Raw genomic sequence first — 72,089 nt, forward strand, 5'->3', positions numbered from 1 at the left:
GATAACCAGGTTGCATTATTTAGAAGGTATGGGTGGTAAGAGATAAGCAAGAGGCTTAGCTGTATTATTTTTTTAATCCCATCAGTTGGTTTGGCCCATGCTAGAATTGGGTATGTGGGTGGGGGATGGCTTTTGTACAAAACCTGCAGCCCTCCCCACAATGTTCCCACCTCAGGGCCCTTGGGTGCTGTAAGCTTCAGGCTGTACCACTTGCCAGCTCCATTGCTTTTGTGCTAATTCTTTGTTATCTTATATCCAAACAAGTTCCAGCTACAAAGGACATCCCATTTTAACCTCTGGCTCCCTGAGAAGGATGGGCCTGATAGCAGATCTGGCCAAGTACTCCAGGGGAGTTTGGCTTTTTTCCCCCTAGGTTCCAGATCTTGGTGCCAACATAGGGCCTGGCACCAAGTAGGTGCTCAGGTAATATTAATTGAGTAAATGCACAGCCAAAGAGGAATAGATTTGAGGGGAGATCCTAGGGAAGCTGACATGATAACAGATTAACAGGAGGGCACTGAATATTTAGGTGGGTTCCTGGCTCCATCTGTAGTCCAATAAAAGCCACTTGACCTTTCATAGTTTCAATTTTCCCACTTGTGTAGTAGGCCTGCTTTGGACAGGGCTATTGTAGGGACTAAATAAGTTGTGGGATGATCAACTGCTTTCTCCACTGATGGGAATTTACTTCAGGCTAAGGAATCATACTGTAAAAATCCTGGTACATATTTTTTGTGTCTATGGCTTAGGCCATTTCTCCTGTTTAATGAGGAGGATTCTAACTTGGTGGCTCTGACTCTGGAGCAAGACTGCCTAGATTTGCATCTTGCTTCACCACTTCTTAGCTGCCGATCTTGGACAAGTAATTGTTATCTCTAGACCTCAGTTTTCTCATCTGTAAAATAGATTATCAGAGCACTTATCTCACAGGGTGGTCATGAAGATTCAATTATATAAACCATATAAAAAGTAGCTAAAGAAATGCCTGGGAGATAACAATGACCTTTTTGCTGTTATTATTCTCTCATTTTATACTTACAAAAACCTCATGTTGTCGGTATTATGATCATATCACAATTTTACAGATGAGGACACTGAGGCATGAGAAGTTAAGTCTTGCCCAATACAATCTGGCATATAATAAGTATTCAATTAATATTAGTATCTATTATTAATTATATATAATTACATTCAGTGTCATAAATATTGTTATCAATAATAAGCACAGGTATAGCTAAGAAGTAGCAAAGGCAGGACAAAAAGTCATGTCTTCAGATTGCTAGCCTATTATTCTTCCCACTATACCCCAAATCCTCTATGCTCTTAGGTCTTAGGTAGCCTTTAAAAAAAATATATATATATATATATATATATATATATATATATATATATATATATATATATATTATTGATTTCAGACAGAAATGAATGGAGAGGGAGAGAGAGATAGAAACATCAACAATGAGAGAGAATCATTGATAGGCTGCCTCCCGCACACCCCACACTGGGAACCAAGCCCACAACCTGGGCATGTAACCTTGATGGGGATTGAACCTGGGACCTTTCAGTCCGCAGGCCGAAGCTCCATTCACCAAGCCAAACTGGCTAGTGCTCTTAGGTAGCCTTTTGGCCACCATTTGCAGTTCTGTTTCCCTTCACCCCACTATGGTCTGAGCTTGAATGTTGTCACCCCTGCCCCCAAGGCCCTAGGCCCTTGTCTTCTCTTTGTGCTCAGCATCACAGCACTCCTTTTATGTGACCACAGGGTTCAGGGGAAGGGTTGTGTCCATTGCTTTCAGAGGGAGAATAGGCCTGGGCTGAGGAGGCTACCTCTCTCAAGCCCATTTCCTTTGTGTCAGAGACAGTTTTCTCTGGATCTCAGGGTGGGGACAGGCTTCTTCAAGGCATTTCCTGTCCGGGAGTTTATATTTGGCCTCAGAAAAAGGAAAGGGAAGTAGGCAAGGCGGTGGGATGTAGAAGTGGTGGCACAGGGTCAAAACGGGTGAGCACCAAGACTGCAGGCCAAGAAAGGGAAGCAGGAGGTGGTGCATGTCCCTTCTCTCAAGTGAACTTCGATGTCCTACTGAAGCTTGGGATGGGAAATCTCAGTGCTCTTTGAGGCCAGAATGTCCCCACCCTCGGGAACAGTTTATTTTCTCTCTCAAAGTTTTGGGCCTTGGTTCCTGGCCCTGTGGTTACTGCCCTGGGGCAAGGCTCTGCCAGTCACCCAGTGCGCTGTGTTGCAGGTGTGTGCTTAGTTCTGTGTCCTTGCTGTGTGGATACCAGAGAAGAGGGTGGAGTCAGAGGCCCACACACCCTGTTTAGTTGGGAAGCAGAACTTCCTGTCTAGATGTTTCCAGAACATTCAGTAGCCCTTACCACACTGCAGTGAGGATTCTGAGACCAATAGAACCCAGTGGAGTTGAGCTTTGGTTGAGTCAGAGAGACAGACTCTTGTGCTTTTGAGAAGGTAATGTAAATGTGTTGGGGGCCACTTAATTTAATTGAAGCCTTCATGTGAAGGGATGTTTTGCCTCCATCTTGATGAATAGTAGGAGTTTGCATATTCAAGCCAGTGTGGGTCCAGAGTGTGGAGAACCTCAAGTGCTAGGTAGAAAACAGTCTGATATATCCATCCTGGGCTGTGGGCTGTGGGGAACCTGTTAGGTTGCAGAATAGAAGAGTGGCCAGGTCAGAGATGGACTCTTGGAAGAATAAGCTGGCAGGATGACCTGTTGAAAGGAGAAGCTGGAGCCTAGGAACTTGGAGGACTGACATAATCCAGTCATGAGAACCTAGAGCACCGTTGGGTGTGGAAAACTGTGACCATTTGATGGAAAAGTTGATAGAACTTGGTGATGAAATACATGAGCAGAAAGAGAACAGATCAGGATGACTGGGCATTTAAGCCTAGATGTTTGGTGCCTTTGGAAGCAGGAAATCAGAAGAGCTGGCTTAGGAGGGAAAGACAAATTTAGTCTTGGTCTCCACTGAGGACTCTCACTTGATTCTCCCAAAAGAGAATGTGCAGGGGGAGGACAGCTCCCCACACTGAGCCAGCCACTACTAATCATATCTACCTCTGCTCCACGTTTAGATTTTGGTGAATGGTCATTATTAGATGGGGAAACTGAGGCTTAGACAAAGATAGTAGCTTTCACTATCAGTAGCTTTTACCCAAGAAGTTCCTAGTGGAACTAAAACCAGAATGTAATTCTCCTGACCTTCAATCCAATAGTCTTCCATACCACAGTGGAGAACAGTTACCATTGGTCTAACATCTGCCCCAGACTGGTTAAGTTGGCATCTCTTGTCTCCAGGCTGGGGACTGAAAGTGATGGAATAGTACATGGCTTATTAAAACACCTGTTTTTCCTTGTCACCATGACCTTGTCAGAACACCTGGGACTGTGTTGGGGGAAGGATCCCCTGGGGGCAAGAAAGCTAATGGAGAGACTGCTGCAGAACAGGTGGCAGCTTTGACCTTCACTGTCACAGGAAATCCCTGGGCCGGACAGGAATTTTAGCTGTCTGCTTTGGCCCTGCTGTATCTAGTGCTAGCCTTGGTGACCACAGGCCTGGCTGACTCTAGACCCAGATTTTCAAGCAGCCCCAGCAAGCCAGAGGTCTGATTTAGCTACAGGGCTCTTGTGACCCTCCCTTATGACCATCTCTACAGCTGCATATGGAGCTCAGGCCACAGCTTCATGGAGGGCACAATTGATGGTTCCTTATGTAACTTCCATAATTATAAAAACTTCAAACTAGAACTGCTACCTATCCCTTGCTAACCCTACAAGGTGCCCATAGTGTCCAAAGGCAGGGGATCTCCAATGAATATTGAGTCCATTCTTTGCCTCACCCCACAGGCCATTCCCAAGGTGGGGTGGGGCTGCCTGGAGGTGCCTGAGGCCCCCAGGTAAGGTCTCATACTTCAGGTTTGGAAGCAAACATTTTTTGGTTGCAGGGGCTGTCTTGTGCATTGTAGAATTTTAGCAACATTCATGGCCTCTACTCAATAAATGCTAGTTGCATCCTTCCCCAGTTGTGATGATCAAAAATGTCTTCAGATATTGTCAAAGGTCCCCTGGGGGTAATTGTCCCTACTTGGAGAATCTCTGTGGCCTTGTAGCCTTGGCCATGAGTGTTGAGGATAGAGGGATGTTAGAATGGAGAACATGTGAACCTGCCGCTGGCGGGCAAGAAGATTCAGTGGCTTCCTTTTGTTGCTACCCAGTCCCATAGTATTGTACCCTTTTGAGTCTTTTGACACATTGGTGTCTCAGTTGTGACAGGGATACTCCGAAGTGTTGTTTGTGAGGCCCCAGGAGCTAGCATCTAGCTGTAGCTCCATCTGAGATGGGGTCGGCATCCGAACAGGTAGAGTAGGACCCCCAAGTTCTGCCCATCAACCCAACAAGCTGGAAGCCAGGCATTGTCTAGCACTGCCAAGCTAGGCCGCTTTAAATCCAGCAGCCCTTGCTGTGGTGCTCCTCCTGTGAGGTTTGGAATGTGGGATGAGATCTATTTTGGTCTTGTCTCCCTTTCTCCCTCCATCTCCCTCCCTTGTAAGAATCTATTAGAGTTGTGATTCTAGCTAAGAGCAGTAGAAGCAGGGAGAGACAAGAGTGTACCCAATCTTCCATGGACAGGGTATTGCAAACCACTCTGAATGTCTACTCCAGGGTTGGGAGGGGAAGTCTTGGCAGTGTTGGAATCCATGACAGCTTTTAGTATAGGCCCTTTTGAAGGCTTCTCTCCCTTGGTCCCCCAAAGAGAGAGGTGGCATAGCCAAGTTGCAGTATCTCTGCCAGGGTCACTTACATCCTAGAGGGCCCCTTGTGCAAATTCAAATGAAGCACCATCCAAGGCTTGAGGATGAGTGGGCATGCTGCTTGTGGCTTAGATCCCTTAATGTATCTTTATGGGAGGGTGAAAGGGGCTAGTCACACACACTTGGGGCCACGTGAATGGAAGCCCTCAGCCAAAAGTCCAGCATCTCCTTAAGCAGGTCCCTCTCTAGGAGTGGGGTTGGGCAAAGGAAACAGGCCTTGCATCAACCAAGAGAAATGATCTGAAAAGCTACTTGTCAGGACCTAGCAATTGCCAGGCGCAACAGCAGGGCCTAGAGTGGTAGGCAGCCCCTCTGCCTATCTTGGGTACCAGCTTGGCCTCACAGAGCCCACCTTGAGAACTTGGGTTTTCACATAGATGGTGGCAATATAGGCTTTTTAAAAAAAATTCTTTATTGATTAAGGTATCACATATTTGTCCTCGTACCCCCATGCCCATCCCACACCCCTCCCCACACATGCCCCACCCCCCTGTTGTCCTTAACAGCCGGTTAGGCTCATATGCCTGCACACAAGTCCTTTGGTTGATATCCCCCTTTACCCCCACCCTTCCCTACCCTCCCCCCGAGGCCCGACAGTCTGGTCCATGCCTCCTTGTTTCTGGGTCTGTTCTTGTTCATCAGTCTATGTTATTCATTATTTCCCCTAGATGAGTGAGAACATGTGCTATTAGAAATACACTTATAAGAACCGAAAATGAGACAAGCAATAATGATTATGGTGACAGGCAAATGAATCAGTCTGTAGTGAGTTTCTTTCTGGGCCAACAGTTCTTTTGAGACCCAATTTCAATGTCCAACAGTTCCTTATGTGTACATGTCAGCACTGACATTTCAGTTCTGGATGGTGGACAAATGGTGGTAATGCAGGTCCGACTCTGTCTGGTTTGGTCCTGGGCAATCTGCAGTGATGCACAGCTGCTAACTGCTAGTATGGGAAGGCCACATCAACGTCAATATAGGCTTTTCTTCAGCCCTTTAGAATACTGGTTTTCCTCCTGCACTCACTGAAGGTGAGAGAGGCCATGCTGATAACAGATCTTGTTTTGGAGACGGTCATCCTGCCATATGGGCCATGGAGGAGATACCTTTCCAGATAAGGAGCTAAGTACTGTAAAGGAAACCAACACATTGGTTAGAAGATGCCTTATGGAGCAGGTCAGCTGTTTGAATAAATTACCTTCACAAACACCCACAGACCTACCAGCTCCTGTTCTACCATATGCAATCACATTACTGCTCATTGCTCTCTCCTGCTCCTGTACTCAGCCCTCGAGGGAATAAGGGCCAGTGATTAGAATGGCCTGAGCCTGGCCTCTGGCTAGAATCTTTCCAAAGACCTATGCTATAGCTTTTTAGCTGGCCACATCTGTTTAGGGTAGTCGTTCTCTATCTTGGTTGCACTTTAGAATCACCTGCAGAGCTCTCAAAAAAACAAAAAAAACAAAACCTGTCCCCAGAGATTCTAATTTATTTGGCCATGACTGGTGCTCAGGCACTGGCATTTTTAAAAACTCACCAGATTAGTATGACTGGAGTGGCTCAGTTGGGTCGAGTGTCGTCCTGTGCACCATAAGGTTGCCAGTTTGAGCCCTGGTCAGGGCGAGTACAGAAGGCAACCGTATCTATCTCTTTTATAAATGTTTCTTTCCCTCTTTCCCTCCCTCCCTATCTCTAAGCATATCTTCAGGTGAGCACATAAAATAAATAAATAAAGTTTATAATGTTCAGCCTGAGTTGAAAGTTTACTGCTCCAGCTGTAACAAAGACACTTTGATCTGGGCCCCCATGACATCCACCCATTGTCCTGGGCCCTGTGTCTTGCTTGGTCCCTAGACATGAGCTGGACTTTGGGTTGGGAGAGGAGCAGGCTGAACCAGGGCCTAGGCAGCTCTCTCACAGCCCACTAAGTGACCACAAGGCGTAAGGATATGAGTTTCCCAATAGTGGTGTGAAGAGGGTACAGTTGGTGAGGTGTGGCTTCCCAAAGCTTAGTTGACCACTGCTTTCACTTTTCCTCCTAGCTTTCTCTCTCACTTCTTTACAACTAGGACACAATCAGAATGGAGCCTTTAAGACCATGTGAATACAAAGTTCAAGTAGTTCTAACAAAAGAAGCCCTTTCTAATGATAGCTTTCGTATAGATTCAAAACCATATAGAACCTGACCACATCCAGACTAATCAGGAAGGTAGGCAGGAAAGTTATTGTCCCTTACTGTGTATATTTGAAAATGAAAGCTTAGAGAATGAAGAAAGTTTCTTAAGATGACTTTAATAGCAAGTATGGGAGCGGCTTAATTGGAAAAATCTTTTTTTCCAACTCAGTTATCATGTTGGACATTATTGCATTTCTTCCAGGGGAATGTTGCTGCCTTTCTCCTGGGTGCATAAACTCTACCCTCATAGAGTGCAGTCCAAGATCAAAAACCTTGCTTTTCTCCTCATTGCATCCTTCTCTGCGCAGAAAAAGTGCTCTGTGCTAAGAGGAACCCTAGTATGTGGCCTGTGAAAGTGTAGGTGCAGATACCATCATTGACCTCGAAAAGCATCTGCTTCTGCTCAGCCGATCCTTCTTTGATGCTCCTTTCAGGAGACTTGTGACTGTGGCCCTGGGGCCATATTTGACTCTAGAGCTCTCTAGTATGCCTTTCCCCCAAATTTTTTGGCCCGATTCAGCTGGGCTCCTCCACAGGGGGAGAGTTTGGGCTTAAATCTTGATGGGATCTAGCTTGTGCCAACTGGTGCCATCCCTGACCAATCCTGGCATATCAGCCTAGTCTTGGCCAGAGCACGGCTTGCATGATATAGAGCAGGGGTAGGGAACTTTATTTCTGTGAAGGACCATTTGGATATTTATAATATCATTCTCGGGCCATACAAAGTTAACAACTTAAAAATTAGCCTGCTATATTTGGCCACACATTTAATTAACTCACCCTTAATACCTTGACAGGGCCAGACCAAACGATTTTTTCAGCTCTTATACGGCCCAGGGGCTGGATGTTCTCTACCCCTGATATGGAGGCTGAAACTACTGGAATCTGCACATCTGGACACAGGCAGGACCAAGAGCCACAGGCAGACATTTCTACACCACTCTTATCAGCCTGACCCGTGTCACTCTCCCTGCCAGGCACATGAGGCAGTCCTCAGTCTGGGCCACCTGGGTCCCAGCTCCAGGTGAATTGATTCTGGGCAGGCTGGGCCGGGTGGAGGGATGAAGGCAAAACACCTTAGCTCAGCCCTTAATCCCTGACTGCTCATCTGGGAGGGGGCCTCAGGGCCTCCCAGCTCTCCATGGGGTGGTATGGTGTCAGGGAGCCAATGTCCCTGACATCCTATTGGGCAATAACTTATTACATTCTCCAGATTCCTGCCAGGGAGGGCTGCTGGGGATTTAGGCTAGAGCCCTGCTTCGGACTTCTTGGCTCCTTTGTCTTTTTGAGCTATTGTGAAACTTCTGCCTCATAATCTCACTTTCCTGAGCCATTTGGCTCCAATTCTGACAGTGATATGGATGCTGCCATTTTCTAGACCCAGAAGCGAACTCTATCTGGGCCGCTTTCTCCCCTTTCCATAATACCATAGAGAAGAGTGATGGACTCTGAAATTGAAAATGGAATTTGAAAATCAGGGTCATAGTGTTAGTAATGACACTTAACACTGTGTGACTTGGAAAAATTGCCTGGGCCTCAGCATGCTCCACCTTTTTTAAAATACTGATTTGGAGAGTTCCACCATAGACCAATAGAATCAGCCTTTGGAGTTGGGACCTTGGGGAATTGGTATTTTTAAAACTTCTTAGTTGATTCTAATGTGCATCCAAGGATGAGAATCCCTGAGCTAAGTGATTAAGGTCAGCGCTTCTCAAAATTTAATGTGCTGCAAATCACCTGAGGATCTAGTTCAATGGAGATCCAGTTCAGTGAGCTTGGCCTCTGTGTGTCTAATATGCTCCCAGGTGATGCTGCTGCTGCTGGTCCAGGGATCACACTTTGAATAGCAGGGGCTAGAGGGCCCTAACTATGAATGAAACAATTTGGCACTCACCTGAGTGAGCTGATCCCCTTCCCACCAGCCCTGGCTAGGGCCACTGCCTAGCATTAGGGGAGCAGGCAGCCCACCACTCTCCCATGGACCCTATGGCTCAGGCAGATGTTGCAAGATATAGGACTTGATCACTGTCCTCTGCCTCCCCACTTAGGCTTAGGGAGGAGCACAGGAATAATGGACAGGTGGATGCCTCTCTCCTCCCTTCTCTTCCTTTTTGTTCTGCCTCAAACCATGAGTGACAAGGGGCTGTAGTGGACTTCAAGTGTGTGACATGCACTGACTTGGGTCGCCATACCAGACTCATGGCCCTTTAGGTATCAGTATTTCCTTCTATGCCCACTTTTCTGGAAACTCAGATCTGGTCCTTCCTTTGGTAACACCCCTTTGTCTTAATGACAGGAAAGCAGAGCTGGCTGCTGGGAGGGGCTCTGAGGACAGGGAAGGCCCTTCTCCTGGGTCTGTGGCAGGAGTAAGAGACTAGGGGGTGGTTACAGCAGTTGGCTCAGCTGTCCTAGTAGCAAAACCCTGTCCCTCAAATGCTCCCTGGGTGGGTGTGAAGTCACTTCACACTGCTCTTACCACATCCCCCATCCTCCAGACCACCACCTGCCTAGAGACTCCAGCTGGAGCCTTTCCCAGGCCTGCATTGCCCCCTGCCAGAGGGGCTGAGGTAGTGCTAGCTGGGAACAAATGCTTTCCAGAATCTCTTGGAGGTCCTGGTTATTCCTAGCTCTTTATCACAGGTTAGAGAGTTGAAGTAACAAGAAACATGCACAGCCAAAACTGGTTTGGCTCAGTGGATAGAGCATTGGCCTGTGGACTCAAGGGTCCCAGGTTCGATTCCGGTCAAGGGCATGTACCTTGGTTGCGGTACATGCCCCTGATCAATGTTTCTCTCTCATCGATGTTTCTAACTCTATCCCTCTCTCTTCCTCTCTGTAAAAAATCAATAAAATATATTTTTTTTAAAAAAGAAACATGCACATACACATGGATGCAGGTGCATGCACAGACCAAGGGGCCTGCAGGGGTGTATATGCAAGCGCATAAGCCCACACCAATCCATATAGATCATGGACATGAGCAAACTTGGATGCAGCTATATGCAGAGGCAGATACCAGGGTGCATGACCAGGTGCACACACTTGTGAAAATGTACAAGTTGCAACCCCGCTCATCCCTTTTTGCCCCCAAAGCCCTCAGGGGCTGTAGAGCCTTATTTTCTCCCCCTCATTAGTGTGTGACCTTTGAGGATCCTGTTAGTTTTTCTGACCAACTTCCACCTTCCCACACTCTTTCTTTCCTCCTCTACCCACACAGCATATCTGAAATACAGTTTTGTACTTTAAATTGTCAGTCCCGGCTACAAGGTTCTCATCCTGGATTCTTTGTGGGAGGGCACTGCAGAGGAGAGCACTTGCTGCCTTGGAAAATCCCCACCAGTCTCCTTGGAGTTCCTTGGTCACAGGTACTAAGAAAACGGAGGAAATGGGGACAGGACTCGTGGCTGGAGCAACTCTGCTGAGCCAGCAGCCCACCCCATCCTCAATGCCAGGTAGGGACAAATAACTGCCTGAGCAGTCCCAGGGCTTCACTGCTGGCACTCAGCCTACACTGGGCCAGGAGGGCCTCTTCTGTGGCTGCATTCCAGCAGCATGTCTGCACTGAGGCTGGCACGGGTGTCTTGCTCAGTGCCAGGAACTCCCAGAGCAGAGGCAGGAGGCTGACCCAGCCTTTGCCCTCCAAGACACCCACAGGCCAGCACTGTGTCAGCATGACAGTCAGCAATGGGTTATGCCACAAATAGACCAGTCTCAGGGAAGAGTTGGAGCAGTCCTGGGAGGCTCCCAGGGGAGAGAGAGCTGGAACTTGATGAGTGGTAGGGGAGGAAGAATACTGGGGCAGCCACCATGTCAGAAGAGGGAAACCTGAGCTGGAGTCAGACTGAGCTTGGACTCCAGCCCTGAGACTGCTACCCCATCAATTGGGAAACTGTAGATGAGCCCTTCCTTTCTGAGCTGATTTTGAGATCCAAGAAATGGGGATACTAAAAACTTCACAGCTTCTGTGTGTGTGTTCAGTGAGATTTGGTTATCAAAGTGCTGGAGAATATTAGGTATGATGAAGGGAAAGAGACTAATGATTGGTGAACATTTTGTCTCCCCAGCTAGACTACGATGGTCTACCCAGGCCATGGAAGGGGATGGCTCCCTGAGAAAGAGGGTTGAAGACACAGCTGTGCCTCTTCCTTCTAGCAGTACTCCTTGATCCCAGACAGTCCTGGGAAGGTTCTGTTCTTCAGCATTGGGGCAGGTAAAGAATGAGACTCAAGAGCCCTAGCTGTTTTTTCTCAGTGGTTAGAGCATTGGCCCATGGGCCAAAGGGTCTCCAGTTCAATTCCCAGTCAAGGGAAAGTACCTCGGTTGTAGGCTCCATCCCGAGCCTAGGTCAGGGTGAGTGCAGGAGGCAAGCAATTAGTGTGGCTCTCTCGCATGGGTGTTTCTCTCTCTCTTCCCCTCCTCTCTCCCTCCCATTCTCTCTAAAACCAATGGAAAAATATCCTCGGGTAAGAAATAAAAAAAAGAATGAGGCTCAAGAAATGAAATTCAAGAAAGGGGTCTCTGAGCATACAGGAATGAGTGGGGCTTGGGGAGTAGAGGATAAATCCTAGCTGGCTGTGACATGAAGCAAATGTGCCAACTCCTCCAAGCTTCTCTTGTCATTTCTGGATCACCAGAACTAGAGGTGCCTGCCTGCTGGAAGTGAGACAGCAGGCAGCACCCATGCTAACCCCATTTCTCTGCCTCATTCTCCCCCTCTGTTCTGTTTTAGAAGCTGAGGCCAAAAAAGCATGTGAGTGGCTCCGAGCAACAGGATTTCCTCAGTATGCTCAGTTTTTTGAAGGTAAGGTTCCCCTCCCCTAACCTCCTTATCCCTCCACTTTTTCATATGTAAAATGGGGCAAATCATCATTTCTCTGACTGCACAAGAAGCTGTGTACCCTGGCCCTGTTCCTATAGTTACAATCTCTGCATCATCATTTCTACTGGATGGCTCTTATCAGCTCTCACAAGCTCTGCTGTTGTCCATGTATAAAATACCTTGTCATGACCAGGGCCACTGCTTTGTACCATTCTGAGGATGCCAGCTGCACAAATGGAGTGTGGAGGGTGTATCCTGGCAGCCTAGCTCTCACTTCATCTTCCCCATGGTCTCATTTCTCTGTTTTCCTCCATATTTCCTTTTTTCTTTAGCATTGTTCATACTTGCTGTTTCTACTTCCGCTCTTCTTCCCACACCCTCACTGCACCCTGGCTTCCCCCCATCTCACCAAAAACAGTCCTTTTCAAGCTCACCAGTGACCTTCATGAGGTCAAATTCAGTGGTCACTTCCCAGTCCTTACTTAATCTTTCAAAGGCATTCAGTGCAGTTGGCCACTCACTTCAGCTTCTAGAAACCTTCCTCTCCTGACTGTCTCTTTGGCTGCTGCTCTCTACCTCCTTAGCTGACTCTGCTTCTGCTGAATGTTGGGTTGTCTCAGAGCCAAAACCTTCTCTCTCAACATTTCTTTCCCAAGCTATTCTTGTCCAGGTACCATCTATATTCTGGTAACTCCCAAATGTCTCTCTGCCCAGGCCTCATTCCCAAGCTCCAGATTCATCTGTTCAACTGCCAATCACTACCTCTACCCAGATGTTTGCCAGGTGCCTCCGACTTAACAGGTCTCAATCTGAGCTCCCCAGAGCATGGCCACCCACTCAAGCTCCACATTTAGGAATTATCCTCAGTTCCTCTTTTCCTTTGTCCCCCTTCAGCAAGCCCCTTCTTTCTCCAGAATATTTCTGGAATCAGTCCACTTACTACCACCTTCACTGCCACATCAATGTGACCTAGTGTACCAGTCTCCTTCTTGTACTCCCTGCTCTACTCTGAATGCAAAGCAGCTAGAGACCCTGTGAGCATAGGCCTCACTATGTCACTCCTCTGCTCTAACTGTGTCACTCCCAATACACTTAAAATGAAGTTTGCCCAGGTGCTTTATCCTCACTGACAAGACTGAATTAGCCAACTCCCCTTTTTTTACTCCTCTTCACTTTGCTCACCACACTCAAGGCTCATTTTTATCACTCATTCACTCTGGGCCCTTTTCCTCTTTGAAGCCTTATTGTTAGTCCTGCCAGGAACTCTCTACCTGGGCTCTTTGCACAGCTGGCCCCTCTCGTTCTTCAGGACTCAGCTCAAGAAGTCACAGCCCCAGCAGGCCTCTGCAGATCACCTTTCTAGGAATAGCCCCCACTCAGCCTCTCTTTACCCCAATACTTTGGTTGATGTCTTTTGTAGCATTTATTACTGCATTCTCTTGTTTGTTTCATGTATTGTCTCTTGCCTCCAGGAGAGTGGGAAGCCCATAAAGGCAGGGACCTTCTCTGTCTTATTTGCTGTTGTGTCCCCAGTGTCTGGCCCAATGTACCATACTTTCCGGTGTATAAGACGACTGGGCGTATAAGATTTTCCTGGGTTAAAAAGTTGTTATATACACCGGAAAATACGGTATATTGGAATATATTGATGGGATTAGATATAATGGATTAGATATATTGGACTACCGTATTTTCTGGCATATAAGATGACTTTTTAACCCAGGAAAATCTTATACGCCCAGTCGTTTTATACGCCGGAAAATACGGTAGATGCTCAATGAATGTTAGGAAATGAATCAATGGGCTGATTTTACCAATAAGGCAGAGAGGTGTGGGATTTTTCTGGCTGCTCTCACATCCTCCCCTTTCCTTCCTTTCTCACCTATCCTCCTTAAACCCCAGGGACTGGGCCCATGCTATGGGTAGCAGTAGGAAGTGTTTCTTCTGTCTTCACTCTCTCTGGTCCCCCAGTTCACCTTGGGTCAGGGAGGAGGTTCCCTGTTTGAGCAGCCTGTGATTCAAAGGGAAATGAGGGAGCCCACACTGATTCTTGGCAGCCACCTCAGGCCTGCTGTCCCCCATGGACCTGCCTCACTGACTGATGGGCCCTCTCATCCAGCTCTACCTTCCAGGCCTCTCTTTATCCTTTCTGATGATGGCCAACCTGAGCTCCCTGGCTCTTCCTTTCCTCTAGGCATCCTCCTTCTGCTCTATACTTTCTGGCCTGCTTCCCTGCTTCTCCAGCCTCCCTTTTCCAGCTCAAGGGCCACTGGCAGAATTTCTGACCAACCACCATCAACTCATCTTGGCTTCTCTCTGCCATACAGAAGGTTCATTTCCCCTGGATATTGGCTCTGTGAAGAAGGACCACGGTTTTCTGGACGAGGACTCTTTGGGGGCCCTGTGCAGGTAGGGGGCTAAGGGCCAGACCTGGGAGGCTGGGGTCTAGCTTAAGGATTCCTCGTGTTAAAAAATTCCTGTTTCCCTAACACAGGAGGAGCCTCAGCTATTAACAAAGCTCATCTACTTCAGTCATGCCACTCAGTCTGTCTTTTGGGTCTGTGACACCCTCACTCACCCAGGCATTCTAGCTGGAAAGCCAATAGTAGGCCTTGATTCTTTTCTCCCTTCAGTTAGGTTCCACAGATCATCCTCTGATTTGTCCCCTCTCTACTTACACCAGCTCGGCCCTGGTTTGAGGTCAAACCATGACTTCTTGGGTCCATCACAGCCTCCTAACTGGCCTTGGTGCTTCCATCTCTGCATTCCCCTCCTTGTCATGGCCCAGTGGCCCAACAGCCACTAGAGTCTGTTTCCAGGAGTAAACTCACTCCTCTGTTTAAAATGTGTCACTGCCGGAAGGGGAAATCCAAAGCTTTTTAGCATGACACATGAGGCCCTTTGCAATCTGCTTTTGACCAACCTTATCAGCCTCGGTCCCCTCTCATAACTACATTGGTTTGTTTACTGTTTCCCTCTACCTTCTCCCAAGCTCTTGTTGAATTCAGGGATAGGAGTCTCTCTGCCTCTCTTCCTCCAATCCCATTTCTGTCTTCCAAGAAGCCTTATCTAATTACAACCCTTCCATTCATGGAAGTTCCTTGTCCCACCCTTTGTGTGACTGCTGTACCTTCTGTCTACTTTGTTCTTGAACCTTTCACATTTCTGTAGCAGTTTGTTTTCACATCTATAAGCTCTCAGAGAACAAAGGCCATAATCTCTCCAGCATTGTATCTAGCACTGAAACCTTCACAAAGTTTCATTGGCTGGGCATGTGAATTAGTGGATGGCATCTTGGAAGTGTCTTGGTAGGTTGTGCCCTGAAGACTTTGGGGGTTGGGACCCTTGGATGAGCACTGCTTTGTTTCCTTGCAGGAGGTTGATGACCTTGAACAATTGTGCCTCGATGAAACTGGAGGTTCATTTTCAATCCAAGAAGGTGAGTCATGGCAGGGGTGGGGTCTGTGACCTTGTGGCACCATAGAGAACATAAACATACAGAAACCACTTTTGAAACTAGCTCCAGTGTCCCCAGAGTCCAGGATGTCCTGATTAGTGCCTTGCTCCAGCCTGGGAGTAGGGTGTAGGAGGCTTAATGAGACCTCTGGGTTTTGGCAAGCCTAGTCTAGAGGCTGGAATATGAGAACAAGTACCCTGGCCCTTGGCCTCTCCCGCCCCCCTCAGCCCACTTCTACCTCTTAGGTTTACTAATAACTTGACCTAGAGATGGCTGTTCCTCAAGGAAATCCATCTGCCTCCATTCCTTGCTCTGTGATGACAAAAATTCCTTGACTAGGGGGTAGAAAAATAATAATGGGATGGAAAAATCATGGCCTATATAATCTTAAAGACAGGGTCCTTAACTCTACTCACACCAAGTCTTTTCCCTCTGAGACTCATTTCCTCCATCTCTACAGTGAATCTAGTTGCAGGGAGGATTTATAGGTTCCAAAGGCCTTTCTCACTCTGCCAATCTAGGATTGTAGAAACCTTGAGGACTGTTGGTCTGCATGTAGCCCTGGAATGTGGACCTGATGACCCCATCCTGCCCTGGGTCAAGCTTTGTGGGTTTCCTCTGGGGCTTTCTTTTCCAGAGGCCTTTAGCCAAATGTATCAGACAAATTGTCAGACCCTTTACCTGAGAAGCAGTAAACCACTGGGACCTAGTCCCCACTGACTGCTCAGTGACCTCAGGCAAGTCTCTTCCTCACTCTGGGCTTTAGTTTTCCCACCTTGAAAATTAGAAAATGAGAAAATCTAAAATCTCCTCCCAGCTCTGGCATTCTGTGATTCTGATCTGAGACTAGCCCAGACTTGAGAGGTTGTTGAGGACAGGAGGTCAAGATTCCTGGATTCTAACCTGGCTCTGTCACTGACTTCTTGAATGACATTGTATGACCTTGGGCAAGTGGCTTCTCATTTGTGGGTCTGGGTTTCACTGTCTGTAAATGGAGAGGGATTAGATCAATTATATGACCTTTACCATCCATCTGAGCTCCATCTAGGACTCCTGGCTTCCTTCTTCTAGCACTCCCAGAGCCAGCTCCCCCTCTAGGACATGTCCTAGGCCAAAGATCAGGGCCCTTTGTTGAAAGGTCCCCCAAGCATTTGGAGGTAGAGCAGAGCACAAGCAAGGGCTTGTGGGTGGACTTTTTTGACCTGACCCTTTGGTGACTTTCCCAGAATGAAGACTCAGAAGAGGAAGAGCAGTGTACCATCAGCAACCCCTGGTACTTGAAGCGAGAAAGTAAATGCTGGTCTCGCATGGGCTCTTCTGACCTGCTGGCCCCACCGAGCCTTGGACTGCCAGTGACCTCCAGCTGTGAGAGTGTCCTCACTGAGCTTAGTGCCACCTCCCTGCCGGCCATCACCGTGAGCCTATCATCCAAGCCAGTCGACCTGCCCTTGCTAGGCTGTGCCCCCAGCCCAAGTGACCAGCCCCTCCTCAGCCCCACCCAGGGCCCAGAGGGTCCCCAGGACAAGGCCAAGAAGCGCCATTCCCGTAGCTTCCTCAAGCATCTCGAGTCTCTGAGGCGGAAGGAAAAGGGTGGCAGCCGGCAAGCTGAGCCTGAGCGTAGCCCAGTCACCTCAGAAAAGGCCACTAAAGGTTCCTCTTTCCCGAGCCGCCGTGGCTTTCTCTCAGCTGCGTTCTATAGGACTAAGAACCAGGCAGACACCTCAGGCAGTGGCAGTGGTGCTGAGACTCAGAGTGGCTGGGAGGTCTGGCCTATGGCCATGATCCGGCATCCTCAGCGGATACACAGGGGTGACTACCTGGTGCATGTGCCTGGGGACCACAAACCAGGCACATTCCCTCGCTCCCTGTCCATTGAGAGCCTGTGTACTGAAGATGGACACCATCTGGCTGATTGGCAGCTAGGTAGGCGCTGGGGCTGCGAAGGACGCCGGGGCTCCTGTAGCTCCACAGGCAGCCATGCCAGCACTTATGACAACATGCCTGAGCTATACCCAGCTGAGCCTATACTGGCTGGGGCTGAGGCCGAAGATGAAGAAGAGGGTGGCGGCAGCTCTGCCCATCTAGATGACATCCTCCAGCGTGTGTGGGGGCTACAGCAACGGGTAGAACTTTGGTCTCAGGCCATGTACCCAGACCTGGGGCCTGGAGATAAGGAAGAGGAAGAAGATGAAGAAGAAGAGGCCACTTCATCATTAGAAATAGCCACAGTTGAGGTAGAAGGTCAGCCTGAGGCTCTGGCCCACAAAGAGTCCTCAGCCCTGGGCCAGGCTGATGTCCAGACAGTTGTCCCAGCTCAGGCCTCACCTGAGCTCCAGGCACAGGCTGAGGCCAAGCCACTTGGCCCAACCCAGGATATTGAGCAGGAGGCGAATTCAAGCAGGGAACCCACTTCTGCCTCTAGCCTGTCTGTGGAAGGGCACTCCATTTCTGACACTGTGGCCTCCTCCAGCGAACTGGACAGTAGTGGAAACTCCATGAATGAGGCTGAGGCTTCAGGGTCCCCGGTTGGACTCCATGCATCAGCACCCCGTGAACGACGAGATTCAGGCGTTGGGGCTTCACTTACCAGACCCTGCAGGTGGGAGTTCAGGGTAGGGAAAGGAGCAAGGAGCTCTGCTATCTCTGTCTCTTCCCTTCTTAATTCCTCCCTCCATTTTCACCCCCCCAGCCAATTTCTTGGTTATGAGGCCCAGGGGTAGGTTCTTGGGAGCTGGCTGATTGCCTCTAGGCACCCAGTCACAGGAGGGAAACAACAAGAATACAAGACTCAGCAATCCAGAATGTTAGGTTCAAGATCTGCCTCTGCTGTTGTCTTGAGCAAATTCTAGCTTCTCTTTGGGCCTCGATTTTCCCATGTATAAATTCAGGGCATTAGAAGAGATGAGCTCTGATCCCTAGCTTTGCCATACTGGGTTTCTCAGAGCAACCTATTCACTGCAGTCCTGGAAGGGTAAGAGCTGGTACTATTTGATGGCACTAGTGGAGCCTAAGCTCTGCTGCCACTTCTCTGACAGTGTCTGGGCCACTGGGCAGCCCTGGAAGCTAAGGCTAAGCTTTTTCCACCCTGGGGCCTAGCAGCAATGCTGAAAATGGTCCTATCTCCATGCATTTTCTTTCTTTTGGGAGAAAAAAAGGGGCCAGAAGAACACAGCCCATTCTAAGGTTGACCCAACCCTGCTCCTCTGGCTTTCTACCCCCACCCCCAACCCCAATCCTTTACCAGGAAGCTCCGTTGGCACAGCTTCCAGAACTCTCATCGGCCCAGTCTCAACTCGGAGTCACTGGAGATCAACCGGCAGTTTGCCAGCCAGATCCACCTGCTGCACAAGGGCTCCCTGCTGCGTCTCACAGCCTTCATGGAGAAGTACACTGTGCCCCATAAACAGGGCTGGGGCTGGTGAGTGCTCCTGGTCCATGGTCACGGCTCCCTCCCTGCCCCTACTCCAAGGTCCTGGGAGGATCAGCTCCAAAAAGCAGGTGTAGATAGGCAGAGCCCACAGGCCAATGGAGTGGTGGGATGTGCCAGGGGACTGGAGGAGCCGTGGCCTGAGAGGTCACCATTGCTCTGGGTGGCTTGTGTGTGTGTGGGGGGGAGGCACATTAGATGCATGAGAGTATGTGTACCACGTGTGAGGAGGGGTGGGGTGGGGGTGGGGAACACGAGGTCCTTGAGTTGTACTCCCTCTAATGCAACATCCATGCTACCATCAGCGAGGTTGTCTTAAAATGGAGCTTTGGTTGTCACTCTCCTAATCACCCTTCTGTGGCTCTGTGGTTTGGCATTGCCAAAGTTTCCTTCCCATCATGATCCTTTCATGTTCTGGTCCTGCCCCTTCTGTTGGGCTCTTTCACCTGCCACTAGTAAGCAACACCACTGTACAGGCCAGAAAACCTTCCCTGAATGTGCCATGCTCCTTTCCTTGCCTCTTTGCCATTGTCCACACTTTTCTCTTGGTCTGGAATGCCTTTTTCCCATTTCTTCTCTGGGACAATGCCTACTTATTTCTCAAGAGCCCGTTGAATTTCTACCCCTCTCTGAAGCCTTCCCTGATCCACTAGGTGTGGTTCCTCTCCTTCATGGGTCTTCCCTTAGTTCTTGGCCCACTACTGGCAGCATGTATTGTCACTGCCTGTTGACGCAGATATTTCCTTAACTGAGACCGAGAGCTCTCTGTGCTCCTCTGTGACTTCCTAGGGCTGGGCCCAGAGAAGGTGCTTAGTGAATGTTGATTCTGGGGATGTGGTGTGTTTCTTACCCCACTCACTCCAGCCACAGCCCCCAAGACTGAAGACAGTCTCCAAGCTGTGTCCTAGCCTACCATATGCGCCTTCCTGATCTCTGTCACTCCTTCAAACAGGTCAGTGCCCAAGTTCATGAAAAGGAACAAAACCCCAGATTACCAGGGCCAGCACGTGTTTGGGGTGCCACCTCTTATCCATGTGCAACGCACAGGCCAGCCACTGCCACAGAGCATTCAGCAAGCCATGCGCTACCTGCGCAGCCAGTGTCTGGACCAGGTGAGCCTCCCAACCTCCTGTCCTCCCCCAGGGGGCCTGTGGAGAGATAGCAATGGGGAAGAAGTCCAAAGCTAAGAAATTGGGTTGGGAAGCTGCTTCCCCCTTGGTTGGCCCACCAGAGACCTTTCCTAGCCTCAGGAAGACCAGCAAGGATGGAACCAAAGCTCCCTTCTCTCCAGTTCTGTGCCAGCCTCTTTCTGGCCCAGGCAATGTAATCCCCAACTTCCAAGAGCCTGCCTTACTCTAGGTCCTCCTTTTCTTACCCATTTCTACTAAAGTCACGTTTCTCCTTGTCCTGAGGCTACAAAAACCCTTTTCTTTAGTTTTGCCATTTCTTTCCAACCCTGCTCAGCAGGAGGCCTGCTGGGCTTGGAATTTTTCTGGGATGGTCTACACTTGTGACTCCTGGCCTCACAGTCCACCCCCCCTCCATGTTTCCGTCCCTCCCTGACCTGCATGGGCTAGGTGGGCATATTCCGCAAGTCTGGGGTGAAGTCTAGGATCCAGAACCTGCGCCAAATGAATGAGTCCTCCCCCGACAATGTCTGCTATGAGGGCCAGTCTGCCTATGATGTGGCTGACCTGCTGAAGCAGTATTTTCGAGACCTACCCGAGCCTATCTTCACCAGCAAGCTCACCACCACTTTCCTGCAGATCTACCAGCGTGAGTCGCCTGTACCAATCCCCAACAACCTGCCCCATTCTCAACTATCACAGAGTAAACATACTATATGGAAGGATAGACTAAGGCCCTGAGGAAAGGCAGGGACTTACCTAAGGCTAAACTGTGCATTTGAGCAGAGCTTGATCTAGCACCCAGAGACCTCCCAGAGCCCATCTTTGCCCTTCTCTCTCACTAGATTCCCTTGGGACATCTGTTTCCTCTGTGTTCCTAGAAATAGTAGGCTCCAGGGTAATAAGGAAGCCCTTTGCCATTCCTTCCCCACAGTCCTCCCCAAGGATCAGTGGTTGGCAGCAGCACAAGCTGCCACTTTACTGCTTCCTGATGAGAACCGAGAGGTGCTGCAGACCCTGCTCTATTTCCTAAGTGACATTGCCTCTGCTGAGGAAAACCAGATGACAGCCGGCAACCTGGCAGTGTGCCTGGCACCCTCCATCTTCCACCTCAACATCTCCAAGAAGGATAGCCCCTCACCCAGGTGAAACAGGGTAACGTGTCCTGGCCAGACAGGGAGGGTTTGGTCCCCCAACCCCATTGAACTTCAGGCCCTTGATGGCTGACACTTGATGGCAGTTCCCAGGCATCACCACAAGGGGTCAGCCTGCCTCCTCAGAGGCCTGGGACTGGTTGGATGCAGTAAAGCCGGGCCTTGAAAGACAGCAGATTGTTTTGTGTTCTGGACTGGCAAGCTGGCTTCCTGGGAACTGGAAACTAGCCTATTAGCCATATTCCATACTCTCCTTATTCCATACTCTCCTCTCGTCCCTTCCCTCTAGGATCAAGAGCAAACGCAGCCTAGTTGGCCGTCCAGGCCCTAGGGACCTGAGTGAGAACATGGCGGCCACCCAGGGCTTATCACATATGATCAGTGACTGTAAGAAACTTTTCCAGGTGAGTAACTTCAGGCCATGATGCCTACCTCCCAGACTTGGGGGAACCATGAGGTCCAACCTTTATATCCAAGACTGGACACGTGCCCGTCAACCTCCTATTTCCAACTCTTCTCTACAAGGTTTCTCCCCTACCTCACTGTAGTAGCCAGGCTGCCCCACCCATGAATATAAATCTGATAGACTCTGTGGGCTCTGGGACTGAAGCTCCCTGATCCTCTGCTGCTTGCTCCTCATGGCTCCAGCCCAGAGTGTGTGTGTGTCCTGCCAGGTACCCCAGGACATGGTGCTGCAATTGTGTGGCTCCTACAGCGCAGCTGAGCTCAGCCCTCCTGGCCCAGCCCTGGCTGAGCTGCGACAGGCCCAGGCCGCTGGTGTGAGCCTGAACCTCTACATGGAAGAGAGCATTCAGGAGCTGCTGCGTGATGCTGCTGAGCGCTTCAAGGGCTGGATGAATGTGCCAGGGCCCCAGGACACAGAGCTGGCTTGCAGGAAAGTGAGTACTGCCATGGGGCTAGGAGAGGGCTTGATACAGGCCAGGGGACCAGGGACCCCAAAGAAAGGGGCTGCCCTGTCAGTACTGCTGTGCCTTGGCCTGATATGTGGAGAATGTCAGCCAGCAAAGCAAGAACCAAATGAGACTAAGGGATGATTTTGCCAGAATTACCTTCCCAAAATCCCTCTTCAGACATGTCACTACTTTTAGAGCTTCACCTCCCATCTCACCCTGCACCACAGTCACACTGTGATTCTGCCCCTGATGTTGTGCTACCTGGAGTGACCTGCCCCAAACATTACATTTCCCAAGCCACTGTGAGCCCCAACTTGATATGACCATTCCTCAATTCAGAGCCTCCTGTCATGCCCTGGGATGGAGGTGGTTTCTTTCTGTCCCTCTCTTGGACATCCATGTTCTTTCTTGGATTCTGATTATGAGTAAGACTGCACACCTGAGGTTTGCCATATATAAACCAGGCACAATGAAACCTCCCTTTCAGGGTTGGGGTGAGAAGCTGTCCCGGTGCCTGGCACATACAAAAGGCTCAGCAAAGGGCAGCTTTTGTTGCTCTCCACTGTCTACTTCGTGGGGACAGTGCTAAGTTCCTTGAGGACCATCACCATCTTCTCTTTCTGTTCGCTTCCAGAAATTCCAAGCACTGTACCCATTTCATGGTAGAACTTAGCAGGCCTCAGAGAATGTGTGTCTGTCATCTCTGTGCTCTTGAGCAGGTGGAGAATCAGATATCTGGAAAAGAGAGAGAGGACAGAGAACACAGGGATGGCCTGTCTGGGTGTGACAAGGGTTAGCACAATAGGCTTGCAGCCTTCCCTCCTCAGGGATTGGAGTGAGAGTAGGCCAGGACTGGCGGGTGAATGGGAGTTCTCCAGCCCTGACAGCTGCCTCCTGTCCCTGCTCACATGGCCTGCAGGCACCAGACGGGCACCCCCTGCGTGTGTGGAAGGCATCCACAGAGGTGGCGGCCCCTCCAGCGGTGGTGCTACACCGTGTTCTGCGGGAACGGGCCCTCTGGGATGAGGACCTGCTGCGAGCCCAGGTCCTGGAGGCCCTGATGCCGGGTGTGGAACTATACCACTATGTCACCGACAGCATGGCACCCCATCCCTGCCGCGACTTCGTGGTGCTTCGGTGAGGGACTCCAGATGCCACCCTGCTGTGCTTAGGGGACAGGGGACATGGGGTAGGAACCAGCTTCAGGAACCTGAATGTATATGTTCCTTCCCCACAGGATGTGGCGTTCTGACCTGCCCCGCGGGGGTTGCTTGCTTGTCTCCCAGTCCCTGGATCCTGAGCAACCTGTGCCAGAGTCTGGGGTGCGGGCCCTGATGCTCACTTCCCAGTACCTCATGGAGCCTTGTGGCCTGGGCCGCTCCCGGCTCACCCATATCTGCCGTGCTGATCTAAGGTACCAGGACTCCTTTGCCTTGGCACCCTTCTTGCCTCTGCCCATGCTGTTGAGCCTTGAAGGCTGGGGCAAGTTCTTTCTTCTTTCCCCCTGGAAAGGGCTCCTGGTAAGAACCCATGGCTCATGCCTGTCTGCTTCTATCTCCCCAGGGGCCGGTCTCCGGACTGGTATAACAAAGTCTTTGGGCACCTGTGTGCCATGGAAGTGGCAAAGATCCGGGACTCCTTTCCCGCCCTGCAAGCAGCTGGACCTGAAACAAAGCTGTGAACCTTAGCCTGGTTCCAGAGTGATGCCACCCAGCCTCCTTGGTACCAAAGGAGTAAGGGAGGAATGAAAGCACAGCAGCCCCAAATGCTGCCTCCAGGGGCAGAGCCATTCCCCACACCTAGCTGCCTGTCCCCATCTCCTGAAGTTCCTTTCCACATACATGGGAAGAAGAATTTCAGTGTCCCATCTCCACTCCACCTCCACCTCCATCCATGAACCTGTTTTCTGCCCTCCTGAGAGAGAGGATCCAAGAAGACTGCTACTGCCCTCCAAGCCATAGAGTCACCAGTCAAACTGAAGCTTTACTGGCTCTTCACCTGCAGGGACGGAGGAAGAGGGCAGTGTGTACTCCCAGCTCTCTGCCCTTCAGAGAGGCCAGGCCATCCTGTTTGGTACTAGGGTGTCTTTGAGGTTGAGCAGGAGGTTCTGGTACTGCCTCTGGGCCCAACATTGGCCGTAAACTGGCTTTGCCAAAGAAATTGGATGGGAGTGGATGGGCACAGGGGTAGAGCAGAGGGCAGCCCCAACCACCAAGAAGTGTTTTATTTGTGTAAATACGATGCTGATTTTTATGAGGCTGATTTAAAGAGTGGTTACTGACGGGCCCCTAGTCAGCAACATGATGATTTGGGATAGCTTGGGACATGAGAGTGAAAGAGGGACCTTCCTTTCTCAAGTCTCAAGAGACCAATGAACCAGTTTCTCCTGGCGTGGGCCCCACATTTGATCTGCCACTCCGTGGGGTCTCGGTGCAGCCTTTGGCCTTGCACTGCCATGTCTGGAGAGTAAACAATCTGTCCCACCACACAGACTGAGCAGAAGCAGATGGCATCCCTTCTCCTGTTCTTAGTGCCTGTGGTATGAGGCTGACATAACAACCCCTTCTTCAAGTAGAGACCTGGCCTCCAGCTCAGGTGGCCAGCCAGCCAAATGGAAGGGCCCAGTGTTATCTCAGCCAGTTAGGGAAAGATACAAACCTGATCTATCCTACCCATTGGCTATCTTGGTTCATGTGGAAATTCAAGTGCCATTCAAATGCCAGCTCATGATTTATTTTTCTTTGGGCTGAATAAAATGAAGTGGGATGGCTCCTAGCCAACGTTGTAATTTTTAAGTCTATTTTACTTGTACTTATAAATACTGTACAGTCATAATATGTATATACATTTGTGTATATGTAGATACATATATATATATATATACATACACACATCTATATACATACAGATATGTTCTATCATAAGTGTACTATAATCTATGGTTGGGAGAGAGTTGGGCAGTAGGGCACCTAAGATGAGACAGGGGAGATGTAGAGCAGGAGCCACATGACCCCCTCATAAAAGCAATAAAGCATTACTAAAGATACACTCTGGCTGTGTGGCTGTCTTTGCTAAGGTGATGGGTTAGGGACTGGGCTTGGTGTTAGGGTCAGAGGTTGTGAGCATTACTGGCCTAAGACTCAGGGAGGTCACAGGAGGAATGGGGGCAAGGCCTCAGCTCTTCTCTTTGGAAGGTGATTTGCTGCGGGGAGGGGGGAGGGGGGAGGCAGGATTCTAAGAAGTCAGGGCTTGGACAGAAGCTGCAGACCCCATCCCCTTTCTTAGCCAGGGTCCTCCATCTGAACAGTGCATGAGCATTACCTCAAGAGTCCTAACAGTAGTCATAGAGAGAGATGTTCCGGCTATGCTGTCCATCTTTCCCCTGCTATACACAGCTTGGGCTAAAGGACATAGTGGAGACCCAGCCCCTTGAGGTTGGGGAAAGCTGTTGCACTCACAATCCAGGTTATAAGAGGTCTGAGCCCCGTGTGGCAACTCCTGGCCTGGTTCCAGTGACCAGAAAAGCCCAGGAGACTAGAGGGACCCCCTTATTTTGACTTCTCTGGAGAAATAAACTTTCCTCTCCATGGTTACTGTAGCCAGAAAATTCCCAACCTCTAAGGGGCAACTAGAGAGAGTACAGGCTTTGCAGTCAAATCTGTGTTTGCATCCCTGGAGTGCTGTGGAGTAGCCTGGATCTCTCTCTCTCTCTCTCTCTCTCTCTCTCTCTCTCCTCTCCTCTCCCTCTCCCTCTCCCTCTCCCTCTCCCTCGCCCTCTCCCTCTCCCTCTCCCTCTCCCTCACCCTCTCTTCCTCCCTACCTTTCTCCGTCCCCCCTTCTCTACTTCCTTGTAGGGCAAACAGGGATACCTTGTCACAAGTGGGCCTCATATAAGTGATCAGGTTGGCCTGCCCCTGTCTGCACCCCTATCTAGCCTGAACAGGTCAGGGTGCCTGTCAGCTCCCATTTTACTGTCACCTCCTTCCATTCTCCTGGGTTTAGCTGCCCCTGCATACCTTTGTTATTTCCTCACTGTTACTGCCTGGGTGTCTGTTAATGAGTGGTATGAAAATTACCACCCATGTGATTGTTGCAAAGGACAGATAAAGACTTGTGAGAGAGGCTCTTGGAAGGGTTTGCCCAACCATTCAGCCCTGGACTCTGCCGCTCTGGACCAGCTGCCCAGTGTGGTTCCCTTATGTCTGGCTCTAGGAAAGGCAGTGCCAAGCAGGGGAGCTTCTCTGTGCTTTAGTGTCATTCCTCCTACATAAAGCAGAGGCTTCCATGCTTGCCTAGCTCTGCCTGGATTACTGTGCAGTCCATGAATGCAACGACATGACCAATAGACATGGGAATAGGTGTCATGATGATGAGGCTGCCCAGGCCCCTCACTGCCACACACATTGCAAACATCACCCATGGCCGTTTCTTTCTAGCCCTCAGTCTTATACCTCCACACACCCTGAGTTGGCCTTTCCCTTTCCCTGGTGCTAGAGAGCTCTCACCCTCAAATTCCCAACACCATTGCTTATACTTTCTTCTCTTCTGCTTCCACTGACCCAGTGCCTCAAAGAAACCAGGCTGTGGGTGAAGCCCATATGGGAATTGGACAATCTATCTGCAAGCTTTGATATATTATTTTCTAGTGCTCTATTTCTGGAATGGCTGAGGGTCAATGGTAGACATACCCAGGTTCAGATTGCCTATATTATTGCCTGGCTGTGTGAACTTTAGTGATACGTTTAACATTTTTGATTCCTCTTTCCTCATTTATATCTTGAAGATAATCATTTATATCTGGCAAGGTTGTCGGCAATGTTAAATGAGTTAGTGTGAATGTGGCTGCACAGTGCCTAGCAGATAGTGGACATGAGTATGTGATAGTTTCCTTTGCTCTGCTTCCTCCATGCCAGTCAGGCTCTGTGTAGAAGGCTTAGGTCTGCATGGATGGGTGGGTGGGTTGGGTATGCATATCATTTCCTGCTTGGCATCAAGGACCTACCTACCCTTTTGGGACTACCACAGCTTCAGGTCCCACCATTCTGGACACACCTACCTCCAAGGCAGACTCAAAACATTCCAATGACCTCTTTGTATCCTAACTACGGGTTGGCTTTCACTATACTTCCTCCTTGAGAATGTGGCCCTATGGCCACATCTTCCTTCTTGAGCCTACCTCCCTCCAGGCAAAGAACTCTCTTCCCACTTCTTTGATGATAGCTCCTAACCGTCTTTCCTTGACCCTCTCACTTGTCTCCTCCCTCTGCCCCACCTCATCCTAAAACATTCCTCCAAGTTCTTTCTTATCCTCCTCCTTGGACCACCTTGCTCTTTAGGGACTTTGCTGACATTCATTGTTTCACCTGGAGGCCCAAGTCAAACTCATCATCTTCCAACACACAGTCTGCTTCCTGTTGCCTGCTCTGTCTCAGGCATAACCCTTCTCTCCTTCTCACCTCCACTCACAACCAAATGCATGCATGCATCCATCCAGCATCCATCCATCCATCCATTCAAACACTCATCCATTCTGCCATTCAGCAAGTAGTTGTGGAATATCTGCTACATGCCAGACTTTGTTGAGGTGCAGAAAATACAGAAGTAAACAATACCAACAAGGTTCCACCTTGTTGGGAATATGTCTTTAGTGCACATTCTACTAGATGGGTGAGTGGAAGGAGGTAGATGGTAGACAAATGCACAAGCTAACTTTAGCTATGATAAAAGTGATGAAGGCAATAAAGCAGAGTGGGGTGGTAGTGACTGAGAAGTTACTTCAATAGGGTGGTCAGAGAGGGCCTCTGTGAATATTTCAGGGACCATTTAAGCCACGACCTGAGGGAGCATAAGGAATCAGATACACAAAGATCCAAGGTGAAGAGTGCTGAGCAGAGGACATAGTAAGCAAGTACAATGACCCTGGCATGAGGACAAAGTTGCCATTTTTCCAAATGAGCAGATGGTCAGCATGGCTGGGGTGCAGGGCTCAAAGGGATAGTGGGAGGAGATGGGGTCATAAGGGCCAGATCGCATGGATGTAAAGGGGAATTAGCCATGATCCATCTACTCTACCTCCACAGCATCTCCTATACCCAGCTTATGCTGGATACAATGCCCCAGGTGATATTGCACACCCTTCTATCTGGATATTAGAAGAGAGTCCCTCATCTCCTTTCTCTCTTCCTGCCCATTTTCACCTATTTGTGGTACCAGGTGAATCTTTCTAAAGTCAAGTATCATTGTATGACTTTCTGGATCAAAAACTGTCCATGCCTCCTCCCCTATTGACTACCAAACTGTGGCATTCAGGACCCCACAATGCAGCCTCATTCTATCCAACAAATTTCCCCCCTTTTTCCTTCCCTTCTCCAGCCATGTCCCAGACATGTTCCTTTAGTTACCTCTTCCAGGAGTGGATGTGGGACTGCCTTGAACTCGGAGGACCCAGGTTCAAGTTTCAGCTCTGCCAGTTCTTAGCTGTGGCAAGTTACTTAACCTTTTGGGGTTCTAGTTTCCCCATATATAAAATAAGGCTCAGAGAGATGTGTGGATTCCTTATCAATGTAGGTTGATTATCACAAAATGTTATCACCCTCAAACCTCACCAGTCTGGCAACACTCAATTGTGATATATCTACACGATGAAGTCATCCCTGAAACTGCTGGCAACGATTGCTCTCTCCCTCCATTAATCTGTGGTTTCTCTGAGTTCATCATAGTGTCCCACTTGGAGAGGTAGAAAAGGCATCTGAAGATGAAGTCTACCCAGAGGTGTGTTTAAATCCTGGCTCTGCCATTTCTTAGCAATGTGGCCTTGAGCAAACAACTTTGCTCTCTGAGCCTCAGTTCTCCTACTTGTAAAATAGGTATAGGAATGCCTATCTTGCTAGGGTTTTGAGAGGAGCCCATGTGTCCCAACACAGTACCCAATAGAGTAAAGGCACAAAGGGAGCATTTTATCACTATTTACAGGCATACCACATTTTATTGCTCTTCACAGATAATGGATTTTCATCAACATCGAGGCAAGATCCTCCACTAGCAAAAACATTACAACTGACTGATGGCTCAGATGATGGCTATAGTATTTTTTAGCAATAAAGTAGTATTTTTAATTAAGGTATATATACTGTACTTTTTTAGACATAATGCTATTGCACACTTCATAGACTATAACACAGTGTAAACATAACTTTTATATGGACTGGGAAACCAAAAATTTCATGTGACTAACTTTACTATGATATCACTTTATTACAGTGGTTTGGGGCCAAACCTGCAATATCTCCAGGGTACCTGTATTGTGTTACCTCATTCACTCCAAGCCATTGCTCTATAATACCCCCTTATTTGGCTTGCCTCCCCATATCCTCTCTAGCTGTTCACACCCTTCCTGACTCAGCCAGCCTTTCCTAACCAACCCACCCCTGAGCTCCTGAAGCACTTTTCAAGTGGAGTTTTTTCACATAAAAATACCCTCAAATGTACAAGCCAGTCTCTCCTTGCCTAGGTTGTGACATCAAGGACAGGGACCAGGTGAGTCATCTCTATGGCCCCATGTCCAGCATAGGGTCTGGTCTAGAAGAGCCAGTGTTCAGGAGGCTCAGAGTATGTGCTGAATGCAGTTAAATATTTCTTTGTGAAATCAGGAGTGTATGTGAGGTGGGGGCTATGAGATGGGAGAGGACTCTGGAGCTCAAAGGAACCTGGGGAAAGGGTGGGTGAGGACAGTATTAAACTCTTCTGCTGCCCAGCAGGGAACTCATGGGTACTGAGCTCCTACTGTAAACCAGGCACCATGCAATGCATTTTCCCACATAGGATATCATTTCAACCTCCAAAGTGCCCTTTGAGGTGCTAGCATCACCTTTTTCTGGATGGAGTTCTGAGAGTCTAAGAGGCAATGAGACTTGCCCTGAGGTATGCAGCAAATAAGCAGCTGACCTGGGACTTTCCACCAGACTCCCAAGCCCATCTTCTTTCCACTACAGTCATGTGCAAAGGGAGAGGACACTGCTACCTCCAGCTGGTGGCTTCCATGTGTATGTGTGTGGGGGGGGAGGGGGCAGGGGGCACAGTGGGGAGGGAACCGATAGCGGTAGCTGTGAGAGATGTTGAACAAAGGAGGGAATGCATTTGAGGAAAGCTGGCTCAATGAAGGAAGTGAGACCAGGAGGGAGAGAAGAGGGGCAGGGCTGCATGCATACACAGTGGTGTAGAGGCTGACCTCTGCTTCCAGCTCACCCCTGCAGCCTGCTGGGAGTTGGCCTGCTGTGCCCTGCCACCAGAATTCTGGCTATGGTCACCAAGAGCCTTAGGTTGGTCCTGAGCTGCCACAGCCTCTAAGATAGGCAAATGGTATCTCAAGCCAATAGAGAGGGCCTGGGATGGAACAGAGACCAAGGCCACATCTGGACTTTCATGTGCCCTAGCTACTTCTGCCTTTGTGGGCTCTTTCTTCATAAACAATATTAAAACATATATTTTGTAACTGTGTTGGTATGAAAATTAATATTAGTCCAACTCCAGGTTGGACTAATCATTATATATTCATTGTTATTATATTCATGTTTTTCTTCTGATGTTAAAATAATTTAAAACATTTTTTGTGAATGCTAGGTGCTGGGCCTACTATGCCTAACAATAAGTTATCCCTGACAGAGGGCATCACAGAGCCTATAGGAAAGTGAAAACATTGCTGCTGGGGAAGGGGAGGAGGTACTGACTGAGGCCCCGGGGAGCTGGATTTCTGTCTCTACACTTGGGTGCATCTAGCACATGCAACCACAGCAGTGCTTCCTGACTCCCTTATTGGAGTGTAGACTCATTTCCCAACTCCACCTCAGATATACTTCTTAGTCTAGAGAAGCAAGAAGATTCCTGTTAGGACTTCTAACTGGCTTTTATAGCCTCAGACAAGCTCCTTGATGTCTAAAGAGAGCAATTTATGGCCCAGAGCTCCTGACTGGAATGCAGAGACCCCATGCTCCCAGCCTCCTCTCCTCTAAAGGTGGAGGGAAGAGCAGGGCGAGAGCTGGCATACTCCCAACCAGTCTTCCGGGGAAGGGGGGCAGATGAATCAGTGGCTCCAGCTTGTCCATGGTGTGGGACATGTTGTCCAGGTCACGGAAAAGCACCAGTATAAACAAGTACTGCTTGTGTAGGCTGAGGAAATGGCCATGTCTTGGCCTGTGACAGCTTCACGTGGAGGGGAAGCAGAGGACATGAGGGAGAGCGAGATGGGGGAGGAGGGTAAGAGGGTAGGTTATAAGAAGAGAGGCAGTGCCCAGAGCTCAAGGAAAGGAGAAGCTACAGAAATGAAAACCAATCCCTCTCTAGTGTGGTTGACACAGCTCACCTGCCTGCATTCTCACTAGATTCAAAAGCAGATATAACTTTTATCCCTATTTTAGAGGTTCAGAAACTGAGGCTTGGAGAGGTGAAGGGAGATACTTGGCTAACATTATACTCAGTTAGTTTATGGTGGGACTAGATTTGAACAAATTGGACCTGGTTGACTCAGTCAGTGAGGTGGTTGCTGAGAAGTGAGGGGGTGAGCCAGGCAAGAGCGCTCCTTCTCCTGGTTTTACATGTCTGGGAAGCCAGTCTGTCTCTGCACCACCTCCAATAAAATACACTTGATTTGTTTCTAAAAGACCCTGAGGTGGGTATCAGCATAATAGTGGCTAACATGTATTTAGTGCAGACTGTATACCAAGCACTGTTTACACATTTCACAAGCCTTTCCTCCTCTAACACTTCTTGTGTACCTATCATGCCAGGCATTGTGTTGAGTACTTTACATGCATTAGATTATTCAGTTTCCATGACAATCCTATGATTAATAGCCTTGTTTTACGCACAAAAACAACTGAAACCCAGGGAGATAAAGGGACCTACCTGAGGACACAGGGCTAACAAATGACAGAGCCTGGATTTGAAGCTTGGTCTGTCAGACTCTAAAGACCAAAGAAAGGCTAGGGTTGGGCAGGGTGGTGGGCATTAGACCCAATGAAATAAGCCCAGCAAAGAGAGAGGACCTGAAAATGGAGCCCAGTTGGAGACAGAGCAACAAATGACTAAGCCTGTTCTTCACCCAGAGGGCCTTGAGAAGTGGTTTCCATGTCAATGGAGGAAAGAGAGAAAGCAGGTCTAAGGAGCAGTTGGAAATATTGGGGTTGGATGTTAGGAAGCCCTTCCTCAGTCTGTGGGTCATGAAAATACCCATTTATTGAGAAGCATCTTGCTTGGAGGCAGGGAACTGTCCAAAATGACCCCTTGAGGTCTCGAGATTGAACCAAAATTTGGGGAGTACATGCAATGATTCATATTGTCTGGCAAAGTTCTTCCTCTGGAGACCAGCTTGTAGGTCCAGCTGCTTAGAACACAGGACAAGCTCTACAACAAAGAATTTCCCTACCCAAAATTTCAGTAGTTCCAGGCTGAGAAACCTTGGTTTAACTCAAATGCTTCCAGCTGCAATTGGGGTTACCTGGCCAAAATGATGTGGCCAAAGTCCATAAATCCAGGATATCAAGGATGAGAAGATGAAGGGAGAAGGAAAGATGGGTTATATACCCCACAGCCATCCTCCAAGAGCTCTGAAGAAGGGCCCTCACAGCCAGTTCAGCTTAGGCATCCAGGTCCAGATAGATGAGGCAGGCATGTAGCTGAGAGAATTCTTCAGCAGTATCTACTGGCTATAAAATAGATGGACTGAGTATCCTTCAGGGGCTCAATACTTTGCAGGACAACCCAAGGAGACACAATGCCTAAGAGTCACTTCACACAGCCACATGGCCATTTACTAGTATACCCAAATAAGCACTGCTCTACCCTCCAGCTCCTGTGGGCCTCATGAGTGCTGCATGGGATTGGCAGGATGAAGATTCTTCTCTCTGCTCTCAGGTAGTAGAAAAAAAGATCACTGCTCTCAGAATCAGATACCATGGGGTCTTGTCTCAGCTCTGTTGCTTCTGAATTAGGTGACCCTGAGCAAGACCTGTAAACTCAGCTTTTCTTCGAAGCCCACCAAGTGGAAGTGGTGGGCTTCGAAGTGGAGATATGGTCTGGGGAGCAGAACCAGAATCTGCTCTCCACAGTCCCCACCAATCCCAGGGGATGCACAGCTCTCTGGGAAGAAGCCCCTGTCCCTCTCCTGAGTTCAGTTAGGCCTGTGCATAAACACACGTGCCTACAGACATATTCATCACACATGCATGCTCAGGTATGAACACACAAATTCTCTTCCTCTCCCTTTCCCTCTCCCTCTCCCTCTCTCTCTCTCTCTCTCTCTCTCTCTCTCTCTCTCTCTCTCACACACACACACACACACACACACACACACACACGCTTCCACATGCATGCACAGTCACAGACACAAAGACACAGACACAGACACCAGATTCTTTGCTCCCTGCAAAGAAGACAGGATCAAGACCTTAGAGAAAGTTCAAGGGACTCAGCCACAGGAAGGTGCCCAGGGTGAGGTTATTGCTTTCCAGCATCCTGCAAGGTGTTGAGCTTCAATAAGGGGGTATGGCAGGTGGGCCCGCTGCCCAGGCTAGAGGCCTAGCTCCAAGGTGGGGCACAACTACAGATGGGGTTTCCATCTGCCTGTTCCCGACTGCTGTCTTCACCCTGGACAACATCCAGGAGAGCTTAACTGAGTTGCCCCCACAATGGGGCCAAGAAGTTTGTGAACACTTGAGATAAAGTCTCCTTCTGAGGGTGGGCCTTACCAGGCCCTGGGCCTTGTGCTTTCCTTGTTTGTCCAAACACAAGGGGTGACACAGCAAGTGCTGTGTGAACTGGTTTACTGTTTCACTGTTCACAGGGTGGTCAGGCTGTGTGGCCAAGGTAAAAAAGCAGTTCGTGCCACTCAGGGAAGAGACCAGCATTTGAATTGAGGTTACTGAGAACAGAAAACATACACACACCAGGCTCAAGGGGCATAGTGTTACTTACAGCAAGAGAAGAGAAAGATAGTGCACAAGTTCCAGCCCCTTATGGTGTATTGGTCTCCTATGGATAGCAGATCTGTTCCACAGTCAATGCCCCATGTGACTCAGGAACCCACTTTGTACTGCAGTGCAGAAAGCTAGGGGTGTTCCTAAGGAATATTGACATTCATGCTTAAGTAGAACAAAGAAGTACACATCAACCAAGAATAGGGAGACCTTAAACCCAGCACAGTGCTCCAGGGCAATGGCCCTAGGGGCGGGGAGCGGTTGGGAGAGGATGGGGATATGGAGGGTGTAAGACTTCAGGAGACTGCCTTTCTCATTACTCGCAGAGCTTTTTCTCGACTCCCCTCTATCTTCCTTCCATTCCCAGAAGGAAAGAGCAGGTGAGAGAGTGAGGATGGTTCTGTGCAACAGATTCACTTGCTGGAGACACAACATATGGTCCTGGTCTTTAGATCAAGAGTGGAGACTAAAGCCTTGGTCATCTTTGTTAAGGAAGGATTTAGTAAGGTAAGGTCTGGGACAAGGAGAAGTGACATATCTCTACAGGCCTGACCAGTGATCCCTGGGATCAGAGACAAGTAAAACTCCAGTATACAGGGTAATTTACAACTCTGGGATGAACATACCTCCCTCTCACCCTGCCCAAGGTTGATAGCCAGGGCCAGCAGTCATGGGCTCCAAAGAAAATGCCAAGGCCACCTCAAACCCAAGTTTCTCTCTGGGCCGACTGCCTATTCTACCAATGGCTATTGGTTCTCTGGTAAATGGCCCAACCTGTCCTCTCCAGCCCCAAAACTGAGCACTCCCAACTTTCTCTAATCCCTAATGTCTCAGTCCCATCCTTACTTAACCACCCACCCCAGGCTCCATCCAGGAAACCTGGCACTCTCAGCTTTCTCAGTTGCGATAAGCCTTTGAAAGCCTTGGGCATGATGGAGTGAATTTAGTTGTCAAAAGGAAGCTGTGAGCAGAGAAAAGGGCTGGGGCGTCTCACAGTATACCATGCTCTTTTGCCCCAGAGAAGCCCAGGGCCCAAATGAAGAACTAGGTCCTCGAATGTTGTCCCTGGCCCCATTGATTATCCCAGGTTCCAAGTTTTTTACCTGGGCCTGCCCGAAATCTTATTCCCTCCCTTCCAGCAAAACCCATGGAGCTTTGCCAAGTCAAGTGGACCTGCACTGGGGGCCTGCACTGAGGAGGGTGAGTGGACTTTGCAGAAACTTGGTCTACCTCCATCTGCCCTGCAGATTATGTATGATTGTCTGAAGCAACTAGCAATAAATGGTGACTGCATCTTTCCATTGCTTAGACACAAAGCATTGGAATCATCCTTAACTACTCTTTCTTGCATATCCCACATGCAATTCAAGTTTGGTTTGTTTTCCTTTCAAAATCTATCCAGAATATTCCCACTCCTTACCACTTCCACTGCTCCCACCTTAGTCCTTGCTAATATCATCTCTCACCTGGATGACTGCAGGAACCTCTGGATTCCTCCCTGCTTGTACCTTTGCCTCCTTCAACAAACTTTCAACATAGAAGTCAGAAAGGCCCTCTGTTCCAAACTCTCCAGTGGCTTCACCCAAGTGATGGTCTACCAGGTCCTGCCCAACTTCGCCCCTCATCACCTTTCTGACCGCATCTCCTACCACTTTCTTCTCATTCCATCTGCATCAGCCACACTGGCTCCCTCAACCATGTCAAGCATACTCTTGCCTCAGAGTGGTGCTTACACTGTCCATTTCTCCAGATATCTGCATGCCCTGCCCTCTCACCATCCTGGGGTTCCTACTCAAATGTCAGTGAGGCTTTCTGTGACCACCTATTTGAGATGGCAATGTGCATCCCTGTTTCTGGCCCAACACTCCCTATGTCATTTTCCTGCTTCATCACCAGCTGGAATACTATGTCATTTATGTATTTTCATTTATTATCTATACCTCCTCACTCTAGCAGGAGCCCCACAGGAGCTGGAATTTTCAGTAGGGCTATTCTCTGCTGTATCTCCAGCATCAGGACTGTACCTAGAATACACTCAGAAAATAAATGCTGAGTGAATTAGCAGTGAAACCCTTCAAATCAAGCTGAAAAACCCTACCCCTCTTAAGTCTGGCTGGTGTTCAGGTGGGAGCATCTTTAACATGAGGCTGTGAGTTCAACAGGACACCTGATACAGGGTCAAGCACTTTGTGGGTGTTCAGTGTTTGTTCAATGAACAGACACTAGGGCAAATTGGTAGGCACATAAAAGGTGATCAAAATAATGGTTTCTCCTCCCCAGTAAAATGTTTACATTTCAAAGGGGTCCCCTGATGACCCCAAGGAAAAGCCTGCAATGGTGGAAATTCTGGGCCTGAAGCTGGTTGAGAGAGCTACTCTTTTGGAATAAGTAGGACTGGAAGTGGCACTTGAGTTACACTCCAGCCCCCAAGCTCATACTCCCTGGCCCAGGTTCATGTATTCAACAAATATTCCTTAAGCACATACTTTATGCCAGGTTCTATGTGGAGTGACAGGGTTCTACCATCAAGGAAGCTCATCCAAACACTAACCTTGGCCTTTCTTTCTAGCTTTTATTTATTTCTCCATTTCCTAACTCTGAACCTCAGAAGAAAGGATAGGGAAACAGACCCAGAGAAGACAGGTGCATCATCAGGGGCCAGGACACACCAGCACCCTCCTGTAGAGGTGGGTGAGTCCTCAGGCCTTTCCCTCCAGTTCACCCACATGGAGGCAGAACCAGACTACTGATTCAGGCTGCCTGAGGGCCAAATGGGGCCTATGTGACCTGGGGATGGCCCATCTGAGCTTTTTAATACACATTTAAAAAAATCCAATTAGTGAGCACTGCTAAATTAGTAGTCTGGACTGAGCCAATGGGCTGAACTTGCTGTTGTGTGTGGGCTGCAGCCTCAGTGGATGCCAATAAGCCAAGAGTGATTGGCTGAGAGAAACCAAGATGGTGGCATAGGTAAGCACCTAAACTGCTACCTCGCACAATAATTTCAAAACTACAACTAGGAGCGGGGCTGGAGGCGGGGCCTGGGCGCGGTGCGGCCTCCCTGCTCCGCGCTCCTCGGCGCTGCCCCGCGAAGAAAAAACAAACAAACAAACAAACAAAAAACTACAACTAAAAGACAGAACGGACATCATCCAGAACCACAGGAAAGCTGGCTGAGTGGAAATTCTACAGCTAGAAGGAAAGAGAAAAGCTCACAGAGAATCAGAGGAGCTGCAAAGGGCTGAGGTACAGAGACACGTGCGCAGAGAGGAAGGGCGGCTGAGTGCCTGGCTGGCTTTCTCTGGCGGGAGGGAGAAGGAAGCCCCCGACTGCACTGAACCCCAGTTCCGACTGCACTGAACCCCAGCTCCGAGCGAGACCCTGTAGACCCAGGCTCTTATGGGAGGAATCTGGACTGTCAGGCGGAAACTCAGGGAAGCCACGAAAGGCAGAGGTCAGGAGGTGTGCGCAAGTGCACACAGAGAGGACTGACTGCTGAGTGTGCTGCTGGCTTTCTCTAGCTGGAAGGAACCGGAAGCTCCCTGCTGTGCTGAACTCCACTTCCGGGCGAGAATCTGGGAATCCAGATTCATTGGGGAAGAAACTGGACTGTCTGGCAGTGGGTGAAACTCAAGGGCGGCTTTCTCTCAGAGGTTCTTGCAGCGATTACCGAGGGACACTGAGACCCAGGGGCTTCATAGGGCAGGGCTGATGGGAAGCCAAGACTGTCTGCTCAGCCCTGAGACTCTGCCCCATCCAAGCTGAGCACAGAGGCTTTTGCAATTTTGCAAGTCTTGTCTCCAGCACAGAAGTTCTCCCGGCGTAGAAACAGCTGCTCCTCACAGCCAACTGGCCGGGAGGTCAATTCTGCCTAGTGATACCAACAACAATCAAGACTTAATTACAACAAGGCTGTACACACAGTCCACAAAGGGGTGCACCAAGAGTGTCCACCTCAGGTAACTGGGGAGGCCTACCCACTGGGCCATATAAGACACCTAGCACACAAAGCTACCCTACCAACTCAGGGAAGCAGTGAAAATGCAGAGACAAAGAAACAGATCACAAACGAAAGAAATGGAGGAAAACAAATGACTGGATATAGAGTTCAAAACCATGGTTGTAAGGTTTTTCAAGAATTTCCTAGAAAAAGCCGATAAATTTAGTGAGACCCTCGAGGATATGAAAAAGGATCAACTAGAAATTAAACATACACTGACTGAAATAAAAAATATTATACAGAGACCCAATAGCAGACTAAAGGAACGCAAGAATCAAGTCAAAGATTTAAAATACAAAGAAGCAAAAAATACTCAACCAGAAAAGCAAAAAGAAAAAAGAATCCAAAAAAGTGAAGATAGTGTAAGAAGCCTCTGGGACAATTTCAAGCATACAAACATCCGAATTATGGGGGTGCCAGAAGAAGAGAGAGAGAGCAAGATACTGAAAACCTATTTGAAGAAATAATGACTGAAAACTTCCCCCTCCTGGTGAAAGAAATAGACTTACAAGTTCAGGAAGCACACAGAACCCCAAACAAAAGGAATCCAAAGAGGACCACACCAAGACACATCATAATTAAAATGCCAAGAGCAAAAGACAAAGAGAGAATATTAAAAGCATCAAGAGAAAATCAGTTAATTACCTACACGGGAGCACCCATACGATTATCAAATGATTTCTCAACAGAAACTATGCAGGCCATATGGGAGTGGCAAGAAATATTCAAAGTGGTGAATATCAAGAAACTACAACCAAGATTACTCTACCCAGCAAAGCTATCATTCAGAATTGAAGGTCAGATAAAGAGCTTCACAGATAAGAAAAAGCTAAAGGAGTTCATCACCACCAAACCAGAATTATATGAAATGCTAAAAGGTATTCTTTAAGAAGAGGAAGAAGAAGAAAAAGGTAAAGATAAAGATTATGAACAACAAATACATATCTGTCAACAAGTGAACCTAAAAATCAAGTGAATTAAAAATCTGATGACCAGAATAAACTGGTGAATATAATAGAATCAGGGCATAGAAAGGGAGTGGACTGACAATTCTCAGGGGGAAAGGGGTGTGGGGGGTGCGGGAAGAGACTGGACAAAAATCGTACACCTATGGATGAGGACAGTGGGGAGGGAGTAAGGGCAGAGGGTGGAGTGGGAACCAGGTGGAGGGGAGCTATGGGGGGAAAAAAGAGGAACAACTGTAATAATATGAACAATAAAGATTTATTTTTAAAAATGCCGGCAGAGTAAATGAATGTTACATAGATATGCTCCCAGGACCAAACTGGAATCACAACTAAAATACAAAAAAAAAAATGGCTCCAGCAGAATGGTCCTCAAAATTTCTGTGTTAAGATGTGTTGATTATGGTCATGCATGGAGATACAGGACATATGTCCTCACAGTGGCACAGAAAAAGAAGGCCAGGCACAAAGACTCATTCATGCCTGCACAAACACACAGGAGTCTCTAACACACATCTTTTATGCTTCTCATTTATTGGTTGTCCGATATGGTGTGATGGGGTGTCCATGGTGGTTACACCAGTCTCGGGGTAAGGGAAAAGACACATGGGCACTTACAGCCCTTCAAAATGTGGGCATTGGATGAACCACTTCTCCCGAAGCTGGTGGGGCTGAAGAAGTGCTGGAGACCCAGGCCTGGGCTGAGAACCACCATCCTATATGGTCTGTGAACCCCCTTTCACCACTAAATTCCACAGCACGGACACTGTGTGCTGCTCATAAAGCTCCTGCTGGAGGGGAGAGGAAACTGTGGGGTGAGCCGAGCAGGGCTCTCTGTGAAGGCAGTGAATGTGTTGAAGTGGAGAGAGCACTGAACTATGACTGGCCAACTGCCAAGAGGGTAAAGGAGGAGGGCAGCAGGAATGCCTGCCTGTGCACAGGCAGAATCTGAATACCCAGCTTGAAAGCCCAAGGACTGGAGTGGTCAGTGAGTTGGATGGAAACCCCAAGGGATTAAAAGGCCAGTGTGGGAATCTGATGGTCCTTTGCTCTGGGCTCCTTCCCCTGGGACTTTCACGGTTTCATGGAACCCACACTCTGATAGTAATCCGCTTTCCAATCTCTAGTAGAAGAGGACTCAGGCAGCGGGAGGAGACCTGCTGAGGCTCACATCTTCCCAAGCACTGCATCAAACCCCCCTCAATAAAATGCACCCTTGGTTTCCCTTCATTTTCAAGACAAACCCCGTACTTCTCAGGCTGAAATTTCAGGCCCTTCACCATCTGCTCTCAGCATATCTTTCTAGCCTCTTCCCGCACCCTCCCTCCCTCCCTCGCCACTGTGGCTGCCACATCAGATTACCTCTTAATTTATCTCCAATTCATGTTTTTTCAAGCCAGCATCCCTTTGCTCCTACTGTGCTCTGCCTGTTGTCCTGCACTCCTGTACCTGACTTGGCCTGGAGAGCTCATCTTCCTTCATGACAATGTCAGAAAACACCTCCTCTAAGAAGCTTTCTCTGATACTGCCTCCCTCACTTCAGGCCCAGCTGCTGAGGCACTCCCTCGGGCTGCTCTCCTGCCCCACCTTCAGCACTGTATGCAGCAACAGTGCCAGTACTCAGCTAGACTGGAGCCTGAGACAAAGGGAATATCAGCCATACCCATCCTGCCTTCATGTACAATGTGGCTATATTGTTTACCACAAATTTCTTGTAGCCATTCTGATTTTTAAAATAGTATGCTAAAATATATCAATATTATGAGCTTTTGCTGACCCCTATAATTCAGTTGGAGGAAAGTGCCTCATCTTACTCCAGGCCCTAGAATAGTCTGTTCCTCCTAGCATTGTGGTTGGCTCCCTCACTTCATTCATGTTTCAGCTCAAACATCACCTAAACCCAGAAATGGGCTCACACATATGTAGTCACAATAAAGGCCCTAGCTGTGATTCAATGGAGGAAAGAGTTACCTTTTCAAGAACAATTGGCAGTCCATATGGTCAGAAGGGGATGATGACCCTTTACTTCTACTTTGCATACACAAAACTTCATTGCAGCTGGATCATAGAAATAATTATAAAAGCTAAAATATAACACTGCATAAAAAATAGGGGAATTGATCATCACCTTGGAGTATACAAAGATGTGTAAAGGGACTTATATCCACAATATATAAATAACTCCTATAAATCATGGTTCATAGCAGCTTTATTCATAATAGCCAAAACATGGTTCAACCCTCATGTTCACCAACAGGAAAATGAATAAAATATGTGGACTGTCTATGGAGGTTTACACAGCAATAAACGTGAATGAACTACTGACACATACAACAACATGCTTGGATCTCATAGACGTTATGTTTAGTGAAAAAAGTCAGATAATGGCAACACTAATTGATGGTGATAGATATGCTTAGGAAGATGTGAGCCTCAGTAGGGCTCCTCCCTTTGTGGTGCAAACTGGGAAAGAGAAAACTTCTACAGTACTGGACGTGTCCTAAATCTTAATCTGGATGGTGCTTACATGGTGTCAATCAATGTAAGAAGTCATTGAGCAGTACTCTTAGGATTAGGGCACTTCACAGATATTTCATTTTTTATAAACTGAAGGTAAGACTCTCCACCAGCAAAAAGATTATGACTCACTGAAGAATCAGATAATGGTTAGCATTTTTTAACAGCAAAGTATTTTTTAAATTTAGGTGTATACATTTTTTAGACATAATGCGATTGCACACTTAATAGACTACAATATATGTAAACATAACTTTTATATGCACTTGGAAACCAGAACATGTGTGTGACTCACTTTATTGAAATATTTGCTTTATTGCAGTGGTCTGGAACCGAGCCTGCAATATCTCCAAGGTATGCCTGTACTCTGTGTAAACTATACCTAAAAAAAAAAAAAAAAAGCATAAAAAATCAGCTCTTCATCAGGCCATCTGGGACCATCCTGTTGAAAACAGCATGCCCCTCACTCTCAGCACATAACCCTGCTTCACTTTTCCTAAAAGCGCTATCACAACTTAACACAATGTGTACATATCCACCTCCTTGCACTAGGACAGGAACTTTATCTTGTTCAGTGTTTAGAGCAGTACCTGGCACAGAGAAGGAGCTTGATTCATTTGTTGAGAGCCCTGAGCCCACTCAATGCAGCAGGCCAAGAGTGTGATGATGAGAGGTATAGAAGCAAGCACATCAGCTCTGGAACCACACTACTTGGGCGTTTCTTCACCTTTATGTCTCAGTCTCCCCATCTCTGAAATGGACATAATCTCAGTTCCTATGTAAGAGCAGCCCAGAGCAGGTAGCTGAACCCTGCTGTCCCCCTCAGATGGAGCCTGTTGGATTTTACTGCCTGGGGCTCATACCTTCAGGTCGCTCCCTGCTCTTCCCCATACCTTCTCCCAGGAGGCCTCTGAGTCATCCTCAAGCCTCTGAAAGGGAAGGGCATATTGTGCAGAGTGTTGTTCTCCAACGACTGCTTCTAAAGTATGTATTTCAGGCAGACCATCTGCAGTTTATAAGGCAATTGGTTAAAAGCTCCTGGTTTCCCCTGGCAACAATTTTTCTTTCTCAAAAATGTTCTATGCCTGGGTAAAATGCTCATCTCAGAGCCTGTAGATGCTCTCAGCTTCCTTGGTTTCTAGACACATTGCCCCAACTTCCCCCAGGTTGAGGCAGGAGCCCAAAGAGGGCAAAGAACTTCCCCTAGTCACATGGCAGACCAGGAGTAGAAGGTAATTGCTGTCTTCCAATCAAGTGCTATTTAAAAAAATTATTGATTTCAGAGAGGAAGGGAGGGGAAAGAGGGAAATATCAATGATGAGAGAGAATCTTTGATCAACTGCCTCCTGCATGCCCCTCATTGAGCATGATCCAACAACCCAGGCCTGTGCCCTAACTGGGAATCAAACCATGACCTCCTGGTTTATAGGTCGACACTCAATCACTGAGTCACACTGGCCAGGCTCAAGTGCTCTTTTGATTATAACACGATCTTTCATTCAGTTTCACATCTAACCCCTCTACCCCAAACTCAGGCAGGGCCTCAAATCATAGCGAGTAACGAATTTCCCAGACAGGCTCAAAGGCAAACTAGAAGAGCTGCCAACGCAAAATGGAAATGACTGTGGAGGCCTAGTTGGAGCTGGGCTTTTTGCACAGGTTTTCAGCAAGCCTGAGGGAGCGTGTGTGTGTGTGTGTGTGTGTGTGTGTGTGTGTGTGTGTGTGTGTGTGTATGTGTACCTGGGCTAGCCCTAAGCAGGCTGCAGCTCTCTCCTCTGGCTGTTTCCTGCCCCAATGCTGCAGCCCTAATGGGCCCCTCTACTAAAAAATTCAGACATGTGCATCTGTTCTGGGTCAAAAGGTTCCCCATACAGTGTTGGAGCTTCTGCATACTTTAGGTTTTGGTACACATGGAAATGTGCATCTATATAAAGACATTCATTCATAAATCTAGTCAACAAATATGTCCCTTGCCCAGGAGAAGTTGGGTACTCCTGTCAGCATTATTACTATTTCTCACCATACTTCAGGTTTATGTGGTGATTTATACTTTTAAAAATGCTTCCTTATTCATTTTATGCTTTCCTCTTTATAAACCCATTTGAGGCAGACTTAGTGATTTCACTGGTATAAATGGGGTAACTGAAGCTCAAATACCAGAATATACTTTCTGAGGGTCAGAGTTAGTGGCTAAACCAGTATTAGAACCCAGGTTTCCAAACTTCTGGTTCTGTGTGGACTCCACAGCATCAGGCCACCTTCTCCAGGAACAGTCTTGTACATTCTCTCATGGGAAGCTGTTTCAGTGTTTGAACAGTCCTCACCAACTTGCCTTTTTCTAAATTCTGAGCCCAGTCTCTGCAGTTAGCATGTATTGACCAGCTCTGCTGATTCTTTCTTTATATAATATCTAGGATTTCAGAGGATGTATTTCAAGAAACGCCCTGGGTTTTCACTAAGGATATACAAGGAAGTGGTAGGGGGTGGTCCTGAAGAACCTGAGTGCCAGGGCATGGAAGAGAAACTGAATGTACAAGTTCTATCTGTATGTTCTCCTCTCTAGCTGGCATTCCAGGGGGGGGGGGTTGTTAAGGTGCCCTCACCCCCAGAGGATGTTTTTATTCAGAGAAAGCAAAATCCCTATGGAATACAATAGTCCCCACCCCAGATGGTCTAGTATGATGACTCCAGAATGTTTGCTTCTCAGGAAAGGTCAAGGCCCAGCCCACCCTGATGGAAGGAGCTGCCCCACCCAATTTCACAACTCCATCAACCTTACTAAATGCCACCCACTCTTCAAAGTAACCAGCTCTTTCCCCAAGTAGGATATGACTGCTCCCTTTCATTTATTGACTTCTAGGTAACCCTGCCCTGAATTAGAACAGAGACCCACATCTGTTCAACCCACCCAACCTGACTAGGCCCTCAGAGGCTGTGCTCCATATCCTCTACCTTGAAGCTCACTTCTTTCAGAGAGCCTTCATTAATTAACTCCATTTTCACCTCCCACTCTCCCAGCTTTATTCTTTCCCCTTCTCTACCTTGCTCTTTACCCCAGGGGGAAAGGGGCAACTGACCCTTAGGGATTGCATCACCTTGCCTCTTTGCCCTCTGGTTTCCCATTGGGTTCAGTCAATAGGAGACACCTACAGGGGATGGGAGGGGGGTAGAGAGAGGTCCAGATATTTCTTCTCTATCTCCTATGTGGCAGCACCTTCTGACAGAACCACCCCTTCTGACTCAAACAGGCAAGCCCCTCATATTCCCACTAGGGACCATCTTTCTGAGGGCAATGGCTGGGGAAACCATCCCCTCTCTGCTCCTCTGTGGGTGGGGAAGTAAGGCAGAAGGGCAACGAGCAGGTACTTACTGATAAAAGGCTTGGAAGAGGACTAGGAAGAGAAGGGTGATATTCTTCAGGCTGCTGTCATTGGGAGTTGAAGCACAGGGAGAAGAAAATCTCTGGTGGAACTTGACTCATTTCTGAGAGTTCTTGACTGCCTGGGGAAAGCTGTACTCTCTCTTTTCTCTCTCTTTCCTTTTGCCTTCACCCCCTCTCTGCTTCCTTTCCTCACAACTCCCTTGCTTTTATACAGTCACATATGCCCTCACTCACATGGTATTTCTCTCTCTTCCTCTCTCTCTCTCTCTCTCTCTCTCTCTCTCTCTCTCTCTCTCTCACACACACACACACACACACACACACACACACACACACACCTCAACAGCCATGTCTGAATTACTCTGAAAGCCCAGCTTTCTTTGTCCTTCCCCGGGTACTCCCAGCTGCTTCTCCTGGCTAGGGTCCCACAGTCTCAACTGAGCTCCAGGGCCCTGTAAACTCTTTGTCTCCTGGAGAGTTATGAAGCAGTTATCCCTGAGAGGGAGAAAGAAGAGAAAGAGGTATCAAGCCTTTCCTGATGTCAGGTGCCTGGCACTTACTGTCTGCCACAGGCCTCAGCAGGCAAGGCAAAGTCAAACAGCTGGAAGAGCTTCTGCTGGTCCAGCCACCCGCTGGCCTTCTTCTCCCCATCTTTTACTGAGAGAGTTGGAGGTGGGAGATTATTTTTTCATAAAAAAAAGTTTTGAGCGTCTATTATGTGCTAGACTCAGGGGATACAGTAATGAACAAAACAGATATGGCTATTCCCCCTCATGAAGTTTATAGTAGAGGATAAGATGGGCTATGAATATGTCACAAATAATTAATTACAGTGGTTTTCTGTGAGCTCTATATAGTGGGAAAGTAAAGGGCATAATGAGAGCATACATAGGGGGAACTAACCTATTTTGGAAGATAAATAGGTTCTAGGACCAATTCCATGTGTGTGTGTGTGTGTGTGTGTGTGTGTGTGTGTGTGTGTGTGTGTTGCGGGGGATGGGGAGAGTAGTCCTTACGGCAACAAGAAATTCCTGAGACAAGTCAACTCAGTTCTGACACTATCTACCAAGAGAGAGCAACAGGTCCACATGTTAAGGGCTCAGTTTCACAACCTTGTCTACTCACTTCAGATGCCAGCTACAAGTCCAGGTTATCACCTGTTTTTCTGACTACTGGTTATAAATGAGAGGTTCCCACGACCTCCTTTTTGGGTTCCATTAATTTTCCAGAGCAGCTCACAGAACTCGGAGAAACATTTTACTTACTAGATCTCCTGGTAAATTATAAAGGGATATAACTGAGGAATGGCCAGATGGAACTGATACACTGGGCAAGGTATATAAGAAGGGGCTTGGAGCTTCCACGTGTGCAGGTGCTACTCTCCCAGCACCTGCACATGTGCTCACCAATCTGAAAGCTCTCTAGACCTAGTCCTTTTAGTTTTTTATGGAGGCTTCATTACATAGGAATGATTGATTAAATCATTGTCCATTGACCAATTGCTTTAACTTCTAGCCCCTCTCCCTTCCCAGGGATCAGAGTGTGGGACTAAAAGTTCCAACCCTCATTTGGCTCATTGGATAGAGTGTCAGCCTGCAAACTGAAGGGTCCCAGGTTCGATTCTGATCAGGGGCACGTGCTTGGGTTGTGGACTCAATCCCCAGTAGGGGGCATGCAGGAAGCAGCCAATTAATGATTCTCTCTCATCATTAATGTTTCTATCTCTATCTCCCTCTCCCTTCCTCCCTGAAATGAATTTAAAAAATTAAAAAAAGAAAGTTCCAATCCTCTAATCACATGATTAGTTCCTCTGTTGACCAGCCCCCATCCTTCCAGGATCTAACACTGTTCCAAAAGTCACCTCATTAACATACTAAAATACACCTTTATCACTCTCTTCACTTAGGAAATTCTAAGTATTTTAGGAGCACTGTACCAGAAAAGGGGATGTAGGAAAAACCAAGATGGCGGCATAGGTAAACACCTATACTGCTGCCTCGCACAACAATTTCAAAACTGCAACTGGAAGACCGAGCGGACATCATTCAGAACCACCGGAAAGCTGGCTGAGTGGAAATTATACAACTAGAAGGAAAGATAAAAGAACACTGAGACCCAGAGGAGCTGTGGAGGACAGGTGTGGGCAGCTAAATATGCAGCTGGCTAACTCGTGGTGCTCGAAGAAGGCAGGCAGCAAGTGCGAGGCTAACTTTCTCATTCAGGAGGGAAACAAAACCTCCTGATTGCACTGAAATCCAGTTCTGGGTGAGACTTTGAATACCCAGACTCATTTGGGGAGAAACTGGACTGTCTGGCAGCAGGCAAAACTCAGGGCAGCCTTCTCTCAGAGGTGCATGCAGCCATTGCCTCAGGACACTGAGACACAGGGGCCTCATAGGGCTGGGATGATGGGAAACCAAGGCTGTCTGCTCAGCCCTGAGACTCCGCTCCACCCAAGCTGAGCACAGAAGCTCTCCCAGTGGAGACACAGCTGATCCTCACAGCGAATTGGCCTGGAGGTCAACTCCCCCCAGTAATACTAACAACAATCTAGGCTTAACTGCAATAAGACTGCACACACAGCCCACAAAGGGGCACACCAAGAGTGTCCACCTCAGGTAACTGGGGAGGCTGAGCCACTGGGCTCTGCTAGGACATCTAGCACACAAAGCCACTCCATCAACTCAGGGAAGCAGCCAAAATGCGGAGACAAAGAGGCAGGCCTCAAATGAAGGAAATGGAGGAAAGTAAATGAATGGATATAGAGTTCAAAACCACGGTTGTAAGGTTTTTCAAGAATTTCCTAGAAAAGGCCGATAAATTTAATGAGACCTTCAAAGATATGAAAAAGGATCAACTAGAAATTAAGTATACACTGACTGAAATAAAAAAATATTATACAGAGACCTAAAAGCAGACTAGAGGATTGCAAGAACCAAGTCAAATATTTGAAATACAAAGAAGCAAAAACACTCAACCAGAAAAGCAAAAAGAAAAAAAGAATCCAAAAAGTTGAAGATAGTGTAAGAAGCCTCTGGGACAACTTCAAGTGTACAAACATCCGAATTATGGGGGTGCCAGAAGAAGAGAGAGAGCAAGATACTGAAAACCTATTTGAAGAAATAATGACCGAAAACTTCCCCTACCTGGTGAAAGAAATAGACTTACAAGTTCAGGAAGCACACAGAACCCCAAACAAAAGGAATCCAAAGAGGACCACACCAAGACACATCATAATTAAAATGCCAAGAGCAAAAGACAAAGAGAGAATATTAAAAGCAGCAAGAGAAAAACAGTTAGTTACCTACAAGGGAGCACCCATATGATTGTCAGCTGATTTCTCAACAGAAACTATGTAGGCCAGACGGGAATGGCAAGAAATATTCAAAGTGGTGAATATCAAGAAACTACCACCAGGATTACTCTACCCAGCAAAACTATCATTCAGAATTGAAGGTCAGATAAAGAGCTTCACAGATAAGAAAAAGCTAAAGGAGTTCATCACCACCAAACCAGAATTATATGAAATGCTGAAAGGTATTCTTTAAGAAGAGGAAGAAGAAGAAAAAAGGTAAAGATAAAGATTATGAACAACAAATACATATCTGTCAACAAGTGAACCTAAAAATCAAGTGAATTAAAAATCTGATGAACAGAATAAACTGGTGAATATAATAGAATCAGGGGCATAGAAAGGGAGTGGACTGACAATTCTTGGGGAAAAAGGGGAGTGGGGGGGTTCAGGAAGAGACTGGACAAAAAGCGTACACTTATGGATGAGGACAGTAGGGGGGAGATAAGGGCAGAGGGTAGGGTAGGAACCAGGTGGAGGGGAGCTATGGGGGGAAAAAAGAGAAACAATTGTAATAATCTGAACAATAAAGATGTATTAAATTTTAATAAAGAAAAAAAAGAAAAGGGGATGTAGAAGACCAAATATATATTTCTTACTAGAGGTCTGGTGTACAAAATTCATGCACAGGTGGGGTCCCAAGGCCTTGCCAGTGATCAGGGCCAATCAGGTTCCCCACCTTCCTGCCTCCCCATGTCTTCCTTCCCTCGCCTCCCATGCACCACCACCATGTGGTTCCCCAACTCCCTGCCTCCTCGCCTCTCCCCTCCCCCCTCCCTCCCTCATCGTTCCCTCCCAACCTTCGTCCACCACCACTCACCCCCAGTTCCCTGTCCCAGCCCGGGACCTGGCCCCGATCAGGCAATTGGGACCTGTCGGCCAGGGGGAGGGACCGACAGGTTGGCCGGCAGGCCCCACTGGCAATCGGGTCCTGCAGGCAGCTCCTGCATTTAGCATCTGCTCCAAGCCATCAGTTGGACATCGCCCCAGGGCTCCCGGATTGTGAGAGGGCACAGGCCGGGCTGAGGGAGCACCCCCACCCAGAATGCACGAATTTTCATGCACTGGGCCTCTAGTCCAATCTAATAATAGACAAATATGCAAATTGACCATACCTCTGACACACCCACAAGCCACGCCCACCATCCAATCAGAGCGAGTATGCAAATTAATCAAAACCAAGATGGCTACAACCACAGAGAGCAAGGTTTCCTAGGTAACAGAGGAAGCCAAGCTTTCCGCCTGCCCTTGCCAGGCCTAAGCCTCCACTCAAGCTACAAAGTTTCAATTATAGAAGGTAAACAAATTCAAACAAATGGCAGCAGAATGGAGCTTGAGAGAGCAGGCCAGGATTGCCGCCGGCAACAGGGGAAGCAAAGCTTTCCACACACCCTGGCTGGGCCCAACCGCTTAAGGCAACAAAGTTTCAATTATAACCCCAACACAAATGGCTGCCGGCCTTGGAGGGAGCCCCAGGCTTGGCTCCGCTCCAGGATACAAAGTTTCAATTGTAGAAGGAAAATAAATTCCAGATACCAGAGCCTCCGCTTGGGTTGCCAGGGGGCGTGGCCGGCCTGCAAACCACCACAGGCCCCTCGCTCAGGCTGCCCCACACCCCAAGGGAACCCCCAACCTGATCCAGGATGCCCTTCAGGGCAAACCAGCTGGCCCCACCCCTGTACCAGGCCTCTATCCTATGTAATAAAAGAGTAATATGCCGATTGATCATCACTACAACACACAATATAGCTGCCCCCATGTGGTCAAAGATCCTGCCCCCATGTGGACACAAGATGGCCACCACAGGATGGCCAGCAGGAGAGGGCATTTGGGAGGCACCCAGCTTTCAAGGGAGGGCAGTTGAGAGGGACCAGGCTTGCAAGGGAGGGCAGTTGGAGGTGATCAACCCTGCAGGAGAGGGCCATTAGGGGTGACCAGGCCGGCAGAGGAGGGAAGTTGGGGGCAAACAGGCTGGCAGCAGAGTGGTTAAGGGGTGATCAGGCTGGTAGGCAGAAGTGGTTAGGGGCAATCAGGAAGGCAGGCAGGCAAGCAGTTGGGAGCCAGCAGTACTGGATTGTGAGAGGGATGTCTGACGGGCAGTTGGACATCCCTCAAGGGGTCCCATATTGGAGAGGGTACAGGCTGGGCTGAGGGACAACCCCCCTCCGTGCACGAATTTCATGCATCGGGCCTCTAGTATAGATTATAAATCACAGTATCAAAGAGAGCCAGGGAAACTTTCCTGAGGAAGTGACAATTAAACTGAGATCTGAGGAATGAATAGGATTTAGTTAGGCAAAGGAGGGGGTCTGGAAGGAGAAGGGTGTTTCACACAGTGAAAACAGCATTTCAGAATGTTTGAGTAGCCCAATGTGGTTAGCGTAGTGAGAGTAGAAGAGAGTGGTAGGGGTTGACAAGGGAGAGGCAAGCAGAGGTCAGAGATCACTTGACACTAAGGGCAATAGCAAGCCATTGGAGGGTTTTGTCCATGGGAGTAGCATCTTAGAAAGATCATTCTGGTTTCTGTGGGAAGGATGGATTTAAGGAATGCAAGAGCCAACTCAGAGAGACCAATAAGGAAGGTATAGCAGACAGAGTCCACTTAAGAAAATAGAACCTACCCCATGTCTTACAAAGAGGGGAAGTTTAACATGGAGACGGGGTAACACAGTGGGACAGAAGAGCCAGGAAGCCAGACAGTAAATGGTGAGGCAACCCACAGTTTAGCAGCAGCAGGAGACTGCTGTAGTAACAGTTGGAAGATGTGGTGTTACTGACAGAAGCTGGGCCAGTCCAGTGAGAGCCAGAACCACAGAGGGTTGCCTGGTGAGAAATGGAGCACAGACAAGACACAGCTGTTGCCAGAGCCATCACTCAAGGCATAACTAGAGGTGGAGAGAGACCCACTTTCTCTGGCCTTCTAGTCTTACACCAGTGCCTCCCATTGGCCAATCCCAACACAGAACAGAGTGGGGGAAAGATCAGAAACAAAATCTGAGTCTAAACTAGCAAATGACAGACACAAAAAGGCTGGTATTTCTGTCTAGGTAAGGAATGCTGGTGGCTTGATCTAGGTGGACTAAGTCATTGATTGCAACTTTCTATAACCAAACATGACATGTCCAGCAGCCTGTATCCTAGGAATGAGCTTCCCTGAGTGTTTGATGCTCAGGGAGGGAGTGGTAGGGTTAGGGCACAGAGTGCAGAGGAGCCTCCTTTTTTAGGCTATCACATTTTCAGGAGACCAAATTCCAGAGCAGAGGTTTAAGGTGCTCAGGCTACTGTTTCCTCTCCACCAAATCCCCAAAGTACTAATTGTTCTTTTAGACATTAGGAAAATGCCAGAATTCTCAGTCCTCTCTAGAAGAGGACTGGCCCCAACCTACCTCCCCAACTTGATCTCCTCACCTTCTATTAAATACTGATGCTAATTACTATTTATTGAGAGGTCTACTATGAGCTGAATACTATTTTAAGAGCTCTATACGTATTATCTCATCAAATTCTCGTAACATCCTTATACAAAGGTCCTACAACTATCATCATTTGGTAGTTAAGGAAACTGAGGCCCAGAGAAGTGAGGTCAATTTTCCATAGTTACTTAGCTATAGGGGCCAGACATTATAGACTCCACCCCAACTGATGCTTTATTCAGTGTTCTATTCACTATGCCATGCGTCTTTGGACTGCCTTTTTTGCTTCCTTTCCTTTGTTTTACCTAGCTGGAATTCTTTGGCACCCAAAGTCTCACTGGAAAGCTTCCCTAATCACTCCCATTCATACTGCTTTGAACATAGCAGCCCTGTGAGCAGGAATTCTCTTGTGACTTCCATGTGGCATCATGAACCAATCTTGGCCTTCCAAGACAGACAGACCTCACTATGAAGGCTGTGACCTTGGGCAAGTCACTTCACCTTGCTGAGCTGCCTCAGTTTCCTCATCCCTAATATAGAGTTAATGAGGACATCTGCCTCCAAAGTGCCTGGAAAAATGGAGCGAGGCAGTAGATAAAAACAAGACCTTTGATAGTGGAAGTAGTCTTCTGAATAAGAGCTGACCCTGCCTTGCTTGTTTCCCCATCATATCCATTAGTCTGCTCTCTCAGAGAGTTAGGCTACAGCTTGGGGGAGACAAAGACCTCTGAATGGCTCAGTTTCTGAAAAAAGAAACGGAAGTGGTCAATCCATGCAGCCCCTCCACATGGAGCCCATGCTCTGTAATCTAGATACCTTTGCTTCTGAACCTTGACAACTACCTTCTGGGGCAGTTGCACCCATGCACCAAGGCTTTGTAAAAGGAAGTGAGGGTATAAAACAGGAGCCAGGCTGAGGCCTCAGACCCCAACCCTGGGGGACAGACCCCAGTGCATTGTGGGAGAAGCTATTTTACTGCCACAGAAAGGCCATTCCTCCTAGCTTCCAGAGTCTTGGTTTGGAAGAGCCACCCTCTTCCAGCCATGGTGGTTGTGCCCCCTGTGTCTGGTGAAACGTGGATTCAAGGCTGCATGTGCCTTCTCCCAAGCATTACCAAGAGAAGACCACCCACAATATCACTGTTGCTCCTCTGCAGACAAATATTCACAAAGCATAAAGATGTTTCCAAACAGTTTACTGTCTAAGGAGTAGTATATCCAGCCCAGGAGAAATGAGGCCAGCATTAGGTCTAGGGCCGAGAGTGGGAGCCACTACAAGTCTGGAAGCATAGTCGGGCTTTATATTCATTTCTCTGACCCTATTAACACACTCCAATGTCTAATCTATATATACAAAAGCCTATGTGACCATTAGACCATTTGACCAGTAGCTATGATGTGCACTGACCACCAGGGGGAGGCAATCAGTGCACAGGCATGGAAACATGGAACAGACTGATGAATCTCAGAGGGAAGTGGTGAGGGAGGAAGGCAGGAAGAGATTAACCAAAGATCTTATATGCATACTAGAGACCCAGTGGGGTCCCTCGGCCTGGCCTGTGGGGATTGGGCTGAAACCAGCAGTCCAACATCCAAGGAGTCCAAGATTGCGAGAGGGCACAGACCAGGCCTACCAAGGGACCCAACCAGTGCATGAATCAGGCCTCTAGTTTGTATATAATGTATAAGTTTATAGTTTTTCATAGCAGATGCTTCTAGAACTCCAGATTGGCCCCAGCCTGTGTCAGCCATGACCATGAAAAGCTGAGACAGAAAGCAAAGAAGAAACCAATTGGAGAAAAAGCAAATTTCCACCTCCTACCTGATTTCTTTCAGATCTTGCAACTGTGCCTGGTAGTTGTTTGCATGTCTGGAATCTGTTCTCACTGGCCATCTCTGCTCATTAGCTTCTCTCTTAGAATAATTGTCCTTCTGTGCACTTCTGTCTTCTCCAGAAACCCTCACACAGCCTGGACACTAGATAATAGCAGTCATCCCTCTCCTATATATACATACTGCATTTAGTAGTTTGGAAAGTGCTTTTCACATAAATTATCTTATTTGACACCCTCCCCACACTCTGATTGCACAGTGATATGGTGAGAGGGAGATGATAAATGGAATGCATGCTGGACATGGCTGCAGGAGTTCTAGGTGCAAGTACTGGTGTGGTTAGTTACCTATTCTATGGCCTTGAAAAGTTGTCTCCTTGACTGTAAAATGAGGGGATTGGACAGCTAGATCCTGCAAGTCTTCCAAGGGGCTGCCAAACCAGGCAGTCTTAGACAGCGAAGCCCCACTACCACCACAGACACTAGGGGGCAGCCAGCATAGGCAACAGAGACCATGCCACCTTGAAAAACAGAGCTGCTTGAGACTAGGATCCTGGCTTCAGCACCACCCAGTCTGATCTCAGACACAAACAGGGACCCTGAAGCCACTGAGGACAGAGACCTGCGACCACAGTTGCAGACCCACAGACATCAAGAATCCAAACATCCCGGCCACAGATTTCTGTGAGTCACAGAGTCCATCCCCCTCCCTGCAGACTCACAACAGTGCCATGGGAAGTGCTAGACCCGCCCCTCGCATGGCCCACAGTGCAGCTACAGAAATTTGAGCCCGGGAGTGCTCAGAAACTGGGAATGTGTTCCCTGCAATGCAATCAGGTGACCAAATCCCATGCCCACGCAGGGCAGCAGTGCCACCTGACATCAATTCTGGGAAAGTGAACACAGAAGTCTGTTTTCCATAGCACAGGAGTGGATCTCCTGCGGACACGGTGCAACTGTGCAACCCGGTCCCCCAAGCAGACCTGGGACTCTGATTCTCCATGCAAGAGGCAGCGCTGAGCACGAGTGACTTGACTCTGTTTCTTATCGCGTGTGCCTGGGATCCCTGATCCCCAGTGCATTCACAGTAAGAGCCAGTGACTCCAATTCTTGGTACATGCACACACAGGGACCCTGATTCTTCACACGAGGCAGCACCAAGCAACAGAGACTCTGATACTCAGTTCTTGTTGTGGGCACAGGGGGACTCTGACTCCTGGCACATGCTAGGGGACTCTGATATTAGACACACACCAGCAGGGTCCCTTTTTCAGCTCTGCACTGAATCAGGTGGGGTCCCTCATTCTAGGTGCGCACACAGGCCACACTGAGTGCCAGTGACTCTGATCCTGGGCAAGTGTGGCTCCCACCAACCTATGGAAGCCACAGGTCTTGGTGTTGGAGCTCTTCAGTGATACTCGGGTGGTGCAAAGCTCCCACTGCACACGGCCCAGGCCCACGCAGCTCAAAGTTTGAACCTTCTGGTGATAGTCAGAATGGGGAGACAACGACACAATCCCCAGAGGAAAGAAAATGAGGAATCAATAAGAAAGGAAATAAGTGAAACAGAAGCATGCTACATGACAGAAAAGGAATTCAGAGTAATGGTCATACAGTTCATATACTGGATGGATTAGAAAATCAACAACTTATGCAAGAATCAGGAAGAAATGAAAAGTGATATAGCTACAATAAAAAAACACCATGGAAGGTTTCAACAGTAGACTAGAAAAAGCAGATGACCTAATTAGTGAGTTAGAAGATAAGGTATAGAAACAAGCCCAATCTGAACAGCAACTGGAGAAAAAAATTAAAAAGCAGGAGGAGAGGATAAAGGAGCTTTGGGACAACACAAAACGAAGTAACATATTTATAATAGGGCTGCCAGAAGGACAAGAAGAACAGCAAGGATTAGAAAATCTATTTGAGAAATAACAACAGAAAACTTCCCAGATATGGGGAAGAAAAAAGTGACACAAGTACAGAGAGACCCAGGCAAGATGAATCCCAAAAGACCCACACCAAGACATGTCATAATTTCAATGGCAAATATTAATGACAAAGAGAGCATCTTAAAGGCAGCAAGAGAGAGACAGAGAGTTACCTACAAAGGATCCCCCATCAGATTATCAAATGATTTCTCAACAGAAATACATCAAGCTAGAAGGGAATGGAAGGAGGTATACAAAGTGTTGCAAAGCAAAGGACTGAGTCCAAGAGTACTCTATCCAGCAAGACTATCAATCAAAATTGAAGTGGACATCAGGAACTCTGCAGACAAAAAAAAGGCTAAGGGAGTTTATCACTACCAAGCCAGCAATGCAAGAAATGCTAAAGGGAATGCTGTAAAAAGAAGAAATAGAAAAGGAGAAAGGAACACAGGCATAAAGTACAGAAATGGCTACAAACAAGTACCTATCAATAATAACATTAAACGTAAATGGATTAAATGCTCCAATCAAAAGACATCAAGTGAGTGAATGAATAAGAAAACATGACCCATATATATGCTGTCTACTGGAGACCCACCTCAGAACCAGGGACTCACACAGACTGAAAGTGAAGGGATGGAAAAATGTATACCAGGCAAATGGAAATGAAAAAAAAAAAAAAAAAAAAACAACGGGGGGAAACCAAGATGGCGGCATAGGTAAGCAGCTAAACTGCTGCCTCACACAGCAATTTCAAAATTACAAATAAAAGACAGAACGGACATCACCCAGAACCACAGGAAAGCTGGCTGAGTGGAAATTCTACAATTAGAAGGAAAGAGAAAAGCTCACGGAGAATCAGAGGAGCTGCAAAGGGTTGAGGTACGGAGACACGCGTGCAGAGAGGAAGTATGGCTGAGTGTCTGGCTGGCTTTCTCTGGCGGGAGGGAGAAGGAAGCTCCCGACTGCACTGAACCTCAGTTCTGACTTCACTGAACCCCAGTTCTGGGTGAAACCCTGTGGACCCAGTCTCATACGGGGGGAGTCTGTACTGTCAGGTAGAGAGAAAGGCACACAGAGACTCGGGGAAGCCATGGAAGGCAGGGGTCTGGAGGCGCACGCATGAGCACACGCAGAGAGGACTGACTGCTGAGGTTGCCACTGGCTTTCCCTAGCAGGAGGGAGTCGGAAGCTCCTGACTACACTGAACCCCAGTTCTGGGCGAGCCCCTGGGGACACAGGCTCTTACGGGAGGAATCTGGACTGTCAGACAGAAACTCAGGAGAGCCACGAAAGGCAGAGGTCTGGAGGTGCGTGCGCAAGTGCGCACAGAGAGGACTGACTGCTGAGTGTGCCCCTGGCTTTCTCTAGCTGGAGGGAACCGGAAGCTCCTGACTGCGCTGAACTCCACTTCCGGGTGAGAAACTGGGAATCCAGATTCATTGGGGGAGAAACTGGACTGTCTGGCAGTGGGTGAAACTCAAGGGCGGCTTTCTCTCAGAGGTTCTTGCAGCGATTACCGAGGGACACTGAGACCCAGGGGCCTCATAGGGCAGGGCTGATGGGAAGCCAAGACTGTCTGCTGAGCCCTGAGACCCAACCCCATCCAATCTGAGCACAGAGGCTTTTGCACCTCAGGTAACTGGGGAGGCCGACCTATTGGGATATATAGGACACCTAGCACACAAAGCTACCCTACCAACTCAGGGATGCAGTGAAAATGTAGAGACAAAGAAACAGATCACAAATGAAAGAAATGGAGGAAAACAAATGACTGGATATAGAGTTCAAAACCACAGTTATAAGGTTTTTCAAGAATTTCCTAGAAAACGCCGATAAATTTAGCAAGACCCTCGAGGTTATGAAAAAGGACCAACTAGAAATTAAACATACACTGACTGAAATAAAAAATATTATACAGAGACCCAATAGCAGACTAGAGGAACATAAGAATCAAGTCAAACATTTGAAATACAAAGAAGCAAAAAATATTCAACCAAAAAAGCAAAAAGAAAAAAGAATCTAAAAAGTTGAAGATAGTGTAAGAAGCCTCTGGGTCAACTTCAAGTGTACCAACATCAGAATTATGGGGGTGCCAGAAGAAGAGAGAGAGAGCAAGATACTGAAAACCTATTTGAAGAAATAATGACCGAAAACTTCCCCCACCTGGTGAAAGAAATAGACTTACAAGTCCATGAAATGCACAGAACCCCAAATAAAAGGAATCCAAAGAGGACCACACCAAGATACACCATAATTAAAATGCCAAGAGCAAAAGACAAAGAGAGAATATTAAAAGCAGCAAGAGAAAAACAGTTAATTACCTACAAGGGAGCACCCATACGATTGTCAGCTGATTTCTCAACAGAAACTATGCAGGCCAGATGGGAATGACAAGAAATATTCAAAGTGATGAATAGCAAGAACCTACAACCAAGATTACTCTACCCAGCAAAGCTATCATTCAGAATTGAAGGTCAGATAAAGAGCTTCACAGATAAGAAAAATCTAAAGGAGTTCATCACCACCAAACCAGAATTATATGAAATGCTGAAAGGTATTCTTTAAGAAGAGGAAGAAGAAGAAAAAAGTAAAGATAAAAATTATGAACAACAAATACATATCTATCAACTAGTGAATCTAAAAATCAAGTGAATTAAAAATCTGAGGAGCAGAATAAACTGGTGAATATAATAGAATCAGGGGTATAGAAAGGGAGTGGGCTGATAATTCTCAGGAGGAAAGGTGTGTGGGGGGTGCAGGAAGAGACTAGACAAAAATTGTACACCTATTGATGAGGACAGTGGGGGAGGAGGTAAGGGCAGAGTGTGGGGTGGGAACCGGGTGGAGGGGAGCTATGGGGGAAAAAAGGAGAAACAATTTTAATAATCTGAATAATAAAGATTTATTAAATTAAAAAAAAGAAAAAAACAACAAAAACTGGGGTAGCAATACTTACTCTGACAAAATAGACCTCAAAGTGAAGACCATAACAACAGACAATAAAGTCCACTTCATAATTCTAAAGGGATCAATACAAAAAAAAAAATTAAATAAATAAATAAATAAAGGGATCAATACAACAAGAGGATATAACTCTGGTAAACATTTATGCACCCACTGCAGGAGCACCCAAATACATAAAAAAACTTCTAGAAAATATCAGGGGAGAGATTGACAGCAACACTATCATAGTAGGAGACTTTAATACCCCATTAACATCACTGGATGAGTCCTCTAGACAAAAAAATTAGCAAAGAAACATTAATCTTAAATGACTCAATAGATTAGATGGACTTAAATGACATCTTTAGAACATTCCACCACAAAACCATAGAATATACGTTCTTCTCAAGCGCACATGGGACATTTTCAAAGATAGACCACATATTGGGACACAGTCAAAGTCTCTCCAAATTTAAGAGGATTGAAATCATATCAAGCATCTTCTCAGATCACAATGGCATAAAATTAGAAATCAACTACAGTAAAAACAATAACAAAAATTCAAACACTTAGAGGCTGAATAGCACACTATTAAACAATGAGTGGGTTACCAAAGAGATCAAAGAAGAAATAAAACACATCCTGGAAACAAATGACAATGAAAAGACAACCATCCAAAATCTTTGGGACACAGTGAAAGCAGTCCTGAGAGTGAAGTTCATAGCATTACAGGCCTACCTCAAACAAAAACAAAAACAAAACAAAACAAAACACACACACACACACACACACACACACACACACACACACAACAAAAAAAATAAAAAACATACAAATAATCTGGTAATAGACCATCTAACTCTGCAACTTGAAGAATTAAAAAGAGAGCAACAATAAAAGCCCAGTATGATCAAAAGGAAGGAAATAATAAAGATCAGAGCAGAAATAAATGACATAGAGATAAAAAAAATAAAACAATATGAAAGATCAATGGAACCAAGAGCTGGTTCTTTGAAAGAATAAACGAGATTGATGAACCTCTAGCCAGGTTCACCAAGAAACAAAGAGAGAGGACCCAACCAAACAAAATCAGAAACCAAAGAGGTGAAATAACAACAGACTGCACAGAAATACGAAGAATCGAACAAAAATACTATGAGCAACTCTACTCCAACAAAATGGTCAACCTAGAAGAAATGGACATATTCCTAAAAAAATAAGACCTTCCAAAACTCAACCAGGAGGAAAAAAAATCTTAAGACGCTGATAACTATGGAGTAAATTGAAGCAGTAATTAAAAAAAAAACTTCCAACAAACAAAAGCTCTGGACCAAACGGCTTCACAGCAGAGTTTTATCAAACATTCAAAAAAGAAATAAAAACTATCTTCCTCAGACTATTCCAAAAAATTAAAGTGAGAGGAGCACTTCGAAGCTCTTTCTACAAAGCCGGCATTACCCTAATCCCAAAACCAGATAAAGACTATACAAATAAAGAATTACAGGCCAATATCCTTCATGAATATAGACACCAATATCCTCAACAAAATTCTAGCAAATCGAATCCAGCATTACATTAGAAAAATCATACACCCTGACCAAGTGGGATTTATTCCAGGGATGCAAGGATGGTACAACATCTGCAAATCAATAACTGTGATACACCTCATAAACAAACTGAGAGATAAAAACCATATAATCATATCCATTGATGCAGTAAAAGCATTTGACAAAATCCAACACCCTTTATTGATAAAAACTCTCAGCAAAGTGGGAATAGAAGGATCATACCTCAATATAATAAAAGCCATGTATGATAAACCCACAGCCAACATTATACTCAATGGACAAAAACTAAAACCATTTCCCCAAAGAACAGAAATAAGACAGGAATGCTCACTCTCACTCCTCCTGTTCAACCTAGTACTGGAAGTATTAGCCATTGTAATCAGACAAGAAGAAGAAATAAAAGGCATCCAAATTGGAAAAGAAGAAGTAAAACTGTCCTTATTCATAGATGACATGATATTGTACATAGAAAGCCCCAAAGACTCCATCAAAAAACTGCTAGACTCAATAAATGAATTCGACAATGTAGCAGGATACAAAGTAAACACCCAAAAGTCTATGGCTTTTCTATACACCAATAATGAACTCACAGAAAGAGAAATTTAAAAAGCAATCCCACTTACCATTGCAACAAAAAAATTAAGATACCTAGGAATAAACTTAATCCAGGAGATAAAGGACCTATACTCAGAAAATTTCAGAATGCTGAAAAAAGAGATAGAGGAAGACATGAACAAATGGAGGAATATACCATGTTCATGGATTGGTAGAATCAACATCATTAAAATGTCCATACTACCCAAAGCAATCTATAGATTCAATGCAATCCCTATTAAAATACCAATGGCATACTTCAAAGACCTAGAACAAATTCTCCAAAAATTCATCTGGAATAAAAAACAGACCCTGAATAGCTTCAGCAATCTTGAGAAAGAAGAACAAAGTTGGAGAGATCACAATACCAGATATCAAGCTACATTACAAAGCCACTGTTCTTAGAACTGCCTGGTGCAGATAAAAGAACAGACATATAAACCAGTGGAACAGAACAAAGAACCCAGATATTACCCAAACCACTCTGCTCAATTAATATTTGACAAAGGAGGCATGAACATACAATGGAGTCAAGACAGTCTCTTCAATTAATGGTCTTGGGAAAACTGGACAGATACTTGCAAAAAAATGAAACTAGACCACCAACTTACACCACACACACAAAACTCAAAATGGATAAAGGACTTAAACATAAGATGGGAAACCATAAAAAACTTAGAAGACACCATAGGCAACAAAATAGCAGACATTTGTCGTAGCAATATCTTTACCGATACAGCTCCTAGGGCAATGGAAACTAAAGAGAAAATAAACAGATGGGACTACATCAAAATAAAACGCTTCTGCACAGCAAAAGAAACCATCAACAAAACAACAAGAAAATCCACTGCATAGGAGAACATATTTGCCAATGTTACCTCTGATAATGGTTTAATCTCCAACATTTACAAGGAACTCATACAACTTAACAAAAGGAAGATAAACAATCCAATTAAAAAAAAATGGGCAAAGGACCTAAACAGAAACTTTTTGAAAGAGAACATTCAGAAAGCCAAGAGATATATGAAAACATGCTCAAAGTCACTAATCATCCGAGAGATGCAAATCAAAACAATGAGGTACCATCTCACACCTATTAGAATGACTATCATCAACAAATCAACAAATGACAAGTGCTGGCAAGGAGGCAGAGAAGATGACACCCTTCTTCACTGCTGGTGGGAATGCAGACTGGTGCAGCCACTTTGGAAAACAGTATGGCGTTTCCTCAAAAAATTAAAAATGGAACTGCCATTTGACCCAGTAATCCCACTTCTCAGAACATATCCCAAGAAAACAGAAACACCAATCAGAAAGGATATATGCATCCCTATGTTCACAGCAGCACAATTCACCATAGCTAAGATTTGGAAACAGCCTAAATGCCCATCAGCACTTGAATGGATTAGAAAACTGTGGTACATCTACAAAATGGAATACTACGCTGCTATAAAAAAGAAGGGATTCTTACCATTTGGAACAGCATGGATAGATCTGGAGAGCATTATGCTAAGTGAAATAAGCCAGTCAGTGAAAGATAAATCACACATGATCTCATGATCTCACTCATTTATGGATAGTAAAGATCATTACAAACTGTTGAACAAAAATAGACAGAGGCAAAGAAGCATTGAACAGACTGTCAAACTACAGCGGGAAGGTAGGGGAAGATTGTAGGGGGGGAATAAGAGATCAACTGAAGGACTTGTATGCATGCATATAAGCACAACTAACAGACACAAAACACTGGGAGCACGGGGATGAGGGCAAGTGCCGGGGGGTAGGGGCGGCTTGGGGGATGTGGGGCGGGGGGAGGGGGAGGAGACATATGTACTACTATTTGTAATACCTTAAACAACAAAATTAAATTAAATTTAAAAAATAAAACAGCTATCCATTGTTTCATCCTGTGGGTGAGCTGTGATTTATTTAAACAATTCCCTATTGTTGGGTGTTTAGGTGGTTTCCAATTTCTCTTAAACTGCCATGTTTTAAAAAGTGCAGAATCTCCTTGCTCTGAGATGGTTTCTGGGTAGCCCAGCACAGAGTCCAGGGAATGTTTGAGACACAGTCTTAAAGTTCCACTTGTGCTCAATATCCTCTCCAAGGGAATGTTTTCTTTTCTATTCTCCTTGCTAAATTTATTTCAGCAATAATTGGGATTCTTTTTGTCTGCTATCTGAGCTGACATACTATTCATCCAAGTTATCTAGCAGCTCTTTAACTAAATCCAGGCTGCTATATGGAAGAATATACCATGTTCATGGATTGGCCTTCTTGGTGACAAATCCTAATTTCTGGCTTATCTACCCAATTTGGAAGCTGCCAAGAAACGGTGTTTGCAAGGACCCACAAGAATAGCTTTACAGGTACCTTCCAGGGCCGAGTAGGCAACCAGAGTAGCCGAGATCCTTCCAGAGATGGGGATGGGAGGGAGTAATGGAAGCTTAAGCTAAGGACTATGAGGGCAAGAATGGTGGAAGCAGGCTCTCAAGACAGTTAGCCTAATCTGTGGAGTCTATTGTTCATGGCTGGGCACTCTTGTGAGCTTCTATTAGAGGAAAGTGGGGGAAGAGAGGTCCTGATGAGGAAAGGTGTCAATTCAGAGACAGAAGGACCAGTCAGTAAAGGTTGATGGTCTTCTGGAAGGTAGACATTGAAGAAACTAAAAGGTGGAAACAAGGACACATAAGACCAATGGTTTGTCGCACCCTTTCCAAGGTATACCAACAGATATTGCCTTCCATATCCCAACAACTGTACTCAGAAGCTGGATAGGGAAAGGGTTATGGTGCTCATATGGAGTAAAGGAAAATGAAGCTTGGAGAAGTGAAGTAACTTACCCAAGGAGAAGAATTCATCCATCCATTCATTTGAAAACAAGAGCAGGCACTCTGCTGGTCACAAAGATGAATACAGCTCAATCCTAATTCTTTACAGACAACAGTCATATGACAGGAATGGTGAAGTAGAGAAGTTCTTGTGCCTGTAGACACCTTGCCCATCTGGTTGGCAGGTTGAACAGGTTGCTCTGCCCAGCATCTGGTATGGGCTGTATAATAGTGTGCTAAGCAGGGTCCCTAGGACTTTTGGAGGCTTGAAAAAAGATTCTAGCCCTCCATCCCTCCATGTTCTCTGACTGAGGAATGACCATTCCCCTGGATGATATTATTTCCCTGAGAAGGGATCTGAGCTTTGACAGCACAGTAAAGTGGAAAGGGACACCCAAATGATCTCAAAGAGGGTTCAGGTTCAGGCTTTCCTTCTCTGGGAGTAGTGAGCTCCATGTAGGTGGGAATGTGCAATCAGAGGCTGTGAGAACACTTTCTTGGAATGCTGCAGAGGGGTTTAGGGTACCAGGTGCCAGTAGCAGTGGAATAGAACTAGATGGACTTCCATGCCCTTTCCTGCTTTAACAGCTGGGATTTGTAGACTCTGCCCAGCTGTTTTTCATGGATGACAAAACAATGATTTCCCATACATAAATATAGTGATGCACAGTTCCCCAGCTTGTGAGGCGGGGGAGGGGGGTGGAGCAGAGCGGTCTCAGAGAGACTCCTTGATATTCCTGTCATTTTCCTTACCTGTCCCATGAGCTTTAGTCCCCACCCTCAATGTAGCCCTAGTTGCTAGGTGAGGAATGGGCCTTGGATACTGAAGGTTTGGCATCTACACAAACTTACAGTTGATCTTATAGGAGGTGAAGGATGCTGGGAATTAAGCAGCAAGTTGTCTGCCCTCCTAATGCAGATCTATTTTGGGCATGGCCCAGCTATGCTCTTAGCTCTTTGCTCCTGCTAATTCATTTAGGGTATTGGTGTCTGAAGTCCTAACTAGAAGATGTATATCTATGCAGGAATTTCCCAGGGAATGGCCTAGTGAGTGAAAGAAGAAGGGAGAGAGGAGAAACCTTTTTTGAACTCCCCTATGTGCCAGGTGCCTTATTAAGTGCCAAAGGAAGCATGTGTTAATGGAAAGACTTTAGAGTTAGATATTCACTCATGAGTAATTTTGTCCATTTATTTAACAAACATGTATTGAGCCTACTATGTGTAGGGCATTGTGCTAGATACTGGGGATACAACAGTGAAAAACCACTACATCTGACCTCATGAAATGACAGCCTACTGGGAGAGACAGGTATAAAGCTAATCATTTCCCAAGTAGATTTCGAATTACAAGGCATGATAAATGCTCTGAGAAGAGAGAGAGTGAGGGAGAGAGAGAGAGTTGTTGAGAGTGTATAGCAACAGGATCCCAGTTCAGGTTTGGGGAATGGAGGGAAGTGTCAAGAAAATCCTTTATTCACTAATCATCAGAGAGATGCAAATCAAAACAACAATGCGGTACCATCTTACACCTGTCAGAATGGCCATTATCAACAAGTCAATAAATGACAAGTGCTGGAGAGGATGTGGAGATAAAGGAACCCTCATGCACTGCTGGTGGGAATGCAGACTGGTGCAGCCACTGTGGAGAACAGTATGGAGTTTCCTTAAAAAACTAAAAATAGAACTCCCGTTTGACCCAGTGATCCCACTTCTAGGAATATATCCCAAGAAACTGGAAACATCAATCAGAAAGGATATATGCACTCCTCTGTTAATAGCAGCACAATTCACCATAGCTAAGATTTGGAAACAGCCTAAATGCCCATCAGAAGATGAGTGGATTAGAAAACCATGGTACATCTACACAATGGAATACTACGCTGCGGTAAAAAAGGAGCTCTTACCATTTGCAACAATATGGATGGAGATGGAGAACATTATGCTTAGTGAAATAAGCCAGGCAGAGAAAGATAAATATCACATGATCTCACTCATTTGTGGAATATAATGAACAACATAAACTAATGGGGGAAAAATATATCCAGAAACAGAGAAACATCAATCAGAATGTCAAACCTCAGGGAAGAAATTGTGAGGTTACCAGAAACCCAAGAATGCACGAGAACGCCTTTCTAGCCATGCTAGCAATCATCAGATGTACGGTAATTTTACCTGGGACAAGAGGGTAAGTATTTTGGACTTATGCTCCTGACCCTTCATGGGTAAGACCCCTTATTTGGGCTGATCCCCTGACTAATGTAGTTACCAATAATACCAAACACCTTGGTCATCCAGGAGGTCCATGGGTGGGGCAAGAAAGTATAAATACACAGGGGTTTCCACCCAGCTTCCCTTTTGTATGACACAAAATCAAACAATGCCCCTTTGTGTGTAAAATTAAAGAGAGGTTTCTGGCTTGTGTGGACACCAAAGAAAGGGTGTCACTACTAACACTACTTGCCTGCGGTAGAGGAGCAGAAAATGTAACTAAGACCTTGTCTATACAAAAATAAATAGACAGCCAGTTTGAAAGGGAATTGCCATGGACTAGAACAAAGAATATCCTTACATGATATTATTCTACACTGTCATTAAAATTTTTCCCAGATTTGGATCACCCCCATTACTTATAATAATTCCTCGCACCCTTAGGGATAAAAAAAAAATCATATGTTTGGTGCTTGGAGACAAAAGTAACATATCTCTAGATATTTTAGAATTACAACAGCATATTATACAATTATCCAAAAGAAACTTACAAACTAACTCTTTGAATGTCTGGCAGCAATTTAAAAAGGCCATGAAAGAGTTTAATCCCTTCCACTGTGTAGAGGGCCCCCTGGGAAGGCACCTGAGCATTCTAAATTGGCCCCTCTTGCCCTTTTGGCCAAGCGGGACCCGCTTCTCACAATCCAATTGTCTACAGCTGTTGCCTGAGCTTCTGTTCATGCCAAGGTTGAAACCTCGTGATGGCTGGTACCATGGATCTGTCTCTTGCCCAGTGGGGTGAGCTGGGCCTCCTTGGAGAAGAAACCTGGGTTCCACAAGATATGTGATCAGTGCTGGGACACTGCCAGCCAGCGAGGGGATCCCAAGGCAGGTGCTGGGCGTGGAGGCCATGGGGGCATAGGCCACCAAGGAGACAGAACTAAACCTCACATCACCCTGCTTGGCCCCGGAGGATGGCTGGTTAGCCAGAGAAGGGTAAGATTCCTCAGGGAAGGAACAACCTAAGACAGGCACAGTCGCATAGGGGCCATCAGGAGAGAACTTGTGGGTCAACAGAGGTGGGGCACAGACCTTCACCCCCAAAGTTTGCAGGGGCCTGAACCCTCACCCCTGCTGAGGGAGATCTCCTGCCCCCACGGCTGCTCAGCTTCACATTCCAGCTCAAATAGGGACCCAGGTAACAAAGACTTGGCCGACAGCAGATGCCCTCTCACTGCAACAAGACTTGATGGAGATGTCTTGCACCCATGATCCGGGGAACTGGGGTCTATGATATATAAATCCAGCCTAGCACCAGGAATGCTCAGGGTCTACTCAAGAAGGAAAATAACCCTCTCCACTAATAATTACAGGGTAAAACAAGATGGTTGTTAGAGTATTAAATTTGACAGTAAAATAGTAGTCAAGTTTTCAGACTAATTTAAATTGGCCAATCAAAATAAGCAAATACTCTAGAAAAATCAATTGTACTGGACAAAAAAGCTGTTCCTAAAGTGTTAACTAAAATTTTTATTGGTAGTTCATCTCATGGTAAAATTGCGTAACATATAATGAACCTAAAGCAGTCACATTTTAGTGCAAAAAAGTTAAATTTAAAAGCTATCAAGATTACAGCATAAAATTTCCAAAAGCCTCCCAATATTTAAACCAAAAAAGGGGGAATATTAGAAGAATATCATGTAAGGAAAAATATCCTGTAAATAAATTACATCTAGAAAATTTTTACTTTAGAAAATTAACTTTCATTTGTAATGCTAACAGCAAGACACCCAGGTAAAACATACATGGTGTTAAAACAAGCCAAAGGAAAATCCTTTGGGCAAAAAAATGATAAAGGATCGCAAGTCAAATTTATAGAAAATATTCCTTTATTAACTTTTGGTCAAGAATATGTTTGTATATTTTCAAAAAACAACTCCGAGACCATGTGGATTCCTGCAACAGAGAGGAATTGACAGGACTGCTCCAGCCATGAAGACAGAAGAGAAACAGTCCAGAGATGGAAGATGCTGACCATGCCTTGCCATACTAGCAGTCAGCAGATGTGCGTCACTGCAGATTGCCCAGGACCAAACCAGAGAGGGTAAGACCTGCATTACCACCATTTGTTCACCTTCCACAACTGAAATATCATTGCTGTTATGTACACATAAACAACTGTTGGACATAGAAATTGGGACTCAAAAGAACTGTTGGCCCAGAAAGAAACTCACTATAGACTGATTCATTTGCCTCTCAGCATAACCATTATTGCTTGTCTCATTTTCGGTTTCTTTAAGTGTATTCCTAGTATCACATGAGCTCACTCATCTAGGGGAAATGATGAACAACATAGACTGAAGAACAAGAACAGCATTGATCAGACTGTCAGACCTCAGAGGGAAGGTAGGGGAGGGTGGGGACAAGGGAGATAGATCAACCAAAGGACTTGTGTGTTTGCATATGAGCCTAACCAGTGATCACGGACAACAGAGGGATGGGGGCATGCGTGTGTGGGGGGGGGGTTGGGATGGGAATGGGGGGTGTTGATGACAAATATGTGATACCTTAATCAATAAAGTAATTAAAAAAAAAAGAAAATCCTTTATGAGGATAAGGCCCATAAATGATATTTGAAGGATAAGAATGAGCCTTGGCCCGTATTGCTCAGTTGGTCGCCAGTTCGATTCTAGGTTAGGGCACATGTACAGGTTTCAGGCTTGATCCCCAGTAGGGGGCATGCAGGAGGCAGCTGATTGATGTTCTTTCTTTTAAAAAAATGAATAAAAGTATTTTTTAAAAGAATGAGAATGAGTTAGCTAAATCAAGAATGAAAGGGCCTCAGAAGGGAGGGGAGTTGGGGGCTAGATAAAAGAAGGTGTCAGAAGGGAGGGGAGTTGGGGGGCTAGATAAAAGAAGGTGACGGGAGTAAGCAAAAAAAATTACACACACACACACACACACACACACACACACACGCACGCACACACACTGAGTGGCCAGATTATTATGGTCTCTGAATGCATAATAATCTGGCCATTCAGTATATATATTAGAGGCTCGGTGCATGGGTGGGGTCTGGCCAGCCTGGCCAGGAAGAGGGCACACGGGAGGTTGGCCTGCCTGCCTGCTGGTCAAACTCCTGGTTGAGGGGACAATTTGCATATTAGCCTTTTATTATATAGGATATACACTGAATGGTCAGATTATTATGCGTTCAGAGATCATAATAATCTGGCCACTCATTATATATATATATATATATATATATATATATATATATATCCTATCTAATAATAAAAATATGCAAATTGACCATACTCCAACACGCCCACAAGCCACGCCCACCATCCAATCAGAGCGAGTATGCAAATTAACCAAAACCAAGATGGCTACAGCCACAGGGAACAAGGTTTCCTAGGTAACAGAGGAAGCCAAGCTTTCTGCCTGCCCTTGCCAGGCCTAAGCCTCCACTCAAGCTACAAAGTTTCAATTACAGAAGGTAAACAAATTCAAACAAATGGCGGCAGAATGGAGCTTGAGAGAGCAGGCCAGGTTTGCCGCCAGCAACAGGGGAAGCAAAGCTTTCCGCACATCCTAGCCAGGCCCACCCGCTTAAGGCAACAAAGTTTCAATTATAACCCCAACAGAAATGGCTGCCAGCCTTGGAGGGAGCCCCAGGCTTGGCTCCGCTCCAGGATACAAAGTTTCAATTGTAGAAGGAAAATAAATTCCAGATACCAGGGCCTCCGCTTGGGTTGCCAGGGGGCGTGGCCGGCCTGCAAACCACCACAGGCCCCTCGCTCAGGCTGCCCCACACCCCAAGGGAACCCCCACCTGATCCAGGATGCCCTTCAGGGCAAACCAGCTGGCCCCCACCCCTGTACCAGGCCTCTATCCTATCTAATAAAAGAGTAATATGCAGATTGATCATCACTGCAACACACAATATAGCTGTCCCCATGTGGTCAAAGATCCTGCCCCCATGGGGACACAAGATGGCCACCACAGATGGCCAGCAGGAGAGGGCAGTTGGGAGGCACCCGGCCTGCATGGGAGGGCAGTTGAGAAGGATCAGGCCTGCAAGGGAGGGAAGTTGAGAGGGACCAGGCCTGCAAGGGAGGGCAGTTGGAGGTGATCAACCCTGAAGGAGAGAGCAGTTAGGAGTGACCAGGCAGGCAGAGGAGGGAAGTTGGGGGCAAACAGGCTGGCAGCGGAGTGGTTAGGGGGTGATCAGGCTGGCAGGCAGAAGTGGTTAGGGGCAATCAGGAAGGCAGGCAGGCAAGCAGTTGGGAGCCAGCAGTCCTGGATTGTGAGAGGGATGTCCAACTGCCCATTTAGGCCCGATCCCACCAGGCAGTCAGACATCCCTTGATGGGTCCCAGATTGGAGAGGGTACAGGCTGGGCTGAGGGACAACCCCCCTCTGTGCACGAATTTCGTGCACCGGGCCTCTAGTATATATATAATCATAGACAACAGTGTGGTGATAGCCAGAGGGGGAAAGGGTTGGGAGATTGATGGAGGTGGACAAAGGGGAGGATATGGGGATAAAAACGGACTTTGCTTGGGATGATAGATGCACGATGCAGTGTGCAGATGTTGCTTTGTTGAGCTGTACATTTGAAACCTGTATGGTTTTGTGAACCAATGTCACCCTAATAAATTCAATGTTTAAAAAAGGAAACTAGGCATCAGAGGGCAGGGGCTGAGAATGAAGGGATAGATGTCCCAGATACAGAGAATATTACAAGTTAGGGCATCAGGATGGAGAAGAGATTAGAATGCTTAAAGAACTGGAAGGAGAATGATATGACTCTGGGCAAAGAGATTGAACTACTCTACAGGTTTGTTCCTTCCTAATCCCCCTCCAGATACCCAAGAGTTAGGGACTGTATGTTCCATTTGAAGGAGGAGAGTGAGGCTCTGCAGAGAAAACCAGCTACTTGATTCATTGACAGTGGTAACCTATCTAACTTGCCCAGGCCTGAGCCCAGCTCTGCATTCCATCAAGCAACCCAGCATGTTATAAATCCTTAGTGGAAGGTTCTTTAACCTAGAAGGTGCATAAGCCAGCCTAGATATCTCCACCTTGTTCTTAAGCATCTGCTTCTAATGTTCCTTCCCCTCATATATTTTCTGTCTGCTCTGTGCCAGGCCTGTGCTGGGTTGCTAAGGATATGTAGATGCATTTGACAGTTTTACCTCAATGACTGGGGAGACAAGCATAGAAAACAATGACCTTTATTATCAGGAATCTAACTTTATCATCAGGAATCTAACCTCCGTCTAACTTTACTCTTTCCTGCAGCAATCCAGGATGATGTCATCCCAGACTCTTTTACACCAGCCCTCCCTCAGTTTCCTGACATCACCTTGGCAGGCTGTAATAGAAGCATGAGACATCAGGTTGAACTACTAATGTTCTCTGCTCACCAGGACCAAGTATTTCCAATTGCCTTCTGGCTTTTTTCTCTCTACTGCTCTATATCCCAGCACTCAAAACTCACCAGAAAAGTATTTATGTGAGCCTGAGCTAGTGGCAAGGGCAGAGTGAGGTGAGGCTCAATGGAAGGTTATGTGAGGTGAGGCTCACCGGAAGTGCAAGAGTCATAGGAGCGACACTGATTTGGCAGGGAAAGGCCCCAATCTTTCATCACCACCCCAAGCTCCTCAAGCCATTCCAATTGCTAGCTCTCTCACAGGAGGAGGTGTCTACCATTCCTCTTGGGACAAGGGGGTATGGGGAACAGGAAAGAGTAGTGAAACAGTGATAGAGAGCAGAGGCTGGGAGCTGGGCAGCCTGGGGCTGAGTCTTTGCCAGCTGTGGGATTGTGGTAGGCACCACCAACATTCATCAAGTGCAGGCTCTCTGCACTTCCAGGCACACAAAGGATTATATGTGTCCAGTCTTTAGTGATTAGTTCTGGACAAAGAAGTGAGGTAGAAGTGACAGGGGTCACATCTGGAAATAAGCATTTAATTGCAGATCCTCAACTCTCCACCTTTCTCTTCCACAGTTTTAAAAAATGTTTATCTTTATTGTTGAAAGTATTACAGATGTTCCTTTCCCCCACTCCATTGACTCCCTTCACCCTGCTCCTACCCAATTCCCAGGCCTTCACTGCACTATTATTTGTGTCCATGGATTATGCATTTATGTATATGAGTTCTTTCATTACTCTTCCCACCTCCTTCCCTCTGAGACTCGTCAGTCTATTTCACAGTTTTGGTGATGATGGAAGCCCAAGGTGAGGTGGTGGTGTCATTGTCATAAGATGGTGGCTGCTGTCCCAACCAGGGCCCTAGAACCATTCTGCTGTCCCTCAATGGACATATAATATGAGAAAAGTAAACTCACTGAGATTTAGGTGATGTTTATTATGATAGCATAACCAGGCCTGTGCTGCCTAAAACAGGAATCACAGGCAAGTTATTTAATCTCTTTGCACCTCAGTTTCCTCATCTGTAAAACTGGGGTCATACAAGTCCCAACCTTCTATGGATATAAGGAATAAGGGATTTAGAGCAGTTTGAGGCATGTAATAGTGTATTCAATCAATGTTATATTTATTACTTTTATTTCCCACCAGAAAAATATTCTCAAACTTGATTGGATTAAACAAAGATATAGAAACAGACACCCAGGTATGAGAGATACTTTAAAGTTTTCCT

General features: G+C 46.8%; 1 protein-coding gene across 1 annotated transcript; it reads left to right on the forward strand.

Annotated features, from left to right (window-relative positions):
* The first annotated feature begins 14,191 nt into the window (after positions 1 to 14,191).
* On the forward strand, positions 14,192 to 24,936 carry STARD8 (StAR related lipid transfer domain containing 8). The gene is made up of 12 exons (XM_008155949.3): positions 14,192 to 14,238; positions 15,205 to 15,268; positions 16,513 to 17,885; positions 18,531 to 18,704; positions 19,666 to 19,825; positions 20,291 to 20,489; positions 20,775 to 20,985; positions 21,284 to 21,398; positions 21,669 to 21,893; positions 22,828 to 23,045; positions 23,146 to 23,322; positions 23,472 to 24,936. Exons 2-12 carry the CDS (start codon positions 15,212 to 15,214, stop codon positions 23,587 to 23,589), a joined length of 3,027 nt encoding a protein of 1,008 aa, XP_008154171.2. The 5' UTR covers positions 14,192 to 14,238; positions 15,205 to 15,211; the 3' UTR covers positions 23,590 to 24,936.
* The last annotated feature ends 47,153 nt before the right edge of the window (positions 24,937 to 72,089 follow it).

Source organism: Eptesicus fuscus, chromosome 1 (genome assembly GCF_027574615.1).
Source record: "Eptesicus fuscus isolate TK198812 chromosome 1, DD_ASM_mEF_20220401, whole genome shotgun sequence".
NCBI classification, from domain to species: Eukaryota; Metazoa; Chordata; class Mammalia; order Chiroptera; family Vespertilionidae; genus Eptesicus; species Eptesicus fuscus.

Excerpts from the sequence above, each read along its gene's own strand:
- STARD8 (XM_008155949.3), top strand. The coding sequence starts at position 15,212 with ATGACCTTGAACAATTGTGCCTCGATGAAACTGGAGGTTCATTTTCAA. Across the intron at positions 17,886-18,530 it reads TCACTTACCAGACCCTGCAG|GAAGCTCCGTTGGCACAGCT; the intron begins GTGGGAGTTCAG and ends ATCCTTTACCAG. Across the intron at positions 21,894-22,827 it reads CAGAGCTGGCTTGCAGGAAA|GCACCAGACGGGCACCCCCT; the intron begins GTGAGTACTGCC and ends CATGGCCTGCAG.